Source organism: Cynocephalus volans, chromosome 6 (genome assembly GCF_027409185.1).
Source record: "Cynocephalus volans isolate mCynVol1 chromosome 6, mCynVol1.pri, whole genome shotgun sequence".
Classification (NCBI taxonomy): Eukaryota; Metazoa; Chordata; class Mammalia; order Dermoptera; family Cynocephalidae; genus Cynocephalus; species Cynocephalus volans.
In genome coordinates this window covers 8,861,946-8,934,034 of record NC_084465.1, presented here as the reverse complement: position 1 = coordinate 8,934,034, position 72,089 = coordinate 8,861,946, and the positions used below count along the sequence as shown (strand labels likewise).

General features: G+C 44.6%; 1 protein-coding gene and 1 non-coding gene across 2 annotated transcripts; both read right to left on the bottom strand.

Moving 5' to 3' along the window:
• Positions 1-22,938: 22,938 nt before the first annotated feature.
• On the bottom strand, positions 22,939-23,010 carry TRNAC-GCA (transfer RNA cysteine (anticodon GCA)). The gene has a single exon. It is a non-coding gene; the product is annotated as a tRNA-Cys (tRNA).
• A 14,974-nt stretch (positions 23,011-37,984) lies between these two features.
• On the bottom strand, positions 37,985-64,519 carry ZNF777 (zinc finger protein 777). Its single transcript, XM_063099158.1, has 6 exons — positions 64,388-64,519; positions 59,589-60,449; positions 58,309-58,435; positions 56,393-56,506; positions 42,791-43,042; positions 37,985-39,567 (listed from the first exon to the last, which is right to left on the bottom strand). Exons 1-6 carry the CDS (start codon positions 64,502-64,504, stop codon positions 38,402-38,404), a joined length of 2,637 nt encoding a protein of 878 aa, XP_062955228.1. The 5' UTR covers positions 64,505-64,519; the 3' UTR covers positions 37,985-38,401.
• Between the last annotated feature and the right edge of the window lie 7,570 nt (positions 64,520-72,089).

Below are 72,089 nucleotides of genomic sequence, written 5' to 3'. Positions count from 1 at the left end.
CATCTTACTTTTAGGTAGTGTTTGTATGACATATCTTTTTTCATCCTTTTGCTTTAAACTATTTATGCCTTCATATTTAAAGTGGAATTATTATGCATAGCATATAGACTTTTTTATCCATTCTGACAATCTCTGACTTTTAATTGGAGTGGTTAAACCATATATACTTAAAGTCATTATCTTTAGGGTTGCATTTATGTCTACCATTTTATTATTTGTTTTCTATTTGTCCCATATCTTCTTTTTTCTCTTTTTCCTGACTTCCTTTGGATTGAGTATTTTTTATGAATTCATTTTATCCTCCCCTTGAGCTTATTAGCTATATAGCTAATTAGCTATATAGCTTATTAGCTCATTGTTTTATATCTTTTAGTGGTTCCTCTAGAGATTTCAGTACAGTATCATAGATTTTACTTCTGTGTATATTGTAAACCCCGTAATATATTGCTATTCTTTTTTGCTTTAAACATTCAATTATCTTTTAAAGAGATTTAAAAATGAGAAAAAATTATATTTATCTACATGTTTACCATTACTGACACTCTTTATTACTTTGTGCAGATCCAGATTTTCATCTGGTAATTTTTTCTTTGCCTGAAGATCTTCCTTTAACATTTCCTGCGAGTAGTTGTACTGGTGATGAATTCTCTGAACTTTTGTTGGTCTGAAAGAAATATTTATTTTACCTTCATTGTAGAAAGATATTTTTACTGGGTATAGAACTCATTGGATATAGAATTAAATGTATTTTTAAAAAGATGTTCCTTTCTCCCCTCTCTGGACTGCATGATTCACGATAAGTCTGCTTTCATTTCTCTATGTGTAATGTATTTTTCTTACTTCTGGATATCTTTAACATTTTTCTCTTTATCACTGGCTTTCAGCAATTTTTATCATGTTGTGCTTTGGTTTGGTTTTCTTCATGATTCTCATGTTTGGTGTTTGTTGTGATTCTTGATCTGTAGATCTCTAGATTTCATAAAATTTGAAAAGTTGGGACCATTTCTACAAATATTTTTTTCTGTGCCCATATCTTTGTTCTCTTTTTCTGAGACTCCAAATACATATATATTCAACTGCTTGATATTGTTACACATCTCACTAAATCTATTTTTCTTTCTTTCCTTCTTTCCTTCCTTCCTTCCTTCCTTCCTTCCTTCCTTCCTTCCTTCCTTCCTTCCTTCCTTCCTTCCTTCTTTCTTTCTTTCTTTCTTTCTTTCTTTCTTTCTTTCTTTCTTTCTTTCTTTCTTTCTTTCTTTCTGTCTTTCTCTCTCTCTCTCTTCTTCCTCTCTGTACTTCATTTTGGTAGCTTATATTAGTCTTTAAGTTCAATAATCTTTTCTTCTGTAATGTCTAATCTAGTCATTTTTTCATTTCAAGTATTGCATTTTTCATCTACAGAAGTTATATTTTAGTCTTTTTTATATCTTTTCCCCAATGTGTTCTTGTTTTATTTGCATGCTCAAGCATATTTATAAGATTTGTAATGGCTGTTTTAAAGCCCTTTTCTGCTAACTCCATCATCTCTCTCTTATGCATCTGTTTTTCCTCTGACTATAGCTCATGTTTTTCTTTTTCTTTGCAAGCCTGGTAATTTTTATTTGTATGCTGGACATTGTAAATTTTATGTTGTAAATGTAAAATTGGTTGTTAGGTTTGATTGTATTCCTTTAAAGAGTGTTGAATACCAGATTTAGTTGTATTCCTTCAAAAAGTGTTGGATTTTATTCTTGCATGCAGTTAAGTAACTTGGATATTAATCTAATCTGTATGAGGACTGCTTTTATGTCTTGTTAGAGTGCATCTAAAGTAGTCTTTATTCTGTAACTAATTTAGATTCATACTATGGCAAAGTCTTTCTGAGGGCTTTACTCAATGTCTTATGTATTGAGGTCTCTCCACTCTGTTTTATTAAAGTAAAAGTTCTTTCCAATTCTGTGTGAACTCTAGGAATTGTTTACCCTGCTGCCTACTTGTGTTTTTTTGTTTTTGTTTTTCCCTTCTGGATTTAGGGTTCCTCTTGTCTAGGCAGAATTTTAAGACACTCCCCCAAGATTTTCACCCCCTGGTATATATGCCCTGTGTAATCCCCTTCCTTTGAGTGTGGGTGAGACTTGTGAATATGATAGGATCTCACTCCCATATTAAGTTACATTATATGATGAGGGTAAAGTGATTTAGCAGATTAATTAAGGTCTCTAATAAATTGACTCTGAATTCATCAAAAGGGAAATTATGCTGGGTGGGTGTGACCTAATCAGAGGAACGCTTTCAAAGAGGGGCCAGGTCTTACCTGAGGAGATCCTCTTGCTGGTTTTGAAAAGGTAGACTGCTATTTTGTGAGAGGACCGTATGGCTAGGACCTGAGGTCAGCCTCTAGATGCCTGGCTGATAGCTAGCAAGAAAACAGGGACCTCAATCACATGACCACAGGGAACTGAATTCTCTCCAAACCATCAAGCTTGGAAGAGAACCCTGAGCTTCAGGATAAATAAGCAGCCTGGCTGACACTTTGACTTCAGCCTTATGACTGTAAGACCATGAGGAAATGACCAGCTAAGATATCCCTGAACTCTTGACTGTCTCACTTGTACTGATGGGGTTTTAACTTATGGAGGTGATTGAGTGACAATAAAGAGAGGCAGTTCCATTGAAAGAAGATTTTTATTACTTACATTTCCCAAGACAAGGGGGCATGCTATGCCACACAAAGCCACATGGGGAAGCACGAATTTAGGGCAGGAGGCAGGAGTGAGGGGAAAGCCTAGGCCAGAGCTTGGGATTCTGTGGAAAAGACAATATAAAGCAGGGCAAATAGTTTAGGACTGGCTAGTTTAAATCATTCTGGTGGGTCTTGGGGTGTAGGGGCTGTGCCTAGTTTTCTTGATACCTGGCCCTGTAATGATTTAGGGCAAGGGAATATTGGCTTGGTTTGTGAGTTTGATAAGGAGATGGTTTGGAGCATGACCTCTGGTTTGGTTTGTTTTCATTTAAAAAGTGAGCTCCTGGGTGAGCCTTTGCTGTCTCTAAGAATTGGCTAGCCCTGAGAGGGGCAGCCCTCCCCAGTCAGTAAAGCCACAAATGCCAGAGCATCAAGAATACTGAAAATAAGAAAATATAGTTAACATCATTGGCCCTATAATGAGTGAATGCCAAATAGACAAATATAGAATCTAAGAAAATACAGTGCACTGACCCTCAGAAACTGTGAGATAGCAAATATGTGTTGTTTAAGCCTCTAAGTCTGTGGTAATTGGTTACGCAGCAACAGAAAATGAATATAACTCTCAAGCAAACTCACCATCACCATGGGACCTCTCTGTAGTTTCCCAGAGCTGTCTTTGTGCAGCTCCCTCTTGTCTGGTGCTTTTACCTACAAATTTCAGCTGCCTTGACCCCTCTGGGGTCTTATTTCTATCTCTTCAACTCAGTGAGACCACTGGGCTCTGTGTTGGTCCTCTGTCCCTGCACTACAGACCATGGGCAGTGCTCTAGGTCACTGTAGGGCTCACCTGGTTTGTTTCCCTTCTCTCAGGGATAACTGTTCTCCTCTGCTTATTGTTCAGTGTCTGAAAACCATTGTTTCATATATTTTGTTCAGTTATCTCACTGTCTATGGCAGAAAGACAATTCCCATAGTAGTTAGTTTTGTCATGGGTGGATGCAGAAGCCCATTATCCCAACCACCATTTAACAGTCAGATGCTCTACTCCTGAACCACACAACCCAAGTGTAACAGTAGGATGACTAACCAGCCTGTTTTACTCTGTGTATGACTTATGATTCTTTGGTTGCAGGCCACAGAAATTAACTGTGGATAATTCAAGCTAAAGGAAATTTATAGTGCAGCTATTGGGTAACTCACAGAATGTCTGGGAGGCTGGAGAACCAGCTGGTTGGAGCCAGAGCAGCTTGGTCATCCGGACAGCAGAGAACTTGACTCTTGTGTAGCTGCCACCACTGGACACTCCACCTTTGCTGGTGTTTTTTTGTTTTTATTTTTATTTTTCAGTTTTATTTATATTTATTTTTGTGCATGCTGTGTATTGTTTCAATACATGCATATACTGCACAATGATTCACTTAGGGTAGACAGCATGGTTTTGTATCCATTAGTTTGCCACTTCTCCCCCTAACCCACTTCCCCTCCTGGCCTCTGGTAACCATTATTTCACTCTCTACTTCCATGAGAACCACTTTATTTTTTATTCCACATATGAGTGAGACCATGTGGTGTTTGTATGTATGTACCTGACTTACTTCACTTAACATAATGGTTTTCAGTTCCATTCATGTTGCTGCAAATGATAGGATATCATTTCTTTTTATAGGTGAATAGTATTCCATCGTCTATATATACTGGTTTTTAAAATCCATTTATCCTTGGATGGGCATTTAGGTTTCTTCCATCTCTTGGCTATTGTGAATAGTGCTGCAATGAACATGGGAGTGCAGGTGTCGTTTTGATATATTGATTTCATTTCTTTTGGGTATTGTATTAGTCTGTTTTTGTGTTGCTATAACAGAATACCCCAAACTGGGTAATTTATAAAGAAAAGATATTTATTTGGCTCATGACTCTGGGACAGCTGCAGCTGGCATGAGCCTTAGGCTGTTTATACTCATGGTGGAAAATGGCAGGGCACCCAGAGGGTGCAAGTAGATCACATGGCGAGAGGAAGCAAGAGATAGGGAGGGGAGGTGCGAGTGTCCTTTTAACAAGCAGATCTCAAGGGAACTAATAGAGTGAGAACTCACTGCTCCAGGAGGGGCATTGATCTATTCATGAGGGATCCACCCCCATGACCCAAACACCTCCCAACACTGCCACCTTGGGGATCAGATTTCAACATGAGCTTGGGTAGGGGGGCAACATAGCCAAACTATATCAGGTATACACTCAGTAATGGGACAGCTGAATCCTTAGGTAGTTCTATGTTTGGTTCTCTAAGGAACCTCCACACTGTTTTTGTACCAATCTACATTCCCACCAACAATGTAGGAGGATTCCCTTTTCTCTGTATCCTCACTTTCTGGTTTTTTTCCTTCATCCTTGTCTTGCCCTGCTCAAGACTGTGGGTTCCCAAAAAGAATGTTTGGCTTAGTATAGGTCTGCCCTGTGTGGGGCTAGGGGACATGCATTGGAGGTTCTCCCCAAAGCAGCTTAGGTTCTGATAGGAAGGGAGATTGGATACTGGGTGGCCATGAAGACAAATGCCACTACAGCCCGTGAGGACATAAGGCCACCAGTGATGTCAACACTTCTGCACCTCCCAGGAGCTGGCAAACTTTCTCCCCTGTTATCTGCTCCCTTCCCTACCAGGATCTCCTCCCTCTCCACATGGTCCCACAGGCCCCACCTCCATCCTGGCTGCCCTTTCTCAGGCTGTGGGTGAAAATGCTGATCCCTACAACTGGAAAGGACTTAAGAATGATCTTTCCTGTGCCCTCCTGAGTTTGGGACAACCAATCACCAACTTAGTCAGGCAGTGCCATGGTGGGGTCTAGAGGCTGCATGTCCTGTCATGGCCACATACCAGTCAGGCCAGGGCGTGGCAGGTGCTGACAGCAAGCCAGGTGGCGCGGAGCACGACGCTCTATGCCTCCCTTCACGTGATCCACCCTACGGGGCAGTTTCTCTTTTAGGTCCATTTTACAGATGAAGAAACTGGGGCTTGGAGAGATTAGACAACTCACTCAAGGCCACCAGCTGGTAAGCAGGGATCTTAACCACAAAGTTATACTACATTGAACACGGGGTTCTTCTCCCTGTTTCCTTGGTACAAGTGAGGCGACAGGAGGGGTATGCCCAGAGTCAGGGGAAACGGTAACCACCCCTCCAGAGAGGAAGCAGTGAACGTCCACAAGGGTCCATCTAGCTGGTGCTTTGAAAAGGTGGCCGTCCTATGAGATCGTTTGCACCTGTGCTGCTGAGAAGGAGCGTATCACATGGTCGAAAGACCCCCAGTCACAGGGAATGGGCCTGCCTGTGCCATTCAATGCCTGTGTCACCTTGACAAAGCTGCTTCACATTTCTAAGTCTCAGTTTTCTCATCTGCAAAAGGAGACCTTGCCATCCTGTCCCTGGAGAAGTAAGCAAAGACCTTATCCCCTGTATGGGTTCCCTTCCACGTGTTGCAGGGGCGCTACTTACAGTGGAAACTGTCTGTGTGCATGGGGGGTAGTGGTGCAGGTGGGGCCAGGTAGGAAGCCAGTGTTGGTGGGGAGGGCAGAGGTGGGGTGGGACGAGGCAGTAACCCCTGGCCATGTTTCCCAGCACTGACCAGGGCATATGTGCGTATCTAGGGTCCAGTTTTCCCGTCTGGAGAGGCGGACTACAGAGTGAGGCCGGGAGAGCTCTTCAGGCCACCCCACAGTCCCATGAACATCCCCCGAGGACATCTGGCTCCTTTGGTCTGATGCTGAATTTGGCTGCACTAAGCCACTCCCAGATTCTCTCAGCACAGACCCTGTCCCCTTCCTCACATTCCACAGAGAATTTAGAAGCTCTGAGAATTTGGCCCAACTTCCTACACTCCCCAGGCCACCTCTGTCCCACCCGTCCTTCCTCGAGGCCTTCCTCGGCGCTCCATGAGCCACGGTGTCAACCCTCCTCCTCTTGGTGTATGTCCAGTGGGGGAGGGGGACGAGAGAGTTAGTGTTTAATGGGGACAGCATTTCAGTTTTGCAAGATGGAAAGAGTTCTGGAGGTGGATGATGGTGGTTGCATGACAATGTGAATGTACTTAATGCCACTGACGTGCACGCATCAAAACGGTAAACTTTATATTGCGTATATTTTACCACAATAACAAAAAAAGTTATAAATCTTATAACAAAAGCAAAAAAACTCCCACCCCTCTGCATGCAACCCCTACACCCCGAAGCGACGCATGTTCAGCTTTTAGCTCTTTCCCCACTGCGGACTTCCACTAGTCTGGAGAACAGGCTTACACTGTAATTTTTTGATTTTTCAGTTTTAAACTTTATCTAACTTCCTAAAATGGAAGATAAGACTTTAGCTCTTGCACAAACCTCTCCCCTCCCCACAACACCCCCCCCACCTCATGCACACAGCACCCCCACACGTACACCCCCACCCCCACCCACTTCCTCTCCCTCTAGCCTCTCAACTCAATATTCAGTATTTATTTTATTATGACCATGTATTTCTTTTACAGCCAAACTTTATTGTGTCCTCTGATTAGATTTTTCTGTTGTACAAGTCTTTGTTTTCCTGGGAATTTATGATGGCTTTTTCTGTGGTTGGCTTAGTTTTCTATGAACTTCAGTAATTATCCCGACGTCTCTGACAGAGGAATAACTCTTTAATACGACCAAGCTCATTTGTTAAATTATTGGTGTTGCTTTTTTTCTTTTTCTTGGAGACGTATCTCCTGAAGTGCTCCGTCTTCGGCTCTGAACTGTCCCCACTCTCCGGGCCTGCTGCCAGCTGTCACTTGGGGACCTCCTTTCATGGTTAATTGCATCAGTGTGGAGAAGTTATCCGGTCTTGTCCTCTGTTGGCTTCTGGGGACTTCGGATCTCGGAAATCGCCTTCTTTCTATGTCATACTCAGTTGGTAGTTTTTCTGGGAATTCCGTAACCAGAGTTGGTAATAATTTTTCTTCATAATATCAAAAGGTTTTGCCCCCTGTTTTCTAACTTTCCATGTTGCTGTGGAGAACTCCTATGTGATTTTAATTCTCTACCTTCGAATCTATCCTTTTTCCCCCACTCTGCATGGAAGCCTTTAAGATTCTGCAATTTCACAACACGGTCTCCTGGTGAGAGTCATATTGTGGGTACTTGCCAGGCCCCGTCTGTCTGCAAACTCACTCGGTTCTAGGAAATGTTTTCTTCTCTGTCGTATGAATTCTTTCTTGCTGGACTTTTGCTGTTTGAAATTTGGACTTTCTAAATCAATCCTTTAACAGATTTTAAAATCTGTTTTCCCCTATTATCTTTCTCATTATCTTTTTATTCTACTGTCTGGATGAGTTTTCTTTTAGTCCTTATACAGAATTTTTTATTTCTTTTGTCATATTTAAAATTTTGAAGCCTTTTTTTTATTCTTGGAAGTTCTTTTTTGGTTTTATATTGTGTTTGTACTTCATGCATGCACAAATCTTTCCCTATCTCTTGGAGAATGGCAATGATATCCATATATTTTAAGTTTTCTTCTGCTCCCAGTATTGTCGCATTTTCTTTTTCTTTTTTTTTTTTTTTTTCCTTCTTTTTCTGGTTGCTTCCATCTATGTCTCTCATGTCAGAGGTGTTGCCTCAAAAGTCTTAGTTGTCCATGTATAAATTAAGAATGAGGTGCCCGATGCTGACTGGGTTCTCCGTGAGTATGGGTGGCCCTTGTCAGCTGATGTCTTCATTGTAGGGAGATCCAGAAGAGACTGATTTTGCAGATCACGTGCAAAGGATAAGGACTGCAAATGGTATTGCTCATCTCTAGCTAGGGATTGTGAGTGGCTGCCAGTGAGCTAGGGTCACAGAAGAGAGGAAGGGGATGGAGAGAGTGCCACAATTTAGCATGTAGACCTCCCTCCCCTTACTCCTCTCTAGAATGTAAGCTCCACGAGGACAGGGACTTTTTTTGTCTGGTACCGTATCTGCATTACTGTGCCCGACACACTGTATGCATTCAACAAATATTTGTTGATTGGATGGGTGAATCCTCCTATGTTCAGTTGAGCAAGCACCACCGATGCTCCTGAGTCCAGACTCCCTCTGGATCAACCCCCTCAAGGAGTAATCTTCTCTCCTGACAGAGGGAGGTAAGGGCAGCCACCTGGATTCCTTTATGGCAGAAAGGATCCGAAGTCTTCCTGCTTTGGAAATGGTTTCAATCAGTGCTCCCGTTCCGTTTCCAGCCCGTGATGAAGGCTTGCATGCTGAGCTCTGGTGCTTCAGTTCCTGAGCCCTGCCGGGTCCTGCCTTAGGAGGCAGTTTGCTCATCAAGTTCCCTCACTGAAGGCATTTGACTTTCAGCTTCCTCAGGTCTGTGAAAGCAGCCACCAAATTGTGCTGATGTTTTCTGTTAATTCCCATTCTCTTTGTCCTGTCAGTGTAAGCTCCTGTAGTGCAAGAAAACACATCAATTAATCTTAGAATTTTTTCTCCTGGAGATGTACCTCCTGGAATATTCTGTATCTCTGTTCTGAAGACAACAAAGATTTTTTCAAGCAAACAAGAACACAGTATTTATCATCCTCTAACCTACCCTAAAGAAAACACTAAAGGGTATTCTTCAGGCAGAAATGATGGATGGAATGTCGAATATGCAAGGAAAGAAAACAATGAAATGAATAAATATGTGTATAAATGTAAATGAATATTGATTATATAAAACAACAATAATAATATCTAATTGGACTTAAAATATATAGATTATTAAAATATACAACAATATTACATAAGTCAAGATGGAAGTAAATGGAATTAAAGTGTTTTAAGGTTCTTGCAATGTTTTGTAGAGGGGATAAGTGTACGATCAGTATTAAATTTTGATATACCAAGAATGCATGCTATACCCTCGAGGATAACTATTAAAAAATAAGAGTAACCGAAAAAAGGATATAACTTCCAAACCAAGAGAAGAAAAATAGAGTTATAAAAATAATCAATGTAAAAAAAATAAAAGAACGTAGAACAGGCAGGTTAAACAAAAAGCTCCCAGTAAGATGGGAAATTTTTTATTTTTTTATTTTTTTTAATTTTTTAAAAATTTTTTATTTTTTAAAGATGACCGGTAAGGGGATCTTAAGCCTTGACTTGGTGTTGTGAGCACCACGCTCAGCCAGTGAGCAAACCGGCCATCCGTATATGGGATCCGAATCCGGGGCCTTGGTGTTATCAGCACCGTACTCTCCCGAGTGAGCCACGGGCCGGCCCCAAGATGGGAAATTTAAAACCAAATATATGAGTGATTACATTAAATGTGAATGAACTAAATATTTTATTTAAAAGATAAAATCTGGCAAACCAGAGTTTTAAAAAAATTATGTGCTCCTTATAGGAACTGCAGTGAAAATATGAAGCTGTAGAAAAATGAAAGTAAAAAGTTTAAAAAACAAATGTCATGTCTGTACTAATCAAAAGAAATCTTGTGTAGCCTTACTAATATTAGACAAGTAAACTTTAAGGCAAAAAACATTATTAGAGACAAAGAGGGACATTTTGTAATTTAAAAAAAAATATTAAACCTATCAGGATGTCATAACAATTCTAAATTTATAGGTACCCAGTAATATACCATCAAAACATATAAAGCAAAAGACTGACAGAACTATAAGGAGAAACAGACAAACACATAATCATAGTGGAAAACATTAATACGTATCTTTCAGTATCTGATGGACCAGCAGACAGATATCAGTAAGAATATAGAAGATTGAAACTGCAGAGTAACTTAAAGTTATTCCAAAGAAAAAGAAACCACAATATTTACAAATTGGATCTAATTGACATATACAGTGCATTCTACCCAACAATTATAGAATACACATTCTTTTGAATTTTGCCTGAAACAGTTTTGAAAATCAGCCTTTTACTGGGCTATAAAGAAAATCTTAACAAATTTCAAAAGATGGAACCCAACTGAAACCATACAGAGTATGTTCTCTCATCACAGTGCAATTAAGCTAAGTATCAATTACAAAACAATCATTAGAAAATTCCCATATATTTTAAAAATAGGAAATGTCCTGCTAAATAACCATAGGTCAAAGGAAAAATCACAATGAAATTTTTAAAATTATTTTCACCTGAATGATATTATGAATACTATACTATGGGTGGGATCCAACTAAAACAATGACAAAAAGACTATGAGAGTCTTCAAAAAGTCCATGCAAAGATTTGTATTATTTTTTAATTCTATTTTTCCACAAACTTTTTGAAGTACCATTGTATTTATAACCTTAAGTGCATATATTAGAAAAGAAGAAAGGTTGAAATATTTGTGATATGAGCATCCATCTCATATCTTTAAAAGGATGGTTAAAAAAAAAAAATCCAGAAATTTAAATCTGAAGAAGGAAGGAAAGAAATTACAAAAAATATGATCAGAAATTGATGAACTAGGGGCCGGCCCATGGCTCACTCGGGAGAGTGTGGTGCTGACAACACCAAGTCAAGGGTTAAGATCCCCTTACCAGTCATCTTTAAAAAAAAAAAGAAAGAAAGAAATTGATGAACTAGAGAGCAAAGTACATTGGAGGGGATCAATAAAGCCAAAAGTTGGTTCTCTGAAAAGTTCAATAACAGCCAGAAATCTCTGGCAAGACTCTTCAAAACAAAGAAAAGAAAATGCACAAATATCTACTATTAGGAATTAAAAAGGGGACATCACTTGAGGTAACACAGGTCATATGGAAATTAAAAGTTAAAATATAATAAGTAACTTTACACTAAAAATGTTGCAGATGTAAATGAAATGGGGAAATTATAGAAAACACGAGTTAATAAAACTGATACATGAAGAAATAGAAAATACGAAGGCTCCTATAATTATGAAAGGAATTGACTCCACAATTAAGATCCTTTCCCAGGTAGGTGTGGCTTGAAGGGCGACGTGGGATGGTTAGGAAGGCGGTGAGAGACACAGGAGCCCCACTGGGATCCTCACGAGCAGGTACTGTTCTTGACATTAATATTTACTATTTTAAAAATTTACTTTTAAAAGCAAATTATTTGAAAATAAATAATTGTATTAGTATCATTCTATGAAGTGAGTTTTCCCCTCACAAAAGACAAAACGTTTGGTATACCTGGGAGCTAGAATTTTAAATAAACAGGTGCGGATGAAATTGGGATCAGAAAAGGAGAGGGGAGAGAAGGAAAAGGAATGAGATCATTTTGTGTCAGTCACCGCCCTGAGCAACTGGCACTTCCACTTCCACCAAGGACCAATGTGCATTCTTGGCTGTATCCACGGAAGGTGACACTGGCAGAAGAAAAGGTTCTGGAAGCTCTCTCTGCTCCTTGTCCCTCCTGAGGACGAAGGATGGTAGGTGGTCGGGGTGGGCTGCAGAGAGCGTGGGAAAGGATGTGGGAGTTTGTGGGCAGTCACCGCAGGGTGCGGGACAGTCCAGGGAGGGCACTCGGTCCCCTTGGGTCCGTTCATCTGGGAGGCAGCTCTTTGGAAAGAATCTGCAGGTTCTCTGCAGGGGCAGAGGGCCACATTTTTGCATGTGGCTTTTCGTGGACACACTGCCCTCTGTCCATAGGCAGAAATGGAAGCAACCAAGGCACGCTTGCAGGGCCGCGGTGGCAACCAGAGCTGGAAGTGACAGGCAGACGGGAGCAGACTGAGGACAGCAAGTTCTGCTGGTGAGATGGTGGAGGCCTCGGAGGCTGCAGCCCGAACGGGACCTGATCTGGGCTCCCAGGTTGTGCCCCGCGCTGGTTTGCCCACACACGACCTTCTGGTGAGGACCCCAGTCGTCCTCGTTGTGAGGACACTGAGATTCAGAGACTTGCTACAGTCACACAGACAGCAGGAGGCAGAATCAGGATTCAAACTCGCTGAACTGCACCACTGTGGCTCTGCAGAGAACAGAGACAACTTGGGGAGACTCTTGCCGTGCTGGGAAGGTTCTCATCTGCTGCCTCTTCTTTTTCTGCCACAGACAAGACATCACAGTCCCGGAGGCCAGCTTTTTGAGAGGGGGTGCGGAGGAAGCAGAACAAAAGTTTGTGGTGCATAAGAACATAAACCACTAGTAGTAGGTACCTGGATTCAAACCAAGGACCTTTTGACCTGCAGTCAAACGCTTCCCTCTGAGTTATATGCCCGTGGTGCCCAGTACCTCTAGTTAGCACTTTTAATGCTGCAGTCACATGCCTTATCCATGGCTATTTCTGGGCTCTCTCCTCCAAGGTCCTGGAACAGCGGCCCATTCTCGCCCCTTCAATGACTCACTCACTGGTTCGTCCCCAAACACTCAGAAGCACCTTCCCCCTGCCTGGGGTGCCTCCCTTGCTGGAGCCTCTTCTCCCTTCTGCCCTTTTCCCTCCAGCTGCTGCTCCCCTTAGCCCTACATTGAGGGCACCGGGCCTGCCTGGCCACCTGAGCAAGCTCTGGCCATGGAAGCCTCACATAAGCTTAGTTCTCTGTCTTTCCTCATACCCTGGACACAGGCCCAGGGAGGGCAAGGGCTTGCCCTGCCTCACCTTGGATCAGGAGCAGGCCTGGCACAAGAACGTGTTCAGGACATCTCTCCCCCGCCCCTCCCTCACCTGCCCGATCCTTTCCCCCTTATTCACCCATCACCTGTTGTGGGGTTAGCCTTCCCCGCCTCTCCTCCGTGCAGATTCTCCCCCCAGCCCTTCCCCATACCCAGAGCCTCAGGGCCTCACGACAGACTCGGGGGGAAGCTATCGTAGGGCAGCAGCACGGTGGGCCCGGGGGCCCCAACAGCCATAGCAGCAGGACAAGCTGAGACTGGGCCCGAAGCTGGTTTCCTGAGCCCAAGCTAAGGCCCAAAGGGGCCCTCGAATGGGGTCCAGAGGGCTCTCCTTCAACATGCCAGCACCTCTGCCAGGTCCTCAGCCCGGACACACAGGGCCCGTGGATGTCCCTGCAGTGAGGTTCCCTCCTTCACCCCAGTCCCCACCCCCCACCCAGGTTCTGCTCTCCATGCTCTGCTCCTGGAAAGAGGTGGGAGAGTGTGTGGCTGCCGGAGCAGGGCGCTGAGGACCGAGCAGCCAAGGGCTGAGCCTCTGGCCTGAGTCTGGTGTGGGAGAGGCCCTCTCACCGCATGGATGCGGGAAGCCACCTGCCTGCGGGGGGCCCTGTGGGTCCTTGCTCCCTCCTTGTTCTGGGACGTCATGCAGCACCCACTAAGCAGTGGCCGTGCATGCAGCTGGGCTTACAGAACACCAGTGCATTTGAATCCTGCCCTGCTTTGCTTTTGTTATGGCTCCTGCGACAAGCCACAGCCTTTTGCTTTTATGGGGTCCCAGTCACCAGCCAGTTACGGAAGTCAAATCGCCCTAGCAAACAGAAGCCATGACAGCAACATAGGGAAAGCCTGGTTTTGCTAGGCATGGTGGCTGCTGATGCTGATGGCGCCCTCCCTGGAGGACAGACAGGGTGACTGCACAGCGAGAGCCCCCAGGGCAGCATCCGATACTGACACCACCTGCACCTCCCAGTCCCGGAGCGGTGAGACCTCCGGGGATCACTGCCAAAGCCAAATCAGGACAGTAGCTTTCTGCTGCAGGGGCGGTTCCGTGAACTTTGAAAAGTCTCCCTCCCTTGTTTTGAAACAGTGAAGGTTGGATTGTGTCTTTTGTTTTCAGCAAAAAGAGCTCTTGGGCAGGGTTGAGGGTGGGGCATAGGGACAGGCCTAGGACTTAGGATGCAGAGGCCCTGCCTGAGTCAGCTCCTTCTCCAGCTCAGGGCTGACAGGGCCACGACAGGGCTGAGGGGCCCTGAATGGGACCGGGGCGCTCCCTCTGCACGCCTGGCCACAGCACACAGCCCCGGCCTGGTTTGTCCCTTTGCTTCTGCTGTCGCCCCTCCATGGTCACCGACCTGGGCCTCTCACTGCTGTCTAAGTGGAGGCCTCCACGTTTCTGGTTTGGATCTCCAGGAGGGGTTGCAGCATTTCCCTGAAAATAAACGGAGAAAATCTGTTACGTGTAAAGTCAGTGTTTTCTGAGATTATGGTGAGAGGACGTGACGCACGCAGACCTCTCTCCACCCTGGTCCCGGGCAGTGTGTCGCTGAGCAGATTTCCACGGTGGGGTGGGTGGGGCTGGGACTCTGACTCTGCAGCCTTCCAGGTGCCCCTACCAGGGCTGCCAGCCCCGGCCTCAGTCCCCACCCACACCCCTTCCACACCGCGGCGCACCTGAGCCGTGTAGCTCAGCAGGATTTGGGAAGATGAAAGTCCTGCTTTAGCCTTTATCGTCCTCATATCTTCAGCGGCCTTTATGTTATGTTGTTTTGATAATTCAATAAATATGTGTCTATTGCATAAAAATTAGAAAATGCTGATAAGCAAAAAGCAGAAGAAATCACCTGCATCTCCACCACCCAGAAATAATTATTATTAACCTTTCTTTTGTTGTTTTTGCATTTCCTTCAGATGCTTTTCTCTGCAGATTATACAGACCATATAAGCATTTTCAACACCGGGATATTCCTGTTATATGCTGTTCTGTAGATTGCTTGTCTCATTTAACAGCAATACATGGTGAATATCACTCCTTAATAGACAAGCCTATTACTATTTCATTTTTGTTCCTTGGAGTCCCACTGAATGGTGCTATCATTTGTTTTGGGTAGAGGATGTTATTGAACACTTAGGGTCATTCTCTTTTGAATTCACAAATATTTATTAAGTGCCTCCTATGTGATACTACAGTGGCGAACAGACTAGAACAAGGTTCCTGTTCTTACAGGGTGTACATTCTAACTGGAGAGACAGATTAGGGCCAAGCAGGTAAATAAATAAGGGATTTCAAAGAATGATAACGAAAATATCAAAGGAACTTAACAGCGGTGGCAGAGGACTAATTCATCTGAAAACCATGCTGCTTAAAGAAAAATCCGCATTTCCAGAGATTATCAAATATCCTTTTAAATGTACAGCCAATCTTGGAAGGAAGTCAAGGAACTCTCCGGGGGTCACAAAAAAAGGAATCTGAAAGCCTGAGTCTGCTGTGAGGGTTGGGGGAGCATCGCTGATCTCAGTAACCGAAGGGCGCGGGTTTTAAGGGGTATGTGGAGGCAGGAGACCAAATAATGGAGTTAGAAATGAGACCTCCGCATAAAGCCAGCTCCCTTGTTTTACAGGGGGGTGGGGGGAAGAGCAGCAAAAACAAACAACAAGACCCCCCACTTGCACTGGGTGTTGCGTTGACAATGGAGCTTCTTTATCTCAGGCCGGGCTTCAGGAGGAAAAAGTTCCATCTGAGAATCTGTAATCAGAGATTACATGTGATTACATCGTGTACACGTGGGTTTGCGGTTTGAATCTGTACTGCCCATGTGGTTTCCTGGGAACCCCAAATTAAGACTTTAACGACAGGAACAAAATGACCCCAGGCGACCGTGGTGTCTGTCAGAACACAAAACCTCTCAGGAGGGGCCCTCCCTGACCCCAGCTGCATACAATTACCAGTGACAAAGGGCCCCAGACAGAAGCTCATAATCCAGAATCACAAAACACACATGGAAACAATCCGGCAAAACCCAAGGTCAGCAGAATCAGCAAAGAGCATAATTAGACTCACAAGAATTTCAGATAGTGAAATCGGTGGATACACCTACTACCCAGATCTTGCTTTTTAATACCATTTCCCAATAAGTGGAACCAAGGCTCCTTGAAGAACGGTTGATTGTAGGACTGAACATCGTGTAGTGCTAGAAAGTAAAGTGCTCTAAAACCCCACAATGATGTGGGGAGTATGTCAAAGGGACAGAAGAGCCCATTGAAAGAGCTCCCAATGGCCAAAGCCAGGATAATACGAGCAATAAGTAACGTAGTATTGGATTGTAACCCAAAGTATAAAATAAATATCCATTAGTCTATAATGATATAAATGACTAATTGAATAAATAAATAGGGGAGAATAGACAGAATCTTAGAATGTGACTGCATTTGAAGATAGAGTCCTTAAAAAGCTAATTAAGTTAATATGACATCATGAGGGTGGGCCCTAATCCAATATGACTGTGTCCTTATAAGAAGAGATTAGGACACAGACACTCACAGAGGGAAGACCGTGTGAAGACACAGGGAGAAGCCAGCCATCTGCATGTAAGCCAAGGAGAGAGGCCTCAGAAGGAATCAATCCTGCCAACACCTTGATCTCAGACTTGTAGCTTCCAGAACTGAGAGAAAATACACTTCTGTTGTTTAAGCCACCCAGTCTGTAGCACTTGGCTATGGCAGCCTCTGCAAACGAACACACTAGATTGTGTGATTTCTTCCTCCAGCAACATGCACGTGCTTCAGTATTCTCCTAGAGTAAGTATGTTATTGGGTTTATCCCAGCTTGGGTGTTTCCCAACAAGAACAGGTGGGAAGAAAGGAACAAGGGAATTAAGAATTAAGAGTGTTGGCAAGTGAATGATTTTTTCCAGTATTACAAACAACACTGATGAACATGAACATACATCTTTGCCTGCTTTTCAGATTATATTCCTAGGATTAATTCTTTAAAGTGAAAATGTAAGGGTCCAGGAATACTGCTCAGTAATGTGGCTCACAGTGGTGATTCTCAACAGTAACTCAACCCTCGGTGGCGCTCCCCTTGACCTCTCTGCACCATGGTACTTGCTGGGTTACAACCTTCACTCTGCCCCTCACCCAAGCACTAATAATTGGCTTCCTAAAGGCATCCTGAACGGGCAGAACCTCAGTGTAGTCATCAAAGTATGGAGGCTGGGCTCAGATTTGCAGCCCCAGACCTCTGAACTTGGAGCTGCACCCCGATTTGACCTGCCTCTCAAAATCTCCCTAATTACACTCTCAAAGACTGATACATAAGATGCCAGAATGCCCTTCAGGTTACCTGGAAAACCAAATTAGCCATCCGAAGGTTGCTTAGTGAGGCTGCGATCAGAGCAAATGGAATTGAATGCTCTTGAGGGTATTTCTCAGGCCGTGGAAAATTATGAATTATTCTTGTTCCAAAGTTTTCTCCCCTTTCTAGAGGCCAGAATACTCACATCCACCAAACTGGGAACTTTGGGGGCTCCTCACTGACCCCCAGTAGATCACTGGGTCCTATCATTCAATCTCCTATCCATTGTCACTGCTAGTGTTAGCTCTGTGATCTGCTAATGTCTCCAAATTTTAGTCCACAAATTGAGGGGTAGAGGATCTGTAACTTTAGTTTTTGACAAAACAATGTGATTTCTATTTTGAGTGACAGAAATGTAATGACTCAACTCTAGGAATCCCCTCTTATTTCCCTCATGTTGCACCAAATCCTGAAGGTTTCAGGGCACCACAGTGTTGGGAAGACACACAGGCATCTCCACATTGTCGTGACCACACGTGAGTGTGGGACATCTGGCTTCCCGCTGCCTCACGGTCCAGGCTGGTCCCCACTGCACCTCCTCCTCAGGTTCCCTGGCACTCCTGGCCATGTCCGTGTGGCTCTCCCATGCTGGGATCCCCCAGCATCCAGACTGTTGGGATTTACAAGCTGAGCCCTGACAATTTGCATTCTACGGTGTCACCCTTCCCTGCGCTGGTCAAGGGCAGAAGACCTGCCCAGCTGGACAGGGAGACAGGGTAGGGACAGCAGCCACAGGGGGCAGAAAACCTTGGTTATTATCTCACATTATGAGCCACCACACCTGAAGAGTAGGAAGACTCAGCTTTCAAACTGGCCTGTGTCTCCCCACCTCCCTGTTACGCTCCGTCCTTCCCAGAACAGCTCCTACGGGGCCTCAGTATACACAGGCCCCACAGGCTTTCCACGGATTGTTTTTTTGTCTTCGCGATGACCCTATGAGATAGGTACTATTATTATCCCCAATCTGCAGATGAAGAAAGTAAAGCTTAGAGAAACTCAGTAACCCCGACGGTCCAACTCCAGAACCAAAACTTGCGATCACATTGCAAGAATCCTTTTTAAAACACAGGGTGAAGAGGGTCTCTGCCTGCATGGCAGTGCTAGATAAAACATCGACCAATTCCTGATTGTCTGATTTCCCTTCTAAAACATTTGGAAGGTAAGAGCTCACCACCCATTACTTTAGGCTGAGAGGTTATGATACAATTAGACTGACAGTCCAGTCTGAGGAAGTCACTTTGGCTGCTCCTTCTTGTAAACACGTCTCTGCGTCACTTCTTCGGAAGCCAGTCCTATCCACTGCATACAGATTCCTGTTTCACTTTCATGGGCTGCTATGGTCAAATGTGTCCCCCGAGAGGTTCAGTGTTAATCCCCACTGTAGCAGTGTTAAGAGGGTGGGAAATCCAATTAGGGTAATTGAAAGGTGGGGCCTTGAAGAGGTGATTAGATCCTGAGGACTCTGCCCTCCTGAATCGATTAATCCATTGATGGGCTAATGGGTGGTCATGGGCATGGTTCTGATGGCTTTATAAGGAGAGTGAGTGAGCAGGTCAGCCCTCTCTTGCTCAGCCATTCGCCATGTGAATGCATTGCTGTGGATTGCCACCACCAAGAAGGTCCTCACTAGAAGGTTCCCTGGACTGTGGACTTCCCAGCCTCTGAACTGTAAGAAATAAGTTATATTTCTTATAAGTTACCCGGTTTCAGGTATTTTGTTATAAGCAACAGGAACGGACTAGTCCACGGGTTGTTACTATCTTCACGTGACTAACTTCAGGTTCTGGGAGTGTCACCATCCCCAATATAAATATAAGTGAGATGGTCCTTGGAGAAGCTGGAGGTAAACACTTTCTTTCTAAAAAATCTCTGGGCAAGATGAGCCATGAAGCCCATCCCTGAGGCAGGTGCCCACCTGGCCACATGGCAGAGGAGCTAGTGCTTGTCAAGGCACCTGGTCTGGACATTTGTCACCCCACCCTATGTTGCTAGTGATGCCAGTGAAACTGGTGATGGTGCTAGTGACCCCAAACCACAGTGACTGGTTCCACGAGCATGTTTTCTTTCTTTGTTTCCTCATGTTTTTCAGCAAAGTTCCTTTTGAAAATGTCAGCCTATCTCCACGATGCAGAGAAATAACTAAAGAATTCCCCCCCCCACCAAAACAGTTTAATAATGTAAGATGCAGAATTAAATCAGAACCTCAAAATGAAAGTAGCATTTTAAATTGAAGAGTATAGTTTCCTTCTATTATATATAAAAATGTATATCTGTGAGAAAGGTATTTTTAAAAACTTTTTCTTATGGAGAATTTCAAATGTACACAAAAGTAGTGGTACCCTCTATCTAGATCCAACTGTCTTGGTGGGTGAGACCTAATTTAATTAGATTTTTAAAAAATTTTAAATTGCAATTAAAAAATTAATATGGAAGTCACAGATTTCACGAGGCGATATTCAAAAGGAACAAAAGTGTGCACAGTGAAAACTCTCCTTCATCTAGCAAGCCCCCACCCATCCATCGCTGGAGGAAACCACATTAACAGTTTCTTAAGTATTCTCCAGTAGAGTCTGCACATGTGAGTTAACACACATTCTCTCCTGCCTTTTCTGTAAACACGACGGTAGCATAACATACACACCGCACTGCATCTTGTTTTCACCTAATTTAATCTTATATAAATAATGGCATTACTTGCCAGCAATAATTCTATTTATAGAAAGCAAACCATTCCCAAATTAAAGGGGTAAGAAAGACTCAAAGTCCCCAGCTGCCTTCAATGCTGGAGTAGGAGTAGGTAAGTTTTCCAGCTGAATTCTCACTTCTCAGGCACACCCTCCCCTTCACTAGTTGCAGTAACATTAATGGGAAGGGAGCATTACCAGGGGTCCCAGCAGGGTAAAGAGAAACTTGGAAATGACTATAGGGGGCCCCTGGGTTATGAGCCAGGGACTTCTGATTTGCCTCCAATGCTCTACTCCTCAGCTATACCACCCGCTGGGGCAAGCAGGTCTCCTTAGAACTTCTCACTTCGGTAGCCACACCCCAGATCCCTGCAATAACCATAATATCTAAAGTTGTTTGAGCACTTATAATGTGCTAGATAAACTATTCTAACAGCTTCACATACAAAATTTTAAAAATTATATATGTGATCATTATCACCACCACCACCATTATGTGTCATGTGTCATGACAGCAACACAGGGAACTGAAGCAACTTGCTCCAAATCACAAAGTTAAGTGACAGAATCAGGAGTTAAAACACCACCACATCATCCTGCCCAGACTCAGCCACCGGGTCGAGGATGGGTCTGCAGGGCTTTGCTGCTTCACAGCCATTAACACCCCTTCCCCCTGCTCTGTACCAGCACCCTCCCCCTCCCTGCAAGCCCTCCCCCTGTACACGATGGGGGTTGCCCAGAGAAGCAGAGAAGGCCACCTAAGCCAGTGCCTTGAGAGGACCCAACAAAGTCTTCTAGAAGTCAGAGCGTTTGAACTGATGTTTTCAAAATGTGTGAATTAATTAGCTTTTGTATGAGTAATGCTTTCTCGTGGCTTAGAATCGAAAATGTACAAAATGGCATACAGAGAAAAATTAAGACTCCATTCCATCCCTGTCACCCAGCCACCCTGTCACTGCTTTACCTGTGTCTTCTACACCTTTAAAAGGGAAAACATTTCTCTTACAGCCCAAGGGTTAATTTTAGTTCATTACAGTGCTTATGTCTGTATACAAATATGTGCACAAAACTAGATGTAAATGGCTTGTACTTACAGTTTTGTACATTACAAAGACAAAATAATTTTAGAAATCAACACAAACAAAATCACAATCTAATAACATTGAAATGAACAGCCATTCAGGTGACCTTGTTTTGCTAGAACTCATGGGCTCTTTGCAATGTACTTGTGGGGCTGTCCATGCCTGTGAAGACCCGCTTGTCCCCCCAACTCTTCTCTGAAACTGCCTCGAGAACACCCCTTCAGTCTCATGGCTCAAGAGCCTGTCCTGTGGGCTTCAGCGAGCTTCTGTTTGTCTGCCATCGCAGGTATCAAAGCCCTGCACAGTGACAACTTCATCATGAACACAGTGGCACACTCAAGCACTGAGTATCTAGGACAGCTCTTGATTCTAAAGTGGCCATCCAAAGGGGCCGTAGCATGCCTGTAGTAAAAAAGCTAAGGTTGTTATTAAAATATGAATAGAGAAATTCTTAGCAGAGCTCAAGGACTGTTGAAAAACACCCATCTAGCTGTCTCCTCCATGCCACCCACCGGCAAAGAGACTGGGAGGCCTGCCTGTGTGCAACGGGGCTGTTGACAATAGTCAGGACCAGGACACAAGGGTTTTGATTTCTGCTCCAGAACCTAAATCTCAGCGCTCGCTAGGAGCACTGGCTACCATCCTTTTACTTTCTCCTCCCTGTACAGGCTCCCGGCCAGCCCAGAGAGATGAGCCTTCCTGAGGTAAACAGCCACCCTGAGGGACTGGTGACTAAGGAAGCTGAAGGACCACACAGCCCTTGTTAAAGTGGCGTAAACCTAACTATGACGATCCTGCTTTCAGGTCTGTTGTCCTGGCACCCAATTCATGGAACCAAAGTGAAGCTTCTGGAAGTTCGTTTTGTCAAAGGTGAAACACCTGACCTCATGAAAGCTGTTGTACTCTATTTAAAAGTTCAATACTGAAGGTAGAACTCTTTGATTTTGTAGTAATAATACAAGAATGCAATTTTTGGAGCACATCACTGTGATAAAAACAATGTTTTTAGCAAGGAAGTCTTTAGTAAATCTTAAGAAAATTAAGCAGAAATGTCATTGGAACTGGTTGTGGTGCACACATAACTCACAAATAGAGCCAAACATGCTGTGATATTCTACCTATTAATAGAAAAGCTGGATTTGTAAAAATACAAAATACATGTGCAAATAAACTAAATTATTTTTGTGACAGAGCTGATTTAATACAAGAAAATACTATGGTAGTATGCCCTTTCTGCAAATATTTTTGGAAATAGCTATGAAATATAACTATTTTGTAGGTCCACCAATATAGTAAAACGAATTTGTTAATTAACAAAAAAAAAAAAACATTTCCAAAAAGCATATAGTGTGAATTATTTTTAGCACTCCTGTCCACTCTCCGAAGCACCTTTATTTGAATAGTATGGTGTGTGGTTACCTGTTGTTAAGTGGCTAGGAGCGTGACTGTGACCTGTGACACTGCCCCGTCCCCACTGTCCCCCAAAGAGAGCTGCTGTCCAGGGCGCCTGGATCCCGGGGCTTATCTTCAGATCAGGGGTGGAGGATCCTGGGAGATCAGGGAAGGCGGCTGGTTTTCTGTGCGTCTTGCTAGAGTTTGCAAACTTTAAAAGGGTAAGCAGGGGGCACCCGGACTCGAACCAGGGACCTCTTGATCTGCAGTCAAATGCTCTGCCCCTGAGCTACACCCCCAGGTGAACGGAGGCTCCTCGGTCAGGCCTTTATGCACAAGGGGCCGCAGGCAGGCGCTATGAGCCGCGCCGGCACTTCTCGGGGGCCCTCCACGCGGGCCTCTCTGCTCCATGGTCACACTCCAGCTGACTGTCTTCCCCCAGTTTGGGGGATCCATTGATTTGGTCACCATCTTTGCCCACAGTTGAAGGCAGCAGAGGCTCATCACCCAGCCAAGAAAACCCAGGCCACCTGGAGCCCTCTCACCACGCAAGCTCTGGGTCTGAGCGCCCCGGCTTGCTTATTCAGCCAGTTGTCCTCCACCTCTCATCGCCCCTCCATTCGCCCTTCCCTGTCCCTTTTGCCTTTGGCTCCTTCTCAGCGTCATTCTCCACTGGCTTTTCTCTTCCCATATCCTCTGACGTCATTCATGGCCCCCTTCACACCCACTCTCCTCTCCTAACCACCAAGACCTCCCTTAGTCCTTTATCTAATGCAAGTGCTGTCTTTCACCCACGGTGGAAATGCAAGGCCATGCCTAATAAATAAAAGGTAGACCATTTACTTCGTAAAACAAAATAGGCGGTGGACGCGAAGAAAACCAAATAACAAGAGCAATGGTGAAGAACTTGTCCTGCTAAATATGAGAGAATTCACTAACACACAAGAATGAACACAGTGCGAGGACAGAGCACCTGGAATCCAGACGTGGGAATACACCATAAAAAATAATAAAATAAATCTAATAAAAGATAATCACTAATATTTACAGAGCAGTGATTATGTTCACAACAACCCTACAAGACAGGCACTGTGATTGTTATCCCCATTTTACAGATGAGGAAACCGAGGCATGGAGATGTTAAATAAGTCTTCCAGAGTCAAGTGATTAGTAAGCAAGGGTGCAAACTCAAGCAGTCTGGCACCAGAGTCCACACTCTTAACCTGGTAAGAGTCCACACTCTGCCTGATAAGCTCAGCAATCACAAATTCATAGGGGAAAGGAAAAGTTATTTACAAAATTTTTACTGGGAGATTTAGTTGGTCATTTGGGAAAAATAATTAAAGTAACTAAATTTCATATCATATACCAAAATAAAGTCCAAGTGTATTAAAGTATTATGTATGAAATACCAAATATAAATAAAAGTACAAGAAAGTGTAAATTACATCTAATCTAACTGATTTCTTTCTTTCTTTTTTTTTTTTAAAGATGACTGGTAAGGGGATCTTAACCCTTGACTTGGTGTTGTGAGCACCACGCTCAGCCAGTGAGCAAACCGGCCATCCATATATGGGATCCGAACCCGGGGCCTTGGTGTTATCAGCACCGCACTCTCCCGAGTGAGCCACGGGCCGGCCCTAATCTAACTGATTTCTGAATGACAGAGAAGGCTTTCTAATACACAATGAAAGAAATCCCAAAAGAAAATACCAATAGATTTGGCTACATAAATATTAAAGGTTTAGGTATGTAAACAAAATGAAAAAATTAATGTCAAGTTGGGAAAATATTTGTATCATTTACAACATTCAAAATGTTATAAATTAATATCCTTAATATGTAAAAAGACCACATATAATGGCAAAGACAATTCACAAGAAGAAATAAGTAGCTAATAGACAAGGGTAAGTGTTGAATCTCAGTAAATAAAAATATATATTAGTAAAGTCAAAGAAATACAAATTAAAACAATACCATTATAACATTTTTCACCTATTAAAATAAAAAATTAAAATAATAATTCTCATAATGGTAAGGGCATGATGAGACCAGTACTATATTAAGACTACATTGGTACAATCTTTCTTGAGAGGAAGGGCAATGTAAAACAAGAGATTGATTAAAACAATTAATCCCCTGTGACCTAGTAGTCATTCTATTTCTGTGAGTCCATCCTTAGACAAAGCCTGAAAATATGAACAAATAGTGGCTCAAAGATATTTAAGTGCCCTTATGTAAGTGTTTTTTTAAACATTTAAACAAATAGAAACCAAAATGCCTATTATGGGAGAGATGGTTAAGGAAAGTATGGTGTATCCACTGGTAGGAAAGTATGTAGTTATTTAAAATGTTTAATATAGGGCCGCGCCCGTGGCGCACTTGGTAGAGTGCTGCGCTGGCAGCGCGGCGACGCTCCCGCCGCGGGTTGGGATCCTATATAGGACTGACCGGTGTACTCACTGGCTGAGTGCCGGTCACGAAAAAACGACAAAAAAAAAAAAAAAAAAAAAAAAGTTTAATATAATTCACAAGAAAACGTGAATTACAGGTAGTTCAATTCTGACTGTACATTAGAACCCTCTAGTGAGGTTTTAAAAACTCTAATGCAGGGAGGAGGGGGGCAGATCAGTGTAATCATACTTAGTGGTGACACCCAGACACTGATGGTTTTTAAAACCAGGGATTTTAATCTGCAGCCTGGTTGGGAATGACAGACAACATTTTTATCTCAAATGTAAAAATAAATAGAATCAAACAAACAAAAAGCTAAAAGGAAATATTTGAAACCCTAACAGCTCCTATCTCCATGGTGAAATTATTAGTAATTATTTCTTCTTTACGCTTTTCTGTAGTTTCGGCAATGATATTATTTGCATAATCCACTTAGAAATTTAAAAGATTATTTTTTAAGGAGCTGAAAAAAGCACTTCTGAATTCAAATCGGGACCTCTTAATCCACAGTCAAATGCCCTGCCTCGGGCCACAGCCCCTCCGCGTCCCAGCCGCTCCCAGGACTCGCGTCGCCCGTCAGTGCAGGTACATTCCGCGGCCAACCCGGCCACGGCCACCAGGTGACCTGCCGGGGAGCGCCGTCCCCGCGCGTGGCTGCACGTCACGAGCGTCATTTGCTCCACGGCGCACAGGTGAGGGCTAAAAAATACACAGGGACATTGTAGGCGATTTTAAAGCTTGCTTCTTCATACGCTTCTATGGTCTCCAAATTTCCTACAATAAAATATATCACTTTCAAAATTAGAAAACCAATAAATATTACAAATTTGAGCATTTTCTCTTCTAGTAATTGCAAGCAATACCATCTCCTATTGACATAATTGGTTAACTAAGACAAAAAAGAATCCGTGGAATGCTAACTAGGGAAATAAGTCTATTATAATTTATGTAGGACTCATTTAAGCTTTTATAGGAATAACTATTTTCATTTTGCAGATGAGGACACCGCCTCAGTATGTTTCCAAGAAACTCAACTTCAAGATGTCTCTGTCCAAGTCCAGGGCTGTTTCCATCATCCGTCCTTTTCTGGTAAGTGTTGGGTAGTTGGGGGGACAGGAGAGCTCAGCCTTTGGGATCTGCGAGAATCACCACCTCACCGCAGTCCTGCCCCTCCGTGTCAGGGTGTGTCAATCTGAAGATAAATAATGGCTCAGAGAGGCCGAGTGTTTACTATGTTGGAGGCACTGCATATACATTGTCCCCTTAACCCTCACAACAACTCTTTGAAGTAGGTACACTTATTATCTCTTATGAACTAGCTAAGATTGTTTCCATTTTATAGGTGAAGAAACAGATTCCAAGGGGTTCCGTGACTTTCATTTAGTCATTCAACAAATACTTAATACACACCCACTACGTCCCAGGTTCTAGCCTGGGCACTGAGGGCTCATGTGAATGAGGAAAACGGACACAGTCCCTGCCCTCGTGGAGCTTTCATTCCCCGCAGTGCAGGGTGACAGACAAGCAAACTAATAAATGAAGAATATCATCACAGATACTGAGAGCACTACAAGAAAAGGAGGCAGGGTGACGTGACGGAAGACGACTGGGGTGCAATGGGGTGATCAGGGATGATGGTTTGTGCTGAACTCTGAATGGTGAGAAGCCAGCGTGTAAAAAGCTGTGTGCAGAGGTTTCCAGGTCTTGGATAGGGTGACTGCAAAGGCCCTAAGACAGGAAGTGGCTTCACAGGATCGAGGAGCAAGAACAAACAATGCGTGTGGCTGCAGCAAAGGGACAGAGCGGGACAGTGATTCGAGTAGAGGTCAGAGAGGTGGGGAGGTGATAGAGTTTGATACGTTGTCCCCCCAAAGCTCATGTCAAAATCTGATCACCAATGTGGCAGTACTGGGAGCTGTTTAGGTCATGGGGGGCAGATCTCTCATGAATAGATTAATACCATGGGGGTGGGGGTTAGTGAGTGAGATCTCACTCTATTAGTTCCCAGGAGAGCTGGTTGTTTAGAGGAGCCTGGCACCTTCCCTCCCTCTCTCTCTCGTTTCCTCTGACCACGTGATCTTGTGCCCACCGGCTGCCTGCCCTTTTCCGCCATACGTAGAAGCAGCCTGAGGCCCACACCAGATGCAGTTGTCCCAGAATCGAAAGTCAAATAAACCTCTGTTCTTTATAAATTACCCAGTTTCATGTATTCTGTTATCAACAACAGAAACGGACTAATACAGGCAGGTTTGTATTGTACGGGGCCTTGTTAAGCCACATTCAGGAAAGGAAGAGGGTTTTATTTCATGTACCATATAAGGGAGAGTCGTGCCAGGGTTTCAATCTCCCTCCCGTGTACAGAGCTACCGCCTCTGAGACTTCCTGATGGACTCTCTGCAGTGGACTTGATACAAGTCTCTGTCATTTCTGGCCTGTCATATCAAGACAGGCTTCCAGTATCAGTCTGTACATCCCCTTGGCCATGCAGTTACGTTGTTTATTGTTCATCTGGTCGACCTGTTTCTGCCCTCAGAGAGCAGATTTTAGTGGAGGCAGCACACATGAACATGCACTGTCACTCAGTGTCAATTATAACTGTGATAAGTGCTGTGAGCCCAGGCTGGGGGGTGGGGTGTGTGGGGGGTGTTACCCTAATCTGGGAGCTCAGGAGAGCTTCTCTGAGGCACTGACATTTCCACAACACCTTGCAGGAGGAAGGAAAGTTAGATGAAAGGCCCAGGAAGACAGGGCAGCACAGCTGAAGGCCTGAGGTGGTGGGGTGGGCCAGGAGAGAGGAGAGAAGCTGAGGTGCTGGAGAATGGGGAGACGGCCTGTTATGGGTTACACAGTGTCTTGCCAAAATGCATGTCCTTCCAAGAACCTCACAATGTGACCTTATTTGGAAATAGGGTCATTTCAGATGTAATTAGTTAAGATGAAGTCATACTGGAGTAAAGTGGGCCGTTAATCCAGTATGACTGGTGTCCTTATAAGAAGAGGAGAGAGACAGAGACACAGGGGACAGTGTCAGTGAGGACGGAGGCCGACGCTGGAGTGATGCATCTACAAGCCAAGCAACGCCAGAAGCTGGGAGAGAGGCTGGAACAGATTCTCCCTCAGAGCCTCCACTAAGAACCAATCCTGACTGCACCTTCATCTTGGACTTCTAGCCTCCAGAACTGTGAGGACGTCAATTCCAGTTGTTTAAAGCCACCCGGTTTGTGGTACTTCGTGTCGGCAGCCCTAGGAACTAATACACAGCCCAAGATATGGCTGGAGAGGCAGGCAAGGTGTTAAGCAAGACAGAACCATAATAAATTTGCATTTTCAAAGGGTCCCTCTGGCTGCCCAATGTCCCCAGAGCATTCAAATCCATTCAGAGCCGGGTCCCCACCGTGCGCTCGGCCCCGTGGCCTGCACATCCCTCCCGCGGGAACACGTGTTCCTTAAAGGCACCTGCTGCCTGTCGGCCTCCCCCCACCCCCCGCAAAGGGAACCAGCCCCGCCTGCGGTCCCCTTCCCACTTCCTACGATGGAACGGTAGACCTTCTGGAGGACGTGTTGACAACATGCATCAAAAGCCTTGAACAACGCCCTTATCCTTTGACCGGGCAATTCCGCCTCTAGGAATCAATCCAGTCTTTGGAAATAACTGGGCAAATATCTGAAAATGTATTAAGAAGAAAAAGTCCAGCCCATCATCAGAGAGCATTTCACTGTGCAAGTCCGCGCGCGCGGGGCAGGCACAGCTGCCACGAGCACAGTGACCTGAGCTTCGGTCTGCTCATCTGTGGAATGAAACGCTGCACGGGAAAGCGTCTGCAAACCCTAAAGCTGGGGGTAAATTCGCGGAGTCCTTCTCCGCTTCCCCGACCCCACGCCCTCGGGGATTTCTTCTGGACTCGTCTTTGCAGCGGGTTTGAGCGCTCGGGGTAGGGCACGTCTCATCTCTCCCGAGCTCTGCCAGCTCCTGAGGCTGCACCTTTGTGTTTGCGCGGGATTTGCATAAAGAACGGGCTCCCCCAAATCTCGGGCAGCGGAGCCGGGGAGGCCACAGAGTGCGAGGAAACAACGCCAAGCTGCTGCCGCTGCTGCCAAGGGCTGGTCGTGGGGAGGGGGCTGCGGCAGAGGCAGAGCAGCGGGCAGCGACGTGCCGGGACGGGGGTGTCGCGCCGAGAGGGGGGTGCCGCGCGAGCCCCTTTCTGCGCGGGGCGGTGCTGGGCGCGCGCACGCGGACCCGCGCCACCACCGAGAGGGCCCGCGCTTCCTAGAGCGGCCGCCGGCGGCCAGGTGCGGGCGCGCGGCCTCCCGGGCCTCCCCGGCTCCGGCCGGCAGGGGGCGCCACATCCGCCCAGCGCCGCCCGACGTGGCGCGGGCCCCGGAGCGAGGCTGTGGGCACTGCGGGCACTGCGGCCACTGAGCCGCGCCGTCATGGGCGTCCTCAGGTTGAGGAGACGACGCTTGGGTAGAGGAATGTTTAAAATTCAAGGCACTGAAGTTAATTTAAATGTATAAAATGTGCATATCTATTTATAAACATGGAAACTTCTATAGACATTTTTTCCCCCTATGTAAAGATGACCGGTAAGGGGCTCTCAACCCTTGACTTGGTGTTGTCAGCACCACGCTCAGCCAGTGAGCCAACCGGCCATCCCTATATGGGATCCGAACCCGTGGCCTTGGTGTTATCAGCACCGCACTCTCCCGAGTCAGCCACGGGCCGGCCCTCTATAGACATTTTTAAAATTAAAAAATGCCACTGTGTTTATTAGGCCCTCGCTCCAGCACCTCGCAGCCACGCTCGCGGCGCCCTGTGAGACAGGTACCGTTATGCCCCGTTGCACAGGTGCTGAATTGGGGGCTCGGGATTTGGGGGGCTGGAATCAAGCCTCTCGGGCGGAAGTGACGGAGGTATGAGGCAAGCGAGGGAGACCGAGGACGGGACACGTCTGTCCTTGGGTGATCCGGGTGACTCGAGGTAAATCCGGGACCTAAGCCTGGGACTGGGAGAGACCCCTCCCGGGATCCCCGAGGCCTCTGTGTGTGCCACCAAGCAGGAAGGCACAGCCACGCAAGGCGACTTGAAACGACAATTGACACCAAGCCAGGAAGGGTGGGAGGCTCCCTGGGTGCCACGGGACACGCCCGCGGCTCTGTCCCCTGCTCGGCCCTGCTGCTGCCTGCCCGCCCTTGGATTCCTTATCGGGTAGCGGGGCGACTCCCTTCCAAGGGCGGGGCAGCCCGAGAAGGATTTCTGTCATACATACGCCACACACCTTGCAACTGTGGGAAGAGGATTGGGTGTGACCTGAGGACCCGACCTAATATTTGGGCTGAAATATCAGAGGGAATGATTTAAAAAAAAAAAAAAAAAAAAAGTTTTTTAAGTGATATCTTTGAAAAGTTTTGGATTAGTTTTAGTGAAGAAAATCATCTCCATCCCAGCTGGGCAGAGTTGGGATCGTACCTGTTTCTTCCTGCTTCTTATCCCCTGTGGTTTATTCATCCATTCATTTAACATTCACAGAGTACCTCCTATGTGCCAGAACCCGGTGCCAGACTCTGGAGAAAGGGGAAATGCACAAAAGCCATCCATACCCTTGGGGAAACTCAAACACACAGTGGTCGCTGAGTGTCCCCTCTGAGACACACCAAGCCCAGGCACACGCCGAGGAGGGGCAGGGACCCTCCACGCTGCCTGCAGTGATGCTTGTGTGGCTGAGGCTCCCCAGGAGCTGTTAAGTTGCACCTGGATCTTCCCTTGCCTTGGCAGTGGAAACGTTTGCTGCAAAAATAACTTTGGGGCTCCTTGAAGCTTTCTGAAAGGGCTCTTCAGGACACCTGTGCTGCTCTTTTCCCTGGACTTCCAGGGATTCTTGGTGGGTGTTAGCTCACTGGATCTTAAAGAGGAGGTTATAGGGACTCACCATTTCCTGGTAAGAACATCTGACAGCTGTCAAGTAACATCGGGGTATAGAGAAAAGAAATGCATGTGTATCCCAGAAAGTAATCTTAAGAAACCCTGTGCTCTACCAAAGAATTAAGTAAGCATGGGATGTATCACAGGCTAAATTAAAAATACCGTTTGGATTTATGACTGGGAAAAGATGAAGCAAGAAAAAGTCCCCGTGACTTGCCCAGGACAGGGGTTTTGAAGTGAGCTTCCTTCTTGGACATGCCTCAGTGTAGAACCAGGCAGGGGAAGGCCAGGCAGGGGGCCCCCGGCTCCCTCTTGCTCCAACCCTAGCCTCTCTGCATCCAGTCATTTCACACATTTAGCTTCTGAAAATGGTTTTATTTAAACAAGGGATTTTGAGACTAAAAGCAAAAGCTTGAAAGCACTGACAGATGAAACCTAGAAAATTTGACTAATCATCATAAATTTGGTAAAGATTTGGTGTCCTGTATCTGAAAAAGATTCTAAAATATATTATATTATAGATTTAGTTTCCACAGGGAAGGGATAAACTCTTCCAAGTAATCTACTTAATTTTCACAGGTGTGGAGATGGTTAAACGTTATCATACTGGGTGGTAAATAAAATGGATTTCTGTCCTTACATTTATGGAAGAGACTGGACACCTTCTCTTGGAGAAATAAGGGACTCATTCAATTCTAAATTGCTTTTATTATTCAGAACTCAGAAATTCATTTTACAGTCAGGAAAAAGAGAAACAAAAACAAACACAACAATGCTATTTTCATTTTAGGGCAAAGAGTCTTGAATAAAATTCTGAAATTCTGTTATGTGATTATCACATATTATGTGAGTTAATCTTTTTGGTAAAATGAACACCCAAGCATGTTTGTATGCAGCTAATGCTTGTTCCAAGAGTCTGAAGAGCTGGCACAGATTTGGGCAAGAAAAATGTGTCTATTTCTCTCTATTTGTCTACTGTTTGAGTTAAATGTACTAGAGATTGGCTTAATTTGGACTGGATATTGACTTGCTTTTTTAGCAGCAGTCTGACATGACTGAGGTTTAACTTTCCCAAACTTATTTCAAAATGTATCACAAACCTTTGGCTTGGTAAGGCATTGATTAATTTAAGATACGCTAAGCAACCACTGGGCTAAAGTGAGAAAGTAATAATAATTTTATTTAGCATTCATTATTATTAAATTGTTCAGGGGGTAACCATGGGAACCAACTTAGAGCCTTTACTTTTGGACAAAATTAATGAGATTTTCAGTGATAACTATTCCAAGTCGGAAAATACATAAAAATTTTGTGTAGGATTTTTAAACTTGCAGAAGTTATTTACCTGCAGAAAATTTGATCATGGAACCATGTAGTTCTCAGATCGTATCTTCTGTGGAAAAATGGCAAATATCACGTTTCATAACCTGTTTATTTTTCTTAATTGAGTTAACTTAAATCCAATCAATTTCAATCCTTTGAGGGCATAATTTTAGTATTAGTGTATCCTGTAAATAAAGAACTGATTGAGTTTAGTTTTTAAAAATGTTTTATACTTATTAGCCTATACTGCTTCTAAAAAGAAACAGTCTGTTGGACTAGTATTTATTCTTTAAATAAAATTACTAGCAGGGATAGAAATTTTCATTGGTACATTTGGACATTAAAATTCAACTTTCGGGGCCGGCCCGTGGCTCACTCGGGAGAGTGCGGTGCTGATAACACCAAGGCCCCGGGTTCGGATCCCATATACGGATGGCCGGTTCACTCACTGGCTGAGCGTGGTGCTGACAACACCAAGTCAAGGGTTAAGATCCCCTTACCGGTCATCTTTAAAAAAAAAAAAAAAAAAAATTCAACTTTCCATTACCCTAATAGACAGTACTGATGCTCCTGTCTTATAATACTCGTGTTATTTTGAGAGTATTTTGAATATAAAGAGAGTATTTCTCTATAAAGAGAAGCAGTGAGATTCATTCATGAGGTAGCGGTAGAGGGGACGGTGGGAACCCAAGAGGGAGCATTAACTGGAGGATCAGAATCAGGGGTGATAAAATATGACTTTATTAGGGAACAGGGTTATTTTCCTTATAATAATCTCCTTCACCCAACTACTTCTCTATAAAACAAATGGCTTCTTAGGTCCCAACATCAGAAATAAACACAGAAGGAGAGCCTCTTGATCTAACATAGCTCTATCTCAAAAAGTGCTCATACAGTAAATGAAGGCTAGACTGGTGCTCCAGCCACCAATGCACCCAGCAACGTCAATTCTACCCTGTCGCCTGTCCCCATGTTACCCATACAGGCTGGCCAGCCAGCCAACTGCCTGCTGTCAGCCAAGTCTGCACCTACGTGCACTGTCCATGGGAGAGTCAGACCAGAGCTGCAAATCAGAGACATAGCACTGTTTTGCCTTTTTTATTAAGGATCCACGTTGAAATCGGGAGGCAGTATATAACAGCGGTTAACAGCACACACTTAGGTTTACATTCTGGCTGTGTGACCTTGGACGGATTGCTTAACTTCTCTGAACTTCATCTGCTAAAGGGAACACAAATACTGATATCACAGGTTGTCGCAAGATAAAATGAATTGAAAGCATTTACTTAGCACAGTGCTGGGACGGGGTAAGACTCAATGAATTGTAGTAATTAGTATTATTATCCTTAATAAACTCACAGCAAGGTCTGATTTCGGCCCAGTTTTCATGTGAGGTCCCCTCAATAGCACTAGGTTTAATGTTTTTCTTTTCTTTCCTTGTTTCTCTCTCTTTCTGTCTCTCTCTTCCTTCCTTCCATTCTTTCTTTTTTGTTTTCCTTCCTTCCTTTTTTTTCCTTTCCATCTTTCATCTTCCTTTCTTTTCTTTTAAAAATTCTTTTAGCCTGGAGCTATCCTTTGTAGAAAACAGGGAAAAAAGGTTTGATGTTTTAGCTAAGAATACTAATTTCAAGGAACCCAACTAGAAGTGGTAAATGCAAAATTGATTTTTGAAAAATTTTAATCTAGAATTTCCCACTATGACTAGGAAGCAACAAGAGGCTTCAGCAGCCTGAATGCTTTCCAGAAAGCTGGAGGAGAGGCCCTGGCCTCACTCAGCGTTGCCCTGGCAACAGTAGGGCCTGGAGGGCCTCAGTCCTGATCCCTTAATCTGAGGAGCTGCCACAACAGTGCCTCAGGAAAGGTCTCCCAGACACCTGGCTAGTTAATGCCACACTGACGAAACGGGCACGGAGAAGATGGAGATGTGGCTCTTTCTGTCTAAGATAGCTCCCTGAAGGTCACCCTGATGGTCCCATTTTTCCAGATCTCCAAAGGCTTAGTTTAGAGAATTAGGCTGCAAAGTTGCCACCAGATTCTAAGTGCTGTCAAGGCAGTGGATGGTTTTCTAATCTTTTTGTGTTTCTTTATGGAGCCCAACACAATGCTTTGCACGCAAGTGGTGCTTAATAAATACTGGGGGGTACCATATGACAATGAGCATCCCCTATGGTGCCAGAAATGTACCCTGCTCCATTTGCCCTACAGGTGAGAGGGCGAAGACAACCCACCTCCTCTCCTCTTGATCTCTCTCGCTGTAAAATGATAAGGCTCAACTCTAAGGTCTTTTCTGCCTCCAAAGTTCTTTTGTGTTCTCTTACTATGTTCGTCATTTTGGCACACACACAGAATATATTCTGTTTGATATACTGCCTCCTCCAATTTTATCTTGTCAAAAAACCTGGGGGCAAAATGGAATATTATAAAAGAGGCACTGGTTTTTCTTTTTTCAACAACCACACAGGTCCCAGGGAAAGAACTTTATGACCAAGCACACGGGCTTTGGAATCAAAGACCTGAGTCAAAACCCTGACTCTGCCATTTGGTTGCTCTGTGGTTTTGGGCCTTCATAACCTCCCTGAGCCTCAAGCTCTTCGCCTATAAAATGGGTGTAATGACACATACATCAGGGTTATGAAGTAATGTACGTGAAGTCTTAAAAAAATAAGAAGCATTCAGTAAACGGCAGTTATTCTTTCTGGCACATAACTTCATGCGGCCAATGGCAACAGGCAACTAGGGAGTTCTAAAGTCCGACTTTCTAATTAAATTAAGGGCAGCCAAGGAAAGCACTGTGAAAGAGTACTAGAAACCCCAGTGAGGTGGGGTGCTACCTGCTGCAAACTCTGGGGTGTGGCTGAGAGGTGAGTTTAAATCCCTATCCACTCCAACTACAGGACCACGATGTAGTTGTCTGTGCGGTTTGATCTGAACTTCCTCACATCAAAATAATTTTCTGCTTCTGCCCGTGCAGGAAATTTCCTTCTCAGAGATTCATTCTTTTAGGATACAACAGCAGCCCACTACCAACTTTTGTTTTTACTAAGTTAAACCATCATTAGCCATAAGCTAATAATGAAATTAGCAAACTTTGAGACCTTACTGTGTGCCAAAATTTTTGCTACGTATTTATGTTATTTAAGCCTCAGAACACAAGACCTTTATTACCCCCATTTAACAGAAGGAAATTGATGTTCTGTTGATTAACTTGTTCAAGGCCATACAACTATTAAGTTTAAATACCTATGTGTTTGACTCGATCTGTCTGCAATCTATTTGATGTTGGCTTTGGACTGCTAGCACAGATTACGGCAGACAGAAAGTGAGAATCACGATGGTAGCGGGAGCTGGAGTGAAGGGAGGGACAGTTTGGAGCATAGGGTGCCAGGCACTTAGGAAGAAGAGGCATGAAGATGGGGTTCGGGCCAAGGCAGGGGAGGGAGACGTACACAGAACCCTGGCAGCCCAGCTCTGCATACGAAGGACCAGTCTTTGACTATATTTGGTTTAACCCCTTTTAAAAACCAGATTTCCTAAGAAAAGAAAGGCTTTTAAGCACCATTCCCACTTGACCCCACGTATAACAAATGAAGTTACTCTGAGTCTCTAAGTTGGATTCTACCCCAAACCACCATGATTTCCACTCCAGCCTGAACATCTCCAACGCACTGGTCCTCCAATTCTAGGACTAATAGGGATTTTGAGCAGCAATAGCTCACCACCAAATAGCTCCAAATACCTCTGCTAACATCTCTTCGGGGCTGTTGATATCCTGGTATTTCCTCGGCCATCCCTTCAACCTCCACCCACCTGTCCATGAAACCCGTCCCCTGATACCTATTTGCATCATGTCTCTCTCCTACTCAACAATCTCCAATGGCTTGTATGAGAATACAAGCTCCAATTCAAACTCCACAGCCTTGAAGTCTTAGGCAAGAAGACCCTCTGCACCCCCAGTCTATTCCAAGCCAACATTTTGGCTGTTTTTCTACAAGCCCTTTTTCCAGTTCAGTGGGTTTAATCACTCACTGCTCCCTAATCATACTTGCAGCCTATTTTCCACACTTTTGCTTTTAAGACTACCCCCACTTACAAAGCCTTCCTCATTTTTCTCACCTACAGAAATCCTCCCCACCCCACAGGCCCAGCTCAGATTCTACCCCGGAGAAGTGGTCCTGACTCATGCAGGCTCCCTCCTCCTGTAGTCTGCAGGGCATTCACCCTAAGCTTGACACTTAGTGTTTACTGCACACTAACATAATTACCTGCTGTTGAATCTGTCCCAGCTCTCCAGCTGGTTCTTGAGACCACGGTGGGGACTGGCCTCCTTCTGGCCTCTTCATGCCAGCCCAGGCCTCTGCTCCCTCTTCTGGCTGCCATCCCTGATGTCTAACTACCGTTTTAGACATTTTCAAATGTGAAATCTTGGGTCATCACTTCTCTCTCTGTGCCTCAGTTTATGCGTCTTTTATAAAGGAGGAGAGAGAATCGATCTCTATGGGCCCCACAGAGTCAATAATATATCATCTTCTCCCTCCAAATTTACGTTTTCAATCCCCCGTTAAGTATCTTGTCACAACCCGAACCTGCTATGCCTGGCTTCAGCAGCACTCTCCTCTCAGGCCAGTGTCTGCAGCAGCGGAAGCCAGCCTCCTTGCCTCCCTGAACTGTCCCCTCAAATTGCCAGAGTTCTCTCCGGGTCACTGAAAGGCCCAGCCCCAGAGTGAGAGTAAACCACTCTGTGGGCAATGTAATATTCCTGCAGTTTCTCCTATAAGAGAGAAACCTTGAGAGTGATTGGAAATGAACGAATGCCTAGAGAAACCAGGGATCGTTGGTGCATTCAAAAAATCCAGCAAGTAGCTTTGGTGCAACAGTCAAATAAAAAATGCTCTCACTGGTGCCTTTTTTTTTTTTTAAAGTTGACGAGTAAGGGGATCTTAACCCTTGACTTGGTGTTGTCAGCACCACGCTCTCCCAAGTGAGCTAACCGGCCATCCCTATATAGGGATCTGAACCCGTGGCCTTGGTGTTATCAGCACCACACTCTCCCAAGTGAGCCACGGGCCGGCTCCTGACTGGTGCCTTTTGAGGCTTCCCCACAGATTGGCAACGGGAGCCACTGCTGCCCCTTTCCTAACCTCCCGCCACCTCACCCCACCCCAGCGGCATTTAAAGCTGGGAAGGAAAGCTTGGGCCCTGAGGGAAGCGCCCAGCTTTTGCTATAGGACCATCTTCCCAGCTCATTCTAAACCTGTCACTCACTCACTCTCCCTGACCATTCTAGTCAACTGGGACCTATTCCGTCCTCAGCTTTCACGGTTCTCGCAGACACCAGGGCACACGCGACCGTCTACACCCTTCCTTAGACTCGTTTCTGACTTCAGGCTTGTCAGTCCAGTCTCTCCTTTTCCACGTTATAATCGGTGGGATGTCTCCTTCACCACCCAAAACGGAGAATGTGCACATACAAGAGACTCAATAGAGCCTGTCAACTGACACTAGGCACATGTCCCTCCGGCCATTTTCTCAATCCCTCCCCTTCAAAACCAAACAAAAACGGCAAACAGGAAACGCTCGTCTTTTAAAAATTACTCTATTATTATCAAATAGAACCACAGTATCCAAAAGGTAATTATAAAGTTCTATCCCCAACTAAACGGCCCTGCACCGCCCCTCCGAGTGGCCGGCGGCCAAATCACTCCCCCCGTGCTGATTGGTTTCATCCATTTTATTGTCAAGGAAATTAACAGCCCGAAGGGGTTCCCCAGGTCCACGCCCTCCCCCCTGGAACCCCGGGGAAACACGGCAGCAAGCGATGTGGTCTCACTACCCCGAGTCCATGGGAGGAAGGACGAAAGGAGAGGGGGGCTCACAGCAAAGGGGCTGGGGGGCGCCCCGCCCCCGCCCGCTGGGCTCGGCCCGGCGGCGGCCGAGGCAGGTGTCCCGGGGGGCTCGGCCCGCGCACCTGGCCGGGGCGGCGGCGGGGCGCGCGCTCACTCGCCCGTGTGGGTCCGCAGGTGGTACTTGAGCGACTGCTTGTAGCGGAAGCACTTGGCGCAGTGCGTGCAGGGGTAGGGCCGCTCGCCCGTGTGCGCGCGCTGGTGCTCCAGCAGGTGGTGCTTCTGCGTGAAGCGCTTGCCACACTCGGCGCAGTGGTAGGGCCGCTCGCCCGTGTGGATGCGCCGGTGCTCCAGCAGGTGGTGCTTGCGGATGAAGCTCTTGCCGCACTCGGGGCAGGCGTGCGGCCGCTCGCGCGAGTGCACGCGGCAGTGGTTGGTGAGCTTGGACTTCTCGCTGAAGCTCTTCTCGCACTCGGGGCACTTGAAGGGCCGCTCGCCCGTGTGAGTCCGCTGGTGGCGCAGCAGGTGCGACGGGCGGCTGAAGCTCTTGCCGCACAGGCTGCAGATGAAAGAGACCTCGTGCTTGCCCGCGTGCACGCGCTGGTGGATGACCAGGCTGATGTGCAGGCGGAAGCTCTTCTTGCACTCGGGGCACGTGTAGGGCCTCTCGCCCGTGTGCGTGATCTGGTGCTTGGTCAGGCTCGACTTGTGGCTGAAGCTGCTGTCGCACTCGGGGCACTTGTAGGGCTTGGGGCCGCCGCCGCTGCCCGAGCTGGGCGACTTGGGGCGCGGCTTGAGTGCGTGCTTGGGCCCGAAGGCGGGCCCGCGCTCGGGGGAGGCGTAGCCGCCGCGCACGCGGTGGATGCGCTGGTGCAGCGTGAGCTGCTGCTTGTGCCGGAAGCTGATCTCGCACTCGGCGCACTGGTAGGGCCCCTCCTTGATGTGGTTGCGCTGGTGGATGATGAGGTTGATCTTGAGCCGGAAGCTCTTGCCGCACTCCATGCAGGTGAAGGGCCGCTCGCCGCGCCGGTTGCGCTGCTGCTGGCTCGAGGCCCCGCGGCCGTCGCCCAGGTGCCGTTCACCGTGCGCGTGCACGTGCGCGGGCGGCGCCAGCCTCTTCACCGCCGGGTTGCCCAGCTGCAGGGGCGGGGGGCTCTCCTCGCCTTCGGGGGACATCTCCCCGGGCAGCGGGGTCTGATACATGCTGGTCTCGTATCTTCCGGACAGCTGCCCGAGGGACTGCAAGTGCTGCGGCAGCTCATCCTCCTCCTCCTCTTCCTCCTCCTCCTCCTGCTCCTCTGTCTTTATCACTATCCCCTCTGCTCCAGGGACACAGAGAGAGAAAGACATGTTAGCTGCTGCTGGCACCCCAGGCCTGGATGCAGGTACAGCGTCGCTTCACCATCACCAACAAGCTGCATATATAATATATCGATGGCCCAAATTCCTTCTTTGGGGAAAATACTCCTCCCCACTCTCTGCGGCACACGGTCCCCACCCCCCGGGGCTGGACTTGTAGCCCAGGCTGGCTCGGTGTTTGGTATAGGAATGAGCCCAGTCCTAAAATGGGCCACTTAGAGTCCTCTCTTGGAATTTTACGGGGAGGACGCAGGAGAGGTTGCTTCTTGTTGGTCGTGGTGGGAAGCGGAGCAGTACCGAGCAGGAAAGAAGGGAGCCAGGGCACACAGCCGGCATGGGAGGCACCCAGATTCAACTGAGCCTGAAGGTGGCACACACATGAAACTACCAATTACTGGAGCTGATGAACACTCCTGTTTCACTTAGTCTACTTAAGTGTTGGGTTTCTAGCAGCTGTATTAAAGGATCTTGACTCGAGAAGTTCTCAGTCTTTTCCCCTCCAAGGACTCCTCTGCCTGAACTCTGCTCAGCCAGGCTGGTTGACTTCCTTCCTCAATGTACTTGGAGATTTCTCCTCCCCATGCCTTTGCTCGCCCTCCTCTAGCAATTTTCCCCTCCTCTGTGTCTCCATGTCTTCCAACCGGCAGCACTCGACCCCTCCTCAGCCCCCAGGACATGCTGGTGCCCCTCCCCAGGACTTAGGAACTCTGCATTCTGTAGCATCTCGTGGATACGTGATTCTCCTGCACAGTCAGACTCTACCAACCTTGAAGCTGGAATCAGTTGGTTTTTCTCTGCCTGTCCCACAAGCTCTGGTGTGCAGTGCCCAGGTTGACGGGTGTCCTTCCCACCCCAGCACTCCACCCTCTAGCTTAGCCCTTTAGGGCCTAAACAATGCCAAGCTCTACAGTAGCCCATACAATATAAGTTCTAGAGAAAGGAGTGGCCTCTGACTCCTGTTTGAATTTTCACAAGTGCCTTGTACTTATTTGGCACTCCCTAAACACTGTTCTTTGGGGAGCTCTACTTTCAGTCACTGACTGTGTGACATGAGAAAGTCATTTCTTTGAACCCATCTGTGAGACACAAGACAGACACTTATGCAGATAATGTCTGCATTTACAGAATTCTTGAAAACAACTTTTTCAAAGCCCTTTCACACTTGTGAAAACACTCTTTTCATGTGCACAATATCTTCTTGTAGGATAAATCAAATGAGAATTATCCCTATTTCACAGATGGGGCATCCAAGCCCAGAGGTATCCAATGATGTTTTGTAATAAAGTAAATAAAGCCACAGGCCTTTTCAGAGCTTACAGTTTAGGGAACATCTAGTCTACTCTCTCAACTAACAGAGAAACTGAAGCTAGCAATGTTAGTGACCTAGCCAAAGTCTTGTTAGTGACTGCTAGGCCATATTACTTTCCACTGCTCCCTAAAGCCAGTAAACTACAGTGTTAAAATTAGGACACAGGTGTGCAGAGTCAGTGCTGTCTCGGTAGTGTTAGGATTCTCAGCAAAAAGTGACCCAGAACATCCTTGGAGCAGATGCCTAAAAGATCAGGGCGGAGGAGGCAGCTATAGAGGTTGCTAACTAGTTGCCCTGGTGTTGATCCTGAAAATACAGAATTGTCTGAAAGGCAGAGGGGAAAGTACAAGACTTAGAAGATCTAAACTTTCCTTGTGTGTGAAAGTTGTTTTTTTCCTTAATGAAATGATGAAAACGAAACACTTGGCCCTAAAATTCAGGACTCAAAATCCCACAAACTACTGTTTAGTAGTTTTCTAAGCTTCTACTAGAATTAATGGGGACTGCTCAAATGGCAATCTGGAATTTATATTATGATGCTCCCAATGTAGCATATACTCAGAATTCGCCTTGTGTCTTCATTATTCATTTATGAAAGACGATGTGGCATATTAAAAAGATTTCTGAAATCCCATGCAGTTATTTAAAAATAAGGAGTTAGATCCACATCTTTTCACCAAGAAGGGTGTCCATGATACTTTTTAAGTGCAAAAAGGCAAATTGTAGAGGAATTATCTACAAATAAAATGGAAAAAAAATATTAAATCAACAGAATACTTTAAAAAACCTAAAATAAAGGGATGTGGATACATTTTCAAATATTAAAAAATGTTTGGATCCCCACACCAGGCAAGTATTAAAAAAAAAAAAAAAAATATATATATATATATATATACACACACACACAGACACACAGACACACAGACCCACACACACACACATATAAAATATACAAATACATTATGGTTAATGGCTCACACATAAACAAAACATAAAAACAAAAACCCAAGTGGGTACTACCAAATTTTGAAGGAACACAATTCCTGTCTTATACATTTTTTTCATAATATAGAACAAGAGCAAAACCTGCTCATTCATTTGATGAGTCTAGCATAATACTGTTTCTAAAACTAGATGAGGATGATTCAAAAAAGTAAAGTTCAGGTTCACTTCATTTATGAATATAGTTATAAAACTCCTGAGTAAAATATTTGTTACCCAAGTCCAAAAGCAGAATTAAAAAATACAGCATGATGATCAAGCAAAGCTTTCCCAGGACTGCAAGGATGGTTCAGCATCACAAAATCTATCACAGAAGAGGTCCTGGGATCAGGCTGCTGTGAGCCCCCTTCTTACTATTCTTGTACTCACAGGAGCATGAGTGAGCAGAATGATGACAATGTGGTTTTATAGTTAAACAAAAGTGATGACTACATTCTACCAGAGAAAGACAGTAGTCACTTTAAAAAACATGCTCTCTGGGGTTGCAATCTTCAAGTTAGTTGGAGCTTGTAGTGTGACAAGAGACGATCAAGAACACACCGGGAGAAGGAAGTTCTAGCTTTGCCACTATCTGTTTGATCTTGGGCATTTTATTTGACCACCTCTGCCTGTAGAATGAGGGGGTTGGAGAGATGATCTCCAAGATCGTTTTGAGTCCTTGTCTGAACAGATCTTTGGATATAACAACTTCTTCCTAGCCTGGAGACAGATCTGATAAATCCTGAGGCAGTAAAACTATACCCAAGGCCATGCTTGCAGTTCTTATGCACCTGTCCACCCACCAGTGTCCGACCCCCTCCCTGAAGTGACCACAGCTTTCCCTGGAAGCCTAATCACAGCAGCTCCCCTACCCCTCCCTACCCAGAACTTACCTGTGCAGTTTCTCTGCTGCACCAGCATCTGCTTGAGTTCGCTGAACTCACTGGAGCCTTCCGTGGACTCCTCCAAGGTATTCTCCTGGTCCTGCATATCCAGGTCTGGCTGTTCTCCACAGGGGTCACCCAGCTCAGAGTCCTGAAAGCCGTGTTCTTCCACTTGTCCCATCAGGGGCTCGGGCGTCTCCAAACTTTCAGAGCCCTCGTCATTGGTCTGTACCTCGATCTTAATCACGATCCCGTCGTGTGCTGAGAGGAGGTGGGGAGGAGAAAGAATCCAGAACATGTTCATGCCACCTGCCCAGGTTTCTACAGCCCTAGAATTTACACTTCACCAATCTGTATATTAGAGACCCAGAAGAAATATATTATTGAGTTGGCAATGAGTAAACAGACTTCTGGATACCTTACAGCTATACAAACTGGAGTCAAGTTAAAATAGATGCAAAGTTTTTTTTCCATGTCCCACAATTTTTAAAAATATTCAGCATTGTCAGGGTTTATTTTAAGAAACACTTTTGAGGCCATTGTGCCCTTGCCTGTTAGGCCAGCCAAAGTCCACATGATTTTCCTCCCACTGATCACTCAGAGTAAAGCTGAAGAAAGAAAAGGCGGACCACCTCCTCCCACTTCCACCCTTCGGCTGTGTCCCGAGGTGTCCAACAGACAGACACAGACGTCCTCTGGGCCCTTCTGCCGGCCCACGTTTTCCAGCATGTATACATGTGTAGCAGGAGCGTTTAGGGTTGTTTTTAGTTAAACAGCATCCTGTTAACATGTATTGCCCTGAAATTTGTGTTTTTTAACTTGCCTATCTGAAGACTGATTCCAAATGCATGATTACACACATGGGCATCATTTTACATGCAAGGGATTATAACACATTTTTGTTTTTTAGTGCGGTATCTTTTTCCCTTTTAGTTTGCATTCCTTTCCCTCACTTCCCATTTCACCATTATGACCTCCCAGTTTAACTCCTGTAATTAACTAGAATTCTTCTCCATGCTTATGTAGTTGTTCATGGCAACACATACACATTTTTATTTTTTGGCCATTTTTGGTGTTAAAAATACAAAATTGCCTCATGTTCCTCCTGTTCCTTTTCCCATTCAAATATCTAGTAGAAATCTCTTCAAACCAGTTTCTATAGAGCTACCGCATTCTTTTTAAATACTGCATACATTCCATGGTGAGGCTAATCCTATAATTTACTCAGTCATTCCCTAATGGAAGGCCATTCATTTTTTTGTTCCCAGTCTTTTGCTATGGTGAACAAGACTGCAACAAACATGTGTTTGTTTATATCTCTAACTACAAAATAGTGGTTTTATTTCTATGAGCGTCCCAGGACTGCAGTCAACAGGTGTATATATTTTAATTTTCATAATGTCATCAGACTGCTTTTCAATAAGAATGTGACCATTCATATTTCTACCAGCCTGCACAACAACAGTATCCTTTTCCCCATTATCCTTGCCAGCCACAGACATATGGCTTTTGTTTTTCTTTTTTTTTGGTGGCTGGCCAGTATGGGGATCAGAACCTGAGACCTTTGGGTTATAAGGCTGCGCTCAAACCAGCTGAGCTAACCGGCCAGCCCCTATGGCTCTTTTTAATTTTCTTCAGTCAGATGTGTAAAATAATAACTTATAATTTAACTTCACTTCTCTGACAAGTTTGAATATGATTTACTTTATTCCCTGGCCTTTTAGACTTGATTTTTTGTGAGCTGTGTATGCATTTCTTTTTTCCTATTAGATTGTCTTTTCTTATCAATTTGTAAGAATTCTTTGATTCTTGTATTAAAGAGAATCCATTTTCTCTTATCTGCTTTTCAAACATTTTTCTCCCAAATCTATCATTCACCTGTTGACTTTATTTGTGGGAACTTTTGCCATACAACTTTTTAAAAGTTTTCATATTGTCATATGTGTCCCTCTTTCTTTTCATTGCTCCTGGATTTTCATAGTTAAGAAGGTCTCCTCTCGTCCTAGATGGTTCATCTGGGCTCCTAGATTTTATCCCAAGGTTTTTATTGTCTTATTATCAATATTTAGGTCTTTAATCTATCTGAAATTTAGTTTTATATATGGTGTGAGGTAGGGATTCAACTTAATTTTCTTCCATATGGATACACTTGTGCCAGCATAATCCCCCTTACATGCTAAAGAGGAAATTATAAAAGTATAATGCATAAACATATTCATTCACTAACTGAATGTTTATTAGGAGTTGTTTTTTTTTTAAATTGGCTGGCTGGTATGGGGATCCAAACCCTTGTCCTTGGTGTTATAACAATGCATTCTAACCAACAAGCCAACAGGCCAGCCCTATTAACAGATATTTACTGAGCACCAGCTATGTGCCATGTGGTGTTCTAATGGCTTAAGATGTAACAGAGAACAAAACACACATCTCACATAAGGCAGTAAATACAATAAATAAATTATATTGTATGTTAGAAGGTAGGAAGTGCTGTGGAAAAAAGAAACTAGGGAACAAATGAATGAAGCAAAAAGTCCTGCCCTTGTAAAGCTCCCTCATGGTCTTCTGCCATTATCTACTCATTCCCAGTGAAGTGGGCTGCATCACTGAGAAATCAGACCAATCATTAGGCTAAAAACTGATGTGATATGACCTAGAGCTGGGTTATTTCTGATGCCTGGCAATCCTCTAATTCCTCTCTGATTAGCCAACTCAAATCATTTGGAAGTAAGGGCTGACTGTTTATGTTTAGCTCAGTTGGTTAGAGTGTGGTGCTGATAACCAAGGTCCAGGGTTACATCCCTGTTCTGGCCAGCCACCAAAAATAATGGTTTGGAAGTAGATGGAATATCAAGCATCTCTGATGCTGCCATGTTGCGCTCCCTACAGCCCGCAATGCAGACCTTTCCTACTTTCCCACTCTCACGCGCCAAAGAGGTCCATGTCCTATTCTCCATTAAAAAAAAAAAAAAAAAAAAAAAAGCCATCCACATTTACATACTTGACTTCCTCCTGCTCCTGCTCAAAGTTACCGTCTTTATGCACCATTTTCTCTCCAATCTCAGGAAAAGTAGTGCCCCTCTTCCCTCCTCCTTTAACCTAAATCCTCTGCTTATGTCCTTAACCCTGCCCATTTTTCCTCACTGGAATTTTGCTCCATTAGCTGTGTCCCTTTTCTCCTCTATCTTCAATCTTTGTCTCTTCCCTAAATCATTCTGCTCCCTCCACAACATGACCATGACTCCAACATCAGAAAAATTTCTTCCCTGACTTCACAAACTCCTTAAAATATCTTGCTTGCCTACATCCTAAAATAATTTTTTAAAACTAAGTACCCCTTTGCACTTTTTGAATAAATATATAAAATGCACCAGTAATTGCAAAAGATGTAATTTCTGGAGTATTGTAAATATTGATATTTTGAAATAAACTCTTGCATCACCCTTTAATGTCTCCCGTGGAATCTAAGAACCCTAGCAATTTTAAACTCACCATTATTCACTTAAAAAAATACACGAACAAGTTCTTCTTTGATAGTTGGAATTTTTATATCATTCCTTTTCACCTTGAACTTCTATTTTCATTCCTACTTTGCCCACAGAATTTTATCCTAATAGAACATATTTTTATGCTTAGAAGCCTTTTACTGATCACCTCACCTACCATTCTGCCACAAAAATGTATATGTAAATTGAAAGTTTAATTTTGCCTTCATTTCTATTAGCCACAGGGTTCTAAGTGTTCATTTTTTCCTGGCTTAAGTTATCGTTAGTGATTATTACTAAAGAATGATAAACAATTATCCAAGATAGAAAACAAAAAACTTGTAAATGTATCGATTATAATGATATGCCACAAAACCACATGGTTAACATATCAACAATCGTTTTTAATGAACTATTAGCTGACAACTTGAGTAGGTTCTCTTTCCATTTTGTTGAAAGCAAAATATTGCAAACAACCTAACTTGCAAAAGAATGTGCCATTCAGGCCCCAGAGCAACACACTTCTAGTCTGTACCCCAGCACTATGGAATTCTCTTTGGTGACATCAGAGGAATGCTCCATAGTAAGATAGGGATGGCCAAGAGGTGCCTTTTTCTTTTCTTTTAATAGTGGAAGATGTAGGATATGAGGATCCACTCAGGGACCATGTGTTGTGTGTTCTTGGCTGATCAATTTTATGAATGGGAACAGATGGACTAGGGACCTAGAAATCAAACTCTCAAAGCCATTTATATTGTGTCCCTCTCAGAGAGTCTCTTTGTACCCTCAAGAGCATGGGTACCCCAGCTTGAAGACCAGTGCATTCCAACACCTGCCCCTGTTTCAAGACCCTACTCAAATGTCCCCCGTTCTAAACTTCCTACTGTGTTCTCAGATGAACGCTACTGTGCTCCTCTCTGAACTCCAAGCACTTTTCTGCTCCTCTCTATGGCACTTAACTCATTCTCCCTCGAAACATGCAGTACTTACACACTTTCATGCCTCCCCACATTTGTTAAAAAATAGGGAAGCCAGTGTTTCCCATCAAAAAGGTCTCTCTACTCCAAACAACTTCTCAAATAAGAGTACTGACACCCAAACTGCATTTATAAGCAGAAATTTGCTCTCCCACAAAAACAAAATTAATCAAAGACACATACATTTGGGAATGCAGTTTATGACCAAAGGTAGCATTTCAGACCAGTGGAAAAAAAGTTTTAAATAAGTGAAGTGAAGACAACTGGCTTCATGACTAGAAGGGGAAAAATGCTACTGCAGTGGACTAAATGGCCCCCAAAGTCACTGAAGTTTAATTCCCACTGTAACTGTTGAGGGTGGGAAATCCTATTATGGTAATTGAAAGGTGGGGCCTTGAAGAGGTGATTAGATCATGAGGACCATGCCATAGTGAATGGATTAATAATGGTGGTCGTGGGTGTAGTTCTGAGGGCTTTAAAAGGACAGCACATGAGAGTCTCTCTCTGCTCCACCATTCTGCCATGTGAGACCCCTGCGTCACTGTCACCACCACCAAGGCCTTCACCAGATGTGTTCCCTAGCCCCTGAAACTGTAAGCAATAAGTTCTGTTTTCTTTCTTAATTACCCAGTTCCAGGTATTTTGTTACAAGCAACAGAAACAGACTAATACAGCTACCTTCACATATCTCACATCAAAACAAACTACTGATGAATAAAAAAGTTAGACATAAATAGAGATCACACTAGTACTAGAAAACAGCTCAGGCACACAAGTTTTACAACTCTGAGCTGAGGAACAGGCTATTCCTAGACCTCTGAGACCTCAAATATTCCTTCTGGAGGCTGTCTGGTTGTTCATACCAAACATATTAAATGTGCCCAACCCATTTCGGCTGTAAATTTTTGCTGTAAATTGTTTTGAGAGAATTTTTGCAGCTTGCTTTGACATCATTTAGCTATAAGAAACTTACTTATTCTGTAATTGGTTTTTAATCTCTGTAATCACACTTTTTCATAAGAATTCTTATGAGACGGGAAAAATCTATCCTACAAACTGTTTTCAAATGTATTACATGTTTGTGAAGACTGAATTTAATAATTAATGAAGCAGCTAGCTGGTTAGCCCAGTTGGTTAGAACATGGTGCTGATAACACCAAAGTCCAGGGTTGGATCCCTGTACCAGCCAGTTGCCAAAAAAAAAAAAACCCAAAAAACCCCCACTAATAAAGCCAAAATAATACTATATTTGTAAAAACTTAATTGAAATAAACATTTAATTATTTACATTTAGCAATTTTCTTATTTACTGGGGCAAAAATATTTTATTTCATGTTTCAAGTATTTTCATAGGTTTTGGAGGAGATAACAGGCCCAAGGCCTATGATCACAGTGTTTACTAAATAAAATGGACCAAGTAAATATTTCTATACTTGATATGAAACCCAGACACCATAAAGAAAATGACTGACAAATTTAAATATATAGAAAGTTAAAACTGATGAATTTGAATACATAAAAGTTTAAAACTGCTATAGCACGCACACACACACATACTATAGAAAAAGTAAACCACAAACTGGGAAAAATATTCACATACATATGACAGACAAGGACTAATATCCTTAATATTTAAAAAGCTTTTACAAATCACTAGTAAAAAGAATAAAAAATAAAAAGATGAATAATACAAAAGAATAATGGACAAAAGATAATTCACAGAATAAGACATACTAGTAATCAGTGAAGATATTAAAATATACTCAACATCACCCTTACAGAAAATTAAATAAAAAAATCAAAATGTTGTTTTCTACCCATCACTTTGGTAAATAATAAAAAGATAAATAATACCTACTATCAGCACGGGTATGTGGAAACAAGTATTCTCATGCTTAGATGAAGGTGTATGAATTGGCACAATTGTTTTGAATGGCGTTGGCCAGTATATACTAAAGTTTTAAGTGGGTATATTTTTTGACCCAGAAAACCCACTTCTAAAAAGTTTCAGACAAGTGCACAAGGATCTATTTATAAGATCTTTATTGAGCACTGAAACTTGTGAACATCCTAAATATATATCAACGGAAGACTATTTAAATAAACTATAAAATCAATACACAGAATACTGCAGTCTGCTATCAAAAAGAACAAGGTAGAGTTACATATTCTGACATATAAAGATGTCAAAGATATATTACTGAAACAAGCAAGGTGCCAAACAATGTACTTCTATATTATTTGAATTTTTTTTACAATGAGAATGTATTTATGCGTTACTTATATAACTAAGGTTGTGTGTGTGTGTGTGTGTGTGTGTGTGTGTAAACATATGCGCATAAAACTGGAGGAAATAAACCATTGACTTGAGAGAGAATTATGGGAGACTTTCACTCTCTCTGCATTTTTTCTTTTTGAAATTAAAAACCAGTGTTCCTACATGAACTTTCTCTGCCAGCTCAAAGCAAAGAAATAATGGTTAACACTTGCTTTCCAACCTTCTCATCACTACATTCTTTGTTAGGTTTTTAAAAATTTGGTATATGATTTTTAAAATCTTTTTTTTTTCTTAAGTTACACATGCTCATAGGCCAGAGCACTGAATAGTCTTTCAAAACCTGTTTTAAAAAAGTTCTCCTCCACCCTCAAGCCCCCATTTCCAGCTCCCCAGAGGCAATCACTTACAACTCTTCCAGCTGATTCTTTTGTTATTTACCTTCATAACATATGGCTACTCCTCAATTTCAATTTTAAGCATTATCTATTGACTTTCAAGAGTTGGAGGTGAGGACCTTCTCCTCCAAATCTCAAATTTCTGATCCTGCCAATATAGTTTTGTTGTAATTTTAATTGGATCAACATTGGGTGTTTCCATTACTAAATTATATAAATGTTATTTATAATTGAGCCATGGAGTATACTATAAGTACTTTTCTATAGCTGTAAACCTTTTTGCTTTCCCTGGAGCTAACGATTATATATATATATATTTTTTTGCTTAGTTTACTATGAATTATTGTGAACTTAGCTCCAAACTCTCCCCTTCCCTGCTGTGTAATTCTCCTCTCAAAACACTCAAACATATTGAGTATCAATTTCATCTACGTGAAGAAAAATTTCTAGAAACTTCTGATGTGCCTCAGTCTGGACTGGCTGCCTTGAGATGCAGAGCTGTCTTCTTGGGATGCCCCTTCGCTGTCCCCTCCCATTGGGGTTCCTAAGGCCTCTTTCTTGGTTTTCTTCCTCATTTTGGCAAAGCACCTCCCCCAGCTTGAAAGGGAATATGGAGACCTTGAACATCTCAAAACGTCTCCATTTCACTCTCAGATTTAATTAAAACAGTTTGGCTGGATACTGAATTCCAGGTCAGAGAATACGTTTGGCCCTGCTGTCCTTGAGTGTCCAAGGCTGCTGAAGCGTCCAAAGCCATTCTCTTTCCTGTTTCTTGCTGTGAGCCTGTTCTGCTCTGCAAGCTCACCGGATCTGCCTTGTCCTCCACTGCTCGTAAACTTCATGCTGAAGTGTCTAACGTGTTGTCTATCGTCATCTGTTGTTATGGGCAGTCAGTGGCCTCTGACAATCTGGAAAACTGTATCTTTAATTGTTGGGAATTTTTCTTGAACTATTTCATTGATAATTCCCACCTCTGTTTCCACTCTTTTTTCCTGGTGTTCCTATTATCTGGGTGTTGGCCTTCCATCCTCTGGTTTTCTTATTCTTTCCCCAATTCACTTTTTGTCTACCGAGTTTTCATTTTGTATTATTATATTTTTAATTTGAGAGTTCCTTTCTATTCTTTTTGGGAAAAAAAATCATACATTTGTCATGGATGCATTCACGTCTTCTAAGGATTTTTTATAAGTATTTATACATATACTTTTTCCTCTCAACATAGTCTCTGTTCTTCTAAATATATTTTTTCTGGTTTTATTTCTCTATTTATTAGTCTATGCATATTAGAGGCTTTTCCCAAATGTCTTGGTTGTCCATATAGATTTAAAAGCAAAACACTCAAAAGGGTTTGGTGCCTTTGGGTGGGGCTTGCTAACTAGGGGTCTCCCAGTAGGGTGCTCTGGCCAGGACATTTTACTGGGAAACCTCTGGAGCTGGACCCAAAAGTCTCCAGATAAGCCTCTTCTATGATCCTGCCCCAAGGGTTTAATGCTAGATGTCAGGATCATTTTGGGAGCCAGGTTAGGAAAGAATGTTGGAGATCTCAATATGTGTACGTCAAATCTCACTTATTCCCATTTTCAGTATGGCAGCCCACCCTCAACTGTGCCTGATGCCCATCTCCAGAGATCCTCTTTGTCACCGTCTCCAGGGAATAAGCCTTAGTCACATACCAGGGTTGGGGAGAGGCATATGCCAGCTGTAGGACTGGAAGAGGAAAATGGCGGGAGAGGAGAGTGTTTAATTGCCTCTTCTTTTTTTTCTGATGGCTGGTACAGGGATGAACCCTGGACCCTGGTGCTATCGGCACCACGCGCTAGCCAACTGAGCTAACTGGCCAGCTTTAATTGCTTCTTTAAAAGAAGTTCAACCAATACTCCATCTTTAGCTTCACCTTTACTCCCATTTCCAGCAATACTTGAGTCGCTGGTTCTGCTAACTCCTGAGCACTGAGCAGGGATGAGGGGTGCAACCTGGGTTTCTTCTCGGCTTTCCCCAAAACCAATTTCAGATTCAGCTTTCTACATCAGCAATCATCTCTCCACCCACCTTCAGGATTCCAAAACTTTGTTGCTGTTGTTCCTTTGTTCATTCTTTTAAAAAGTCCCTTTCCTTCTATTTTAGAAGGATTGGGGGAAGTAGGAGTAAACACACGTTCAATCTGCCATCTTTAACTCCAAGTTGACCACGCATTGTTTAAATTTGTTTTTTTAACTGAATAAGAGTTAATATATGCTCACATTAGAAAATTTTACAAAATCTTAGAGAAATATGATTTTGGTATGTTTCCATCCAGTTTTTTCCCTATCTTTTGTTTATATTGTTGACTTCATATTATATGAGGGTACTCTGAAAAGTTCATGGAAAAATAGAATTAAAAGATAATGCAAATACTTCCATGAACTTTTTGAAGTACCCTTGTATTGACATTTCCTACTTCTACATCCTTAACCTATCAACTGGATCATTCCCATCAACATTTCGAACAGGCTTTAGCGATCTCCACCTTAAGCAAACAAGAAACACCCCCCAACCTTGCTACTGCCACTTGTTTCCACTCCCCACTCACTGCTAAGCTTCTTGATAGGTGCTGTCTTGACTTCCTCACCTCCCACTCGAATCCAGCTTCCACCTCCACTAGCCACCTACATTTCTCTTGCTAAGGTCACTATGATTTTCAGTTTGCAAATCCAAAGGACACTTTTCAGTCTTCCTGTTACTAAACCACACAGCAGAATTCAACATTGTTGACGACACTGCCTCCTTCTGGAAACACTCTTCTCTTGAAATACCCAGTAAGGCACTATGCTAATTCTCCTGCAACCTTTCTGGCCACCCTTTCTGTTTCCTCTGATTCCTTTGATTTCTCTTTTTTCCAAATCCTACAACAGTGGTTTTCAACCCTGGCTGCATGTGGGAATCACCTTGGAAGCATTCTAAAAAATACTAACACCTGGGCCCCACCTTGACCAATATACTTGACCCCACATCCCCAAATCTGCTCCAAAAGTCAGGCCTCTGCAGGGCATGGCTGGCGCTCCTGTCTCTTCTTCCTGTACACACTGAGTAAACTAACCCAGACTATGTTACCAACGCCCACAGGTCCAAATGCACCAATACCAAATGTCTCTGGCTCAGACCTGTTTCTGAACTCCAGACTCCTTCATTCAGCTGCTTTCTCAACATTTTCTCCTTAATGCCGCACAAGGATCTCACAACTGATATGCTGAAAATTGAATTCTTGTTGCTGTTTCTCCAGGCCTTTGCCCCACCGGTGTCCCCATCTTCCCTGTTCCTTATGCCAAGGCCTGGGTGTCATCCTAGCGCCCTGCCTTTCCTTCTCATTCAACATCCACTCACCACTCAGCCCTTTCTAGTCCACCGTCAAGATACACCGTGCACATGACCACTCCTTTCCCTGGGCAATGCCAAGGTCTCCTGCCTGGAAGACAAAAAGAACCTCCCCTAGCCTCCGAGCTTCCAGTCTTTTCTCCCTCCAGTTAGTTTTACTTGGTGCAGCTGGAACCCTACTTGTTCTTTAGGTTTCCACTAAAATTTCCATGTCCTCCAAGAGGCCTTCTGACCTTCCAAACTCCATGGGGTTTCCCGTGCCATTGGTCTGGTAGCCCTGGATGCTTTTCGTCATAGCTCTATCACAGCTGGTGATCGGCCTTTTATATGTGGGGGGTGTTTTGGTTGCGAATGTCTCTCCACTAGAGTGCAGGAAGCCTGAGGGCAAGGACCTCTGGGGTGCATAGTTGTTTTCTTTTTAAAGAATACATTTATTTACGTATCTATTTATTTATTTTGACATTTGATGGCTGGCCAGTAAGGGGATCTGAACCTGTGACCTTGGGGTTATAAGGCTGCACTAGAACCAACTGAGCTAACCAGCCAGCCCTCTGGTACATAGTTCTTGGCACAGTACCTGGCACAAAAATATTTGATTAAATGATAAACATACAAATGAAACACAATATCAAAACTCTTTAAACGTATGATTTTAGTGCTGTGTAATAGTCTATCAGAATGTGATATATACTTGTACATAATGTAATGTATCTTAATCCGTACTTTGGATTTTTTTTAATGCTATTGACTCAAAGGAAGAAAATTATTAGGTCAAATGTATGAACATTTTAGATATTTAAAACATATTTTAAGACTAGAAAACATCAAATTGCTTTCTAAAAAGACTACTGTCCACTCGAGTAGCAATGTATGGGGACACAGGTGTCAGTCATGCTTCTGGTTTGCTCCGCTCTTGCTAATTTGTTAGGTAAAGATGGTTCCCAGCGTCTCCAGGCCTCCCTGTCCACTTTTACAGAGTGATGAATAAGAGCTCCTGTTATGAGTATTTTGAGAGCAGGGTTGATAACTGAATCGTCTTTAGATCTTTGTGCTCAGGGATAGAAACTATTAAGTAATAGTTTATTAAATGAATTTACTTAGTTCATAAAATGGTCCTGTTTGGTATATTTGGAACTATGAAAATTCCTGATTTTCTAGACTTTTCCCCCGTGGTATCATACCTGTGGGTCTAGCCCAGGGCTGGCTTTGCTGCCATCCTGCTCAGGGAGAAGATGCATGAATGCACAGATAACCACTGGTGTGTCTGGGACTCTGATACTTGCAGTGTATCAGCCTCACAGAACCACCTGCTACTGCAGGGCCCTTGATTTAGTACAGAGGCTGAATTGAAGGCCTGCTCTATGGAGCAGTGGTTTCTATGTCCTCCCCTGTCCTCCCTCCCACTGCAGGCTCCAAGGGGCTGAAGATGGTTCGTGGAACACACGGCACATTTCAGCCATACAAGGAAGGCTCCATGAGGCTGCCACTTCCCAGCAGCAGCTCAGGCTGTGGATGGGCGTGTGCCAAAACAAACCCAGCTTGGGGCAGAGTGGGTTGAGGTTATTTGCTTTTCGATTCTGGCCGTATCCTGTGGGGGGCCTGTCTGTGACAAGGATGTAAAAAGCGGACGGAGAAAGGGGATCAATGTTCTCTCCTCCCAGCCTTCTATGAAAATGCTACAGGAGCAGCACCTGAACCACAAAATCCCACTGGGACATCAGACTGTATAATAGGATTTTTACCACAAATACCTCTTCCGAATTCTCATTCTTTGCTTCCCAAGCCTTCTTTCTTATTTCTTCTACCTTAAATCTCTCTATTCCTACTTGACCCATGTTTTTGGATGTGGCCACTCAAACCTTTAAGGTACAGACTGACTTTCCTCCAGCCAAAAGATCACCCTGTTATGTGCCACACTGTCCTCTGCCCCTCACCCTCATCTACTTTTAAATCCATCTTTTTGGTCTGCCAGAATGAGTTCAGGATCAGCCTCTCCCCTCGATTTAAATCTCTAGGCAAATCCCTAGAATGTAACAACACTGAATTTCTCTGAGACATGCCAGCACTTATATTTTTACAGGGTTCTGTCTCTCCCATAAGGTACATGGGCTGACAATACTCAATGTTTCTAGAACATCTCCTTGGAGCCAGTTTATAGGCCCCCAAATCAATGATATTAACTCATAACAAGACCTGGCTGTTGGCCCCAAACTGAGCTCTCCAGCTGATCATCCTCCTTTTCCAAAAGACATGATCACTAGTGAAGTTCAGCTATTCTCACACATCACATCTGCCTGCAAGGGACAAAGATCTCCTTCCACTGAAGACCATCAAGGTACAAGTCCAAAGGCAATTCCAAAGCAGGGGCTCCAAAAACTAACTATGCAACATGAAAGCACGAGTATAAGCATGCAGCCTGCTGATCCAGCCATGGAGGAAAGGGCGCCACCCCAGGCATACCAACAGCTGGCGTTTACTGAGCCACCGCTACATGCCAATCACCACACCAGGCCGTAGGGCTAGATATTAGGACTGGTCCTATTTTACAGATGAAGAAACTGAGACTACAAAGAGATGGAGCAACTGAAATGCCACTACTGTAAATAGGAGCTGGATGCAAATAAGTCTGCTCTGCAGCCACCGGGCCTCTGCTCAGTTGCATCTGGTGCATGTCTGCTGACTCCATCTAACCGCCCCATCTAGACACTATATGCTGGAGTCATGCACTGTGGGATGTTTCCGGTCACGTCCACATCTGCCCCTTATCCTTCTAGTGACCAGCAGGAGGACTCAGGGACGTGGTCCTTCTCTGGGAAGCTCTGGGGGGTATGAGCACTAGTACCCTGACAAGTGACTGCCTTTCTTTGAGTTGCTTCACTTCCTGCGAAGAGTGAGGTGACACTTGGTCATGTCAAAAAAATCCCTAAGACAATGAACCCAATGGCATTCCTATTTATCACCAACTTGGGCCACTGGCAATCACAGAGCCAGCCCCTGTTGGCCTCCTTCCTGCCCACAGCTTGCTAACATAACTCCTCAGAGTCTACCCTGGATTGTGATGCCCCAGAGGTCCCCTGAGTAGTGGAAGATCTAGAATGCAGACCTCCAGGCAGCCCATTGCCACTCACCAGCACTGGGATCTGTAGGCGTCTCGCCCTCCTCAGAGTCTTCCTGCTCCTGCATGGTCGGCCTCTCCCCACGCTCCATTTGTGACATGAGGTCTGGTTTGGAAATTGCATAGTCTGTGCAGAAGGAAGGAAAGAAGACGTACTATGGAATACACTGGATGCTGTTAAAGGTATTAGCTGTGGGAGTGACGCTAGGAGGAGCTCCTCAACTGGGGACCAGCAATGTTGGAAAAGAAATGGTCAAGTATCCAGTCCTTTTCCTTTGGGCCCACTGTGTGTGTGTGTGGCTAATGTTGCCTGCAGGTGACTGATGTCTGCTCAGGTTTTTCATAACAAAGGCAAAAGATATTTGAAATTTGTTAAAGTAAAAAACTAATCCTGATTAAATCTAAACGCCATAAAACAAAATACTGACAGATTTTGTCACACACAAAAAAGTTTAAAATTCTTTGGAAATAAAGTTAAAACATGAAGAAACTTGGAAAAAATATTATATACACACACATATGCCTATCTGTCTCATACATACATAGCAATGGGTTAATATCCATATTATATATAAAAAAAACCCTCTACAATTCATAAAATATACATGAATAGGTAATTCATAGAAGACACACAAATGGCCAGTAAATATACAAAAAGATGGGCAAGCTCACTAATCATCAAAGAAATACATATTAAAATAATAAGGTGTCACTTTTACCTATCAGAAAGACAAATATTTAAAATAGAAGAACATTAGCTAGGGCCAGGGTATGGAGAATTGGCGTTTCCATGCACTGCTACAGAAACATAAATTGGCTCAGCCTCTGGAGACATCATGGTGACAGCCATAAAACTGTGAATATCCATCCTCTTTACTCAGCAACCTCACTTCTTAGAATCTGTACTACTGAAACATTCACATAAGTGCACAAATATACAGATATGTTTATCCCAACACTTTGTACCCGAGAGAAAAACAGAATCAACCTACTGTTCACCAACAGCAGAAAGGTCAAAAGCCCAACAGTTCACCTGGAATATTGCACTGCCTTTCCAAGGAGGCCCATGTGCACTAACAGAGAAAGCTTTCTATGCCCCACAACTAACTAAAATAAGCCAGTGGTCCCATCTGCAAACCCCAAACTGCATGTGCACCAGGGCATGCATGGTGCTTGTGTTTGGGTTCATGGTGGTTACCTCTGGGGAGTGGTACTGGTGAGTAGGTAGGGGCTGCTCTTTATTATATAAATCAAAATTGTTGAATTTTCGGTCTGTATGTATTTAAAAAGAAAAGAAAAAGAATGCACAGACTTCAGGGGTAAGACAGATCTCAGTGAAACTGTGACTCCCTGAAGGGGACCTAGGGCAAGCATTTAATCTCCTTGATCTACACGATGGGGACAACAACCTGGGGCACATAAGCCCTCAATAAATGACTGAATAATAGAACAGGAGTGCCAACACCTGTGCTAGCTTCCTCACGGCACAGCAGTGAGGATTGCCTGATGGGATTCTTGTGAATTACCTGTGTTCAGCTGGTGCACAGGAGGCACTCAGTACATTTGTTTTCTTCCACTCTTTTTTGCTTCTTTAATAACAGCTGGCTGGACAAACTAATTTTTTTTTTTTTAAAAAGGGGGGATCCAATGGGGCAAATACTATGAAGATGCGAGACCACCAACATCTGGGTCTCTACCCCCTCGCCCCAGTGGTTCTCAGTAGAACGGTATCTCCATTTACAAGCTGCTCCAACCTGTGTTGCTCTGAGGTATGTGGGTACATGAGGGTGTTTCCATTTTTTGTGCTCTCAAAATTCCATTTTCCTTGTTTCCAAGTACTGGCATAACTGGGGCTCAGAACTCCCCAAGGCTCTGAAGGAACCTCCAGCTGATGTCAAGACACCCTGGTGAGTAACACCTTCTCCTTACCCATGGAAACCAGAGACTCATAGTTGCCCCTCATCACATTCTTGTAGAGCTCCTTCTGCCACTCAGACAGGTTTCCCCATTCCTGCTCTGAGAAATGGACGGCGACGTCATCGAATGTGACAGGGACCTGAAAACACACAACAAGCTCAGCTCGGACAAACTAGAAAGCAGTCACAGGCCCACAGCTGTCAAATCCCAAGGCTCAAGCCCCCTGGCCCCAGCCCCAACACCTTCTCCTCAGCACTGGAGGGGGAAAGGCCCAAACGCTCTGGGGATCCACCTAGGACCTCTCTGGAAGTCTGGCCAGGCTTCCACCACTGAGCCGGCCCCAGAGAGGAGGGACTGGACTTGTCTGATCCTTTTCCTCTTGCTGAAGATAATTCTTGCGGCTCTAAAGCATGGTCTAAGGACTAGAAACAGGGCACCACCAGGGTACTTGCTACAAATGTGGACTCCCAGGCCCCACCCTAAACCTACTAAATCAGATTCTGCTTTAATAAGATCCCCAGGTGATTCATGTGCATAATAAAATTTGAGAAGTGCTGGCCTGGAGAATATAGTCTGTCTTCTCCTAACATAAGGCTGTGAAAAGAGGCAGCAGCACAGGATAGAAAGAAAATCAGTCACATTTGAGCTCTCAGTACCTTCTGGAAAATAATACTAAAACCTAACTGTTCTCTAGGATTTTTTTTTTTTTTTTTTTTTTTTTTGGCAGCTGGCTGGTACAAGGATCTGGAGCTTTGACCTTGGTGTTAACAAGGCTGTGCTCTAACCAACTGAACCAACTAGCCGGCTCCCGTTCTCTAGTTTAAGGATACCTCTTGAAATCAGTTTTACTTGCATGAACAGGATTTATAAGTGAACCGATAAAAACATTGAGCAGGACAGATCCTTGTAACATTTAATCCAAGTTTTCCCTCCCTCCACTCCGACAGTGGCCCACTAGTAACACTCACCAGTAACGGACTAAAGCTCCCCGCAGCTCTCCCACTGGCCTTCACTTTGCCTTATTGTCCTGACATCACGGATGACGCCACTGAACCTTTCTACATCGACAATCCCTGATCCCTTGGATATTTCTGTACTGACCTAAGCTTCTGTCAACAGAAGTAATTTGATTTTTGTGCATCCTGTTCTTAGTGAAGTGATACTGGCAGCTAGGAATTGTATTTTTTCTTTCTCAACCATCATTTTCACTTTCTTTCACATTAAACTAAATTCCTAAACCACCTTCCAGTTCAGATCCCTTCTTTGGGAAGCCCCAGTTGGGAATGGTTTACCTTGGGAACTTCTCCATTGCTGCCAGGGGGCAGCCGCAGGATCCAGAAATTTCTGTTTTTCAGCAGGTTCTCCATGTTCTCCAGTCGCCTCTGCAGCAGCCCGTACTCCTGCAACAGGGTCCCCAGCACGACCCACTTGCTCTCCAGATGGTTAGCGAACTCCACGGCTGTCTTCTCGCAGTCAGCTATCTTTTTTTCATTTGTCCCTGTCCTGCCCTCCAGGGTCAGTAGCCTCATGGCCTGGGCCTCCAGTTTCCTCTCTACCGCCTGGACGGCAGCCCACATGGCCAAGCGGGTGATCTCTCCTGTGGGGAGGGGCTGTTCCTTCTGGGCTGCAGAAGAGATCTGGAAGGGGGTGTCCTTTTGGGAAACCGGACTCTGGAGCAGGGGGTCCATGTCACTCTCCGAAACTGTGGGGGAAAGGGCCAACGGGTCTTTCTCGGGAACTTCAGGGGAGTGGAGTGGGGCTTCTTGCTGGTGGGTGGAGTGGGAGAGAAGGGAGATTTCCTGTTCAGCAGCAGATGGGGGTGGATACTGGGTCTCGTCCTGGGAGGCCAGGGGGCCCTGGAGATGAGTCTCTTGCTCGGAAGCGGCAGGAAACAGGAGTGAAGGTGCCCTCGGCAGAGCACGCGGCATCCGGCCAGAAGTCTCTTGCTTGGGAGCACTGGGAGCTTGGGGCCGGGAGCCTTGCCGGGCAACAGTGGGAGACAAAGAGGGAACTTCTTTGGGGGGAAGAACGCGGGACTGGGACAGTGTTTCTCGGGGGAGTCCAGCAGCGGCCTGCCGTGGGGTTTCTTCTTGTGGAACGCTGGGGAATGACAGAGTGGATGGACGCTGGTTCTCCATGTCCAGCTGCGGGACCTGTGTTTGAGGAAAGAGAGGAAAGCGTTGAAGGCTGCTGGCTCCAGCTGGCAAAATAAGTCCCAAAGGTAAGTATCTACATTAAAACGGCTTCAGGTTTTGGTAGCAATAAGACAAGCTCCGCAGACAAGAAGCTCTTCTTGAGATCGTAGCACCGATTTAGACAGCAATTATAAAATTATTATGAGCAACAAATAATCTTTATGCCACCTTCTATTTTTATAGAGCCATCCTTTTCCACAACATACATTTCACGGGCATCATCGTATGAATAGTGCTGCGGGAGAGGGGAAGGGTCCTGGACTTGAATTAGAACACTTCGCTTTTGGCCCCACCTGTATCTATTGCTACCTGTGTCACCTGGGCCCGGTTATTTGACCTCTCTGTTCTCAGTGTCCTCCTCCATAAAATGAGGATAATATTATATGACATACCCACTACCTCACTGAATTACTAGAGCACTGAACATAAAATGAAACTTTGAGAAATGACAGAGCAGAATTTTGCAAATGCCAGGCACTGTTACTATCCTAAGACACCCAGCAAGGTGGGGGCTGGAGCTGTTAAAAGTAACCCTGACATCCAGCACCCACTGCTTCCACTAGTGTCATTAGGAAATTTCGGTGCCCTGTGTTCCTTCCTTCACTTTAACCAAGAGTGAGGACACCAAACTAACTTAAGTTTCTCAGACTCTTACTCTTTGATAAAAGTTGAATTGCTGATTTATCAATAAACTTCCTCAAAGAGCTTAAATGGTATATGTTTGACTTGGGAACATCTTCCATGTACCCAGCCCCTACTGCAGAGGCTTCTCTCTACTACAGGCAGAGAGAAGAGAGACACCGAGACGGGTGAAGGCAGGTGACTCGGCCCCCCCTACAGGAGCCAAGGTCTCCTGGACAGATGGTCCTACCGCGGGAGGTGTACTCTGGAGGTCTGGGTTCCTCCCTGCAGTTCCTGAGGTGAGGAACGAGGAAGAAAGCAGGCCTGGAAGGACAGGAAGCAGAGCAGAAGTCAGCCAGTTGTGTGACTTGTATCCAGATTGGTGGGGACTAGAACTAAAATAAAGATTCGGATTCCTTTCGGGATTTCAATTATCCACACCCTCCCTGCTCCCTAGCAGGCCACATCCATGTTGAGAGAATTCTTGAACTATCAGGGAGGTGAAGCCACAATCTTCTCTGAGTGACCAGTTGTATTTACCTAGCCAAACAATATCTTTATTGCAATTGGACAGAATTTCTCCTGTAACAATTTTTTTACATTTCCTCATAATCTTCCTTCAATGAATCTGCTCAATTACCATGCTCTCTATATAAGTGATCTTTAAAATAATTAAAATGTACATTTTCTTCATTTGAAAATTAGCATATCCCTGGCGTCCAGTCTGACATACAGTATGTGCTCAATAATTACCTGAATGATTATTTTTGTAATTGAACAATTTATTAGAATAATGAAGTTCCTTTAGTCACTTATCAAAAACTTATCTAAACCTATTTCACATCTTCTATAGCTTTCTTTCTTTTGTCATTCATTTACTCACTTATAGGTGGCTTAACTGAGGCTGCATCATACTTTTACACCAAGGAATAAAGATTCAAAACCTTGTCCAGCAAAAGGTTTTTGAGGTAGTATAACCCACTAACTGCCACTTACCGGATGTGAGAGCTAATCAGTTGGGAATAGCTAACAATTATTCATTATTTACTATGTGCACACAGTTTCAAAGGGTATGTCATTTAATTCTTACAAAGCCCTATGAAATAGGCACTAGTAGAATTACTCTCCACATTTAGCATATGAAGACACTGAGGATAGAAGAGGCTAAGTAACCTCTACCAGGTCACACAGCAGTCTGGCTCCAGAGCCTGTAGGTTGCCTCAGGACCTCAGCTGGTAAGGTGGGTACATGCTCTGAATCCTTTTACCTCTAAAATTCAGAGGCTTGGAGATTAAACAGAGACCTATGGGAGGTTGAATGGGGGTGGGGAGGTGGGGTGGAATGCCTGCCCCTAAAGACATTACCATTTAGGTTGGGGTCAAGGGACCCCTTGAAAACCTAATAAAAGTTTTGGGTTCTCCTCCTCAAAAAATATACAAGGGCCCATACACAAAATTTTGCAAACACTTTTAAGGAGTTCAGAGACCCCTAAACCTGAAGGCCCATCAACAACTAAGCCACCTCTCAACTCTTCACTCTAACAGGTGAAGGCGAGACTAGACAGCACTAAGATAGGAGCCTCACTCACAGGGAAAGTGACAGCATAACACAGCACAATAGACACATTATGGCCTTTTCCTCAGAGGGGGATTAGGGTATTTGCCTACAACTAGTAGGAAGAAGGGAAAAATCCCTGGGGGCCAAGTTAGTCTCCCTGAGTAATACAGGGATTTAACTGAAACAATGGGAAAAAAAAAAAAAAAAAAGCCCCACTATAGTCAATAAAGCCAGCAGAGCCAGACATCTTTACTAACTGGTCTAATCAGGGCTCAAAGGAAAATACTGTTTCTTTGCTCCTTATTAATAGATTTTCTCCATTTCCGGATTTGGAAGACTGTCGAAGGATGAGGGGCCGGAAGCACATCCCGTCCCCTGACCCCCAAATAAAAGCCCTTGCCATAATTTCATCAGTCCCAGAAAAACGGTGGCTTGATCTTACCCTAAGCAGAAAGAAATGGCCAAAGAGAGGGCTGGAACTGTAAATAAATAAAACTAATAAACTCAAATTCTCAAACTGCTGGGAGGCGTGGGGAATTCTTCTAAAATATACTTCATAGGATTTAATAACATCCCTCCCTCCCAGGTATCATAAGTGGACGGTGTGTCAGGATTCATGCCCCATGAGTAGAAACATACATTATCGTATGTATCTGACTTACTCAGAAAGCCAGGCCATTTTTCTTGTACGAGTATGACCCAGTGTGGTTCGCCCAGAATTACATACCATTCAAGGGCCCTGGAGACCTCAGCCCAGAGGCAGGTACGTAAAAACCTTCATTTTATTTTATTTTCCCAAGAGTTTTATTTTTCATTATTTTTTGAAGAACTGAAAAGCTTTCTAGAAAGCCATGCATCCCGCCCCCTTCCTGTACACAATAGGAAACTGAGGCTCAAAGGCACTGACTTCCATGCAGTAAACCCCTCCCTAGCATGGCCAGGGCACCGCGCAGAGCAGGACTGCGGGGCGATCTTAAGACTGATTTTTAAGAACGACCCAGCGAAGAGGAACGGCAGCCCCAATCCCTTAGAGGCCCGATCCCCAGACCCCATCTGTAAAGATACACAAAGTTTGGCTCCCGGCCCTCCAGACGCAGAGGCTGGAGCCCAGGCCACAGGCCGGAGGGTCACCTGCTCCCCACCGCGGAGCCGCTCGGCCGGGCGCTGCCGGGCCTCCCCCCGCCCCGTCCCCTCCTCCCCCGACGGGCCATGTTCACTGCCCCGCCGGCCCAGGCCCCGCACCCGGGGAGGCCGCCGCCAGCGCCGCCCCTTCCCCGTCCAGGCCAGCAACCCCGCGGGGCAGGCCTTTCGGGGGCCGCGGGGCCCCGTGTCACGGATGACTCGCTACGTGACCTTGGGGCGGGCGGAGCAGGTCGCCGCCAGGTGTCTGTGCCTCAGTGTCTCCGCTCTGCGAAATGGGAGAGCCGCGTCAGCACCGCGCCCGGGCCAGGGGAGGATCGGCGGGGCCGAGCTCTGCGGAAAACGTGCCGGCGGCCACCCCGACGGACGCAGCGCCGGCTCCGCAGGGAGCGAGCGCGCCGCCGGGCGCCCCACCTCGGGGCCGCGTGTGTGCTGGGCCGGGCGTCCGCGCAGCCTCGCACGGACGGCGGCAGCTCCTCGGCGCGGCCTCCGGCGCCCCCGCCCCGCTCAGGGGCGCGCGAGCCCCTCCAGGGCGCCCCCCCGCCCCCCGCCAACGTCGCACCGTTTCTGTCCCTTACCGAGATCCCAGGCCGGGCCGCCGAGCCCGAGACACGCAGGCCGTCCCCGGGGCCCCGAGGCCGCGCGTCCGTGCGCGCGCGGGCCGCCCTCACCGGCGCCGGGGCCGCCTCGGCCATGGCCCTGCGCTGTCCGGCCCGGGCCCCGGGAGTCGTCGTCGTCGCCGCCTCCGCCGCCGCGCGCGGCCCCACGCAGGCCCGGCCGCCCAGTCCTCCCCGCAGGCGGCGCCGGCCCGGCCCTGCCTTCCCCGCCCGGGCTCGCGCGCGGCCGTCGGGCCCCGGCCTGCTCGGGGCGCGCGGGACGGGCGGGCGCGGAGCCGCGGGGCCCGGGCAGCGGCGTCGGAGCGGGGCGCGCGGCTGTGCGGGCGGCCCGGCCGGCTGCGCCCGGCCGCTAGCTGGGCCCCGGCCCTCAGCAGCGGCCCCCGGCCCGCGCGCCGCCCCTCTGCGGCCGCGGCTGCGACCCCGGCTTCGGCCCCGGCCCCGGCCCCGGCTGCGAGCTGCGCTGCCGTCCCGGCGCCTCTTCAGCAGGGGAGCTGCACAGCAGCTGCCATGTTGATACAAACTGCATCCTGGGAGGCATGTCCCTCTCAGGCCGTTTAAAGAGAAACACTCCGAGGCTCGTCGGAGGCTGCCGGAACCCAGACAGCTCCATCTACAGCCGGTAGGAGCGAACAGTGTCGAGCGAGCAGCCAGGCGGCGGCGGACACGCCCTGAGCCCGGGCCAGCCCGTCGTGGAGCCCGGGCCGAGCCGCCGGGCCTCCCCCCCTGCGGGGCCCTCCGGCCTCTCACCTGGGGTCCTCGCCGGCCGGGCACCCTCGGGCGAGGCCAGGAGGCGGGCGGGCGGGCGGAGGAGAAAGCCGAGCGTGCAGCCCGGCGACGTGCTGGGGTCTGGAGGCGGGTTGATTGGCTCCGACAGCCTTCCTCCCGCCGGGTCCCCTGCGCCTCTCACACCCAGAACCCGGGGTCGCTCCCTTTCAAAACCTGCGCTCACAAAGGGATCTAAGAAGCCCGTCACACCAGAGAAAGCCCGGAGTTCATGTGACCAGCTCTGTGCAGTCCGGGTTCCAGGGAATCGGGCTGTGGTTCCAAGGGTAGCAAGGGGGGTGGGTGCTTTTGTGAAATGCCTGAGTGTTGTTTTCGACATGAAAGGACAGAATTCCTAGAATCAGGGAGTGTTAGGGCTGCAAGGGGCCAGACCGGTCATTGAGGAGGAAACTGAGGCCGACTGGCTAGTGACTTGTTTACACTTAGTTACAATTTCGGTCCCTTGTGTGAATGTTTTTTCTAACCATGAGAGAGATCCCAAAAGGATTGGTAGAGCTTCGAGGTGGCGACCCCCTTTCCTGGGCAGGTTCACTTAAACACATATTTGTGGAATACCTAGGAGGTGACAAGCACTGGGAATGAAATGAAAAGAGAGAGAGAGAGAGAGAGAGAGAGAGAGAGAGGTATAGGCAGGCGTCCTGGTTAGTAGTGAAACTCAACTGAAACTAACCTAAGGGAGAAGGGCGGGGGGGGGGGGTTGTTCACCTAATGGCATCCCAGGGAGGTGAGCAGTGCATGGAGCTGGTCTTGGAAGGCAACCGAGCAGGACTCAATATGCTGGCAGCTCAGATCTCTCTTGAAAAATAGAAGTTACGGATAGAGGTAAGGCCTGTGCTACCCCATGCTGTCCCTTCCATTCCCCTGGGTGAGAGTTCCCACCCATGTCTTTATGCATTTCCTACCACGTGGGCATCAGTCAACAGTGCACACTACTGATTTTGGTGTTTTAACATTTTATGTGAATGATATTCTTCAGCGCATATCCTGTTGCAACATGCTTTTTTTCAGGGATCATATGTAAACAAGCGTATCTAGTTCATTCATCTTAACTACTATACAGTATTTCGTTGAATACATAAACTCCAGTTTACTTTCCGTTCCCCAAAAGGAGAATAAAAACAAACCTGCTGCCAGGAACGTCTGCGTGCATGTCTCACTGTGCACTGTAGGGGAGCGGCTCTAGGAGAGACGCCTGGGCATGGAATGTGGGTGACAGGAGCACCTTCATTTTTCCTATGCTTCCCAAATTGCTCACCAAAGAGCTGGTGTCCCCTTACACTCCTACCAACAGCGCATGACTTTCTGTTTTCACATCCCCGCCAACACTGACTGATAATGGACTTAGAACGTTTGCCAACACGGTGAGTGTGAAATGCTAACTCGTTATTTTAATTTGTATTTATATTTGTTCTTCCCTGATTAAGGAAGTTGAGCATCTTTTCATATTTACTAGACATTTGGTTTCTTCCTCTGTGAATTTCTTCTTCACGTCTTTTGCCAATATTTCTGTTGTGAGGTCTTTTTCTTATTGGCTTATAGGTGTTCTGTAAAAAATACATTCTGGATATTAATCCTATCACCAAACATTTAATGTAATTACTTATAGGATTGCATTTAAATCTACCATCTTACTAGTTATTTTCTACATGTTCCAGGTGTTCAATGATCCTTTTTTTTTTTTTTTTTTTTTGCCTTCTTTTGGATTGAGTTTGGTTTTTTTAAAGTAATTCTATTTTTATGTTACTGTTCTTTTAAAAAGTAATTTCTATTTTTCACCCTTCACTTATTAGTTGCACCTCATTTAAAATAGTTGCCCTAAGTTTAAAATATACATCTTTAATTTTTTAACAGCCTACTTCACGTCAATTAAACCACTTCACATATGGTGTAATAACTTTACAACAGGTGATCCCTAACATCCTTTTCGCTATCGTTAGCGTGCATTTTGTGTTTATATATGTTATAATCACCACAATGCATTGTTGGTTGTGCACATGGCAAATATCTTCTCCCAGTCTGTTTCCTGTCTTAACATTTTTCCTGGTTAATATTGCACAACATTAAAAAAATTGTTTTTAGAGATTGGACAAGGGGCATAAAGAATAATTATGATTTGTAACAATATATATGCTAGTAATATTGATTTGATCAACATATCTCAGTGTTCAACCCCCAAAATGTGTATAATTGATTTTGATTCAATAAATAAATTTAAAAAATTTTTTATTAAAGTATTATTTATATACAGTGTACTACACTGATCGCAAGTTTATAGCCTGTCTAGATTTGACAAATGCAAACAACCATGTAAAACTCACCGCCTATCAAGATATAAAACATTTCATCACTAAAGAAAGTTCCCTGGTGTTCCTTCCCAATCTGTGGGTCCTAATGAATCCATGAATCTGTGTTCTGCCACTGTTGATTATTTTTGCTTCTTTCATGCAGATGGAATCATACATGCACACTCTTCTGTGTCTAGCTTCTTTTGGTTAGCATACTGTTTTCGTAATTCAGGCATGCCATTGTCTATCTCAGCAGTTGAGTTCTTTCTATTTCTCAGTAGTGTTTTATTTCATACAATATGTTTAACTTACATTTATGTCTATTATTGTATATACTCTTGGTATATTTTTCCCCTCAAGATTACCAATTGTGTATTTTCATATTAATATTAAATACTCTATAATCACCTGAAAATTTTTATGAACTTTTTACAATAGGGATTGTTCCAAAAAACAGGATTTAATTGTGAGCAAAAAGTTTTATGCTTTCTTCAATAAGTGGTTATTCTCTTTTAAAAACATTTTGTATATTGTTTTCCTATTTATTTCTAATTTTACTGGATTGTGATTTTAAAGAGAAGTCTGAATAAAATAGGTTATTTAGAATTTGTCATGATTTGTTTTGCAGCCAATTTTTGTAAATATTCCATGTATATTTAAAAGAACATAAAATCTCTAATTGTTTGGATAAAACTTAGTTAAATATGTTTTTCAAGTTTTCTATATCCTTACTAATTTTTGCTTGTTTATCAGTTACAGAGAGAGGTATGTAGACATCTCCCATTATGATTTTTCAATTTTTTCCTCATAATCCTATTTTTTTTTTTCTGTATTTTGAAGCCATGTTGTTAGGTACATTGAAACTTATTTTTTTTGTAATATTGTGACCCTTTTTATCCTAATAATGTTTTTTTTTTTTTTTTTTTAAAAAAGATGACCGGTAAGGGGATCTTAACCCTTGACTTGGTGTTGTCAGCACCACGCTCAGCCAGTGAGCAAACCGGCCATCCCTATATGGGATCCGAACCCGGGGCCTTGGTGCTATCAGCACCACACTCTCCCGAGTGAGCCACGGGCCAGCCCCTAATAATGTTTTTTGCACTAAGCCTGTTTTGTCCAATAGCACTAAGGCTTCACCTTTCTTTTGGTTAGTGTTTGCTGGTGTGTCTATTTTTCCCCAGTTACTTGCTTTGAACTATTTTGTATCCTTAAGTTTTAGGTATATGTCTTGTAAACAGCATGTGACAGGATATCAAGCATCATTTTGCTCTTGTCTGGGAATCGGTCAGAGCTGAGGACAAAAGACGTAAGGTACCCCACATTTTAATTTCGTGTGTCCAGAAGGAGTTGGGATGGCCACTTATGCACAGAGCTTACCAAGGGGCACCACTTCAGGACTGGCTAACCACGGACACTCACCCCCCCCACACACACACACATAAAAAGACTGTGAGAAAAGGAGATTCTTGGCCATTCCTTCCCTTGCCACCACGTGAGAGAGTTCTTGGTCTCCTTTTGTGAAGCCCAGGACTGTGGCTTACGGTCCTTTTCAGTCTCTCTCTTCCACTGTAGGGAAGAAGAGGAAGTCCCTTGATATGTGTTCCCTGAAGGGTGTGGACATATTGGAACATGGAAATAGTTTTCAGTGTAGAGATTTCTGAAGGAGTAGCCCATCAGAGTAGAGCTTTAAAAAGCATCATAGGGAAAGAGGAGTTACTCCCACCCCTTCCAGCTTCTCTCAGCCCCTGATGGTGTAGCAGGAGACCTGAGTGGCTTCCTCACCTTCCTGTAAAGGAGCACAGAAGTTAGTGAGGGTAGGGTCAGGACTCTGAGGCTGTCCATGTGGCCCCAGGCCACAGGAAGGGATGCCTACTCCTGAGGAGGAGTAAGGTACAAAAATTTCCAGCTACCTCTCGGGGAGTGATTCTCAGTGTCATAGGGGTCAGGGGGAAGCTGAGCAGTACCCCAAGAAAAGCTCACATGCCACTTCCCTGGAGACCACCATACCAGAAGACGCCGCAGTCACAGGTAGAAACAAGCTGAACCAAGTTTCTACATCAATAAATGTGAGGACATCCTCCTCTACCTCCTTTTTGAACTCTCAAAGCCCAAAGTGAGGCTTTGTGAAGGTCTAAGCTAGGTCTGGGTGAAGGCAGAGTGGAAGACCAAAGAGAGAGAGGAGGAGGGTTTGAAGGGAGACCACGTGCTCTCTCCACCCCAAGCTGCAAGTGCCCCCGACAAATTGAACCTGAACTGCAGTTGAGGGGACACAAGCTCTGAACTGAGCTTCACACTGAAGTTCAAATATGGTTCACACTGAGACTGGAATGAGACTTTTCTGACAACAGAAAGTGATGAAATATATTGGAATTTTGACAGGAAGTTATTATGGTACCAAATATCCAATGAGAAAAGAAGGGTTGTCATAGTACAATTACAGGGCAGTCATTGGAGAAAGGAAAATGATTTTATGTTTATGCCCCCATGAATTAATTAATATTCTTCCTAAAACTTAAAAGCATAGAGCTGGATTTTGTCTTGTTTTATTATCTGACAATTTGTTTTTCAATGAGAGAGCTTATTTTCTTTATATTTTAATAGTGAATTTAGATGTATTTGTATTTTTTCCATTGTTTTATTTTGTGGTTTTTTTCTTCCTCCTCCCTTTCCCTACCTTCTATTAGATAAATTAATTAATTCAATTAGATTAAGTTTTCTTTATTCACCTTTTCTCCCTCTGTTAGGAGCCATTCTACTTCTATTGTCTTAGAACATTTTTAACATTTATGCTTGACTTACAAAGTCTAAATGTAATTGATATCTCTGTCCTTCTCTTGAAATCACAAGGACCATAGAATGCTTTTATTTAAACCATGCTGTAGCCTTCTTACATGTTATTGCTGTCTAGTATTTCAGACCTTACTTAATTTTATATCCCCCAAATTTGTGTTTATTATTGTTTTATAAAGTAAGTGCACGTTAAGATTTACCCACATTTACTAATCTTTTTCCCTCACCATTATCTCTTCTCATATCCTTCTCCTTTTTACTGGGTTCAAGTTTCTCCTTCCCAAAGGATAGTCCCCAGTACCTTTATCAGTGAGAGTCCATGAGTGATACATTCTCAGTTTTTACTTTCTGTAAACATCCTTATTTAGTTTTGCTGTTGTCTGATAGTTGATCAGGGTATAAAACCTAGATCGACAGTTATTTTTTCTTACCATTTTGTAGATGTTGGTCCAGTATCTTCTGACCTCAGTTTTTATCATTGAAGAGTTTATTGTCAATTTAATAGTTTACCTTTGATGTCAATCTGTCTTTTCCTCTGATTGCATTTAGGATTTCCTGTTTGTTTTTGTTTTGTGGCTGGCCTGCACAGGGATTCAAACCCCAGACGTTGGTGTTATAAGCACCATGCTCTCCCAAGTGAGCTAACTGGCCAGCCCTACTCCTTGTTTTTGGTGTTCTGCAGTTTTACCATGATATTTTTATGCATAGATTTATCTTTATTTTCCTTACTCAGGACTTGTGCCTCTTGAATTTGAGGACTTATGTCTTCCATTGATTTTTGAAAATTGTCAGCCATTCTTTTAAAAAACATTTTTCTTCTTCTAATTTCCTAATTATCTCTAGATGAGATTCACATCTGATTAGATATGTATATGATGAATGTTCCTATATTATGCTTTTAATCTATTATATGTTTCCATCCATCATTTTTCCTCTGTGTCCTTCACTCTGGACATTTTTCTCATCTGTCTTTGATTTAACTACTTCTTTTCAGCTGTGAAAAGTTCTGCTGTTTAACCACTTTATTAAGTGTTTTTTATTTCAATGACTATATACTTTATTTCTATAAATTCTGTTTGTTTCTTTTTCAAATGTTTCTTTTTCATAGTCTCTTGATATTTCTTAAGGCTTGGTGATTTCTACTTACCATGCTTTTCCCATGTTTATTCTTCTACTTTCTGCCTGCTATTAGTTATTTATCTTATAAAAATAGTCATGTTACATTCTCTTTTGGATTATTTTTACATGAATTCAAGTTCTTGGATTTTTAATCCTGCTGTTTGTGTCTTCCCTGGTGGTGGATTGCTCCCTTGTGGGTTTGGCAATGTGTGTTTGTGAGTGTATGTTGAGCAAGGCTTGTGGTTTGGATTGTGGGATTGTTCCTCCTGTTTTGAGTTTGCTTCAGCCAGAAACCTCAATTGCTATCATTGGCCTAGGTCCAATTTTTCTGTCAAGTTTTCAGCTCAGGGGTAATAAAAATTTGAATCCCAAACTTGTATGAGATACAACTGTGGTTTTGAATTTTCAAGGAAGTTATCTCCCTCTCCACAACCATCATCCAAAGCCCAGATTAAGACGGGTAAGCTTTCTGTCATCTGCAGCAGCCCTGGAGTTATGCCTCTCAGATCTTCACTGAAGAACTTACCATTCAGCTACAACGAATAGAGTTAACTGATGGATCCAGCTGTGAATACCTTCAGGAAATGTCTCAGTTTTTATGCTCTTCTTGGGCAGCCTCAGCCAGTGACTGAGCAGCTGGGGTCCTAGGGCCTGGCCATTTCTGCCCAACACAGGGCTCCTCTAGT

Coding starts and splice junctions, on each gene's coding strand:
- ZNF777 (XM_063099158.1), bottom strand. CDS start 64,504: ATGGCCGAGGCGGCCCCGGCGCCGGTGAGGGCGGCCCGCGCGCGCACG. Junction 58,436..59,588: donor GCAATGGAGAAGTTCCCAAG/GTAAACCATTCC, acceptor GTGTGTTTTCAG/GTCCCTGTCACATTCGATGA. Junction 56,507..58,308: donor TGAGTCTCTGGTTTCCATGG/GTAAGGAGAAGG, acceptor CCTTCTGCACAG/ACTATGCAATTTCCAAACCA.